At 45.2% G+C, this 70490-nt stretch overlaps 3 protein-coding genes across 11 annotated transcripts in view; 1 reads left to right on the top strand and 2 right to left on the bottom strand.

The window, feature by feature from the left end:
• NME5 (NME/NM23 family member 5) overlaps positions 1-15013 on the bottom strand; it is a 19520-nt gene extending 4507 nt beyond the window's left edge. Inside the window, exons 1-9 of one of the 3 annotated variants that reach the window (XM_065690398.1) lie at positions 13788-15013; positions 12780-13346; positions 10178-10344; positions 8223-8428; positions 7791-7891; positions 4939-5057; positions 2810-2892; positions 894-1034; positions 663-783 (exon numbers count right to left, since the gene is read on the bottom strand). In XM_065690398.1, coding sequence (XP_065546470.1) covers positions 1025-1034; positions 2810-2892; positions 4939-5057; positions 7791-7891; positions 8223-8428; positions 10178-10306 — 648 coding nt within the window. In that variant the 5' untranslated portion in view covers positions 10307-10344; positions 12780-13346; positions 13788-15013 and the 3' untranslated portion in view covers positions 663-783; positions 894-1024. Of the gene's footprint in view, positions 1-662; positions 784-893; positions 1035-2809; positions 2893-4938; positions 5058-7790; positions 7892-8222; positions 8429-10177; positions 10373-11323; positions 11398-12779; positions 13347-13787 lie in introns of those variants that run through there. The other 2 variants (XM_065690400.1, XM_065690399.1) reach the window with 2 other exon arrangements.
• A 4506-nt stretch (positions 15014-19519) lies between these two features.
• On the top strand, positions 19520-49623 carry HNRNPAB (heterogeneous nuclear ribonucleoprotein A/B). Of its 4 annotated transcripts, none has more exons than XM_065690577.1 (9): positions 19520-19710; positions 19824-20112; positions 23115-23283; positions 23368-23526; positions 23923-24054; positions 25952-26060; positions 26154-26306; positions 26385-26469; positions 45057-49623. In XM_065690577.1, exons 2-8 carry the CDS (start codon positions 19862-19864, stop codon positions 26453-26455), a joined length of 1044 nt encoding a protein of 347 aa, XP_065546649.1. In that variant the 5' UTR covers positions 19520-19710; positions 19824-19861; the 3' UTR covers positions 26456-26469; positions 45057-49623. The 4 variants fall into 4 exon arrangements, with proteins under 4 accessions (XP_065546649.1, XP_065546647.1, XP_065546648.1 ...); XM_065690575.1 differs by having other exon boundaries at positions 44791-49623; XM_065690576.1 differs by lacking the exon at positions 45057-49623 and adding an exon at positions 26725-27050.
• PHYKPL (5-phosphohydroxy-L-lysine phospho-lyase) lies at positions 29091-38098 on the bottom strand. 4 transcript variants are annotated; one of them, XM_065690573.1, is made up of 13 exons: positions 37976-38098; positions 35997-36115; positions 35032-35191; positions 34310-34384; positions 33389-33497; positions 33178-33294; positions 32884-32966; positions 32365-32590; positions 31967-32121; positions 31390-31479; positions 31050-31180; positions 30675-30728; positions 29091-29277 (listed from the first exon to the last, which is right to left on the bottom strand). In XM_065690573.1, the coding sequence occupies exons 2-12, from the start codon at positions 36049-36051 to the stop codon at positions 30679-30681; spliced, it is 1251 nt and encodes a 416-aa protein (XP_065546645.1). In that variant the 5' UTR covers positions 36052-36115; positions 37976-38098; the 3' UTR covers positions 29091-29277; positions 30675-30678. The 4 variants fall into 4 exon arrangements, with proteins under 4 accessions (XP_065546645.1, XP_065546642.1, XP_065546643.1 ...); XM_065690570.1 differs by lacking the exon at positions 37976-38098 and adding an exon at positions 37669-37789; XM_065690571.1 differs by lacking the exon at positions 37976-38098 and adding an exon at positions 37669-37789 and having other exon boundaries at positions 33389-33476.
• Positions 49624-70490: the final 20867 nt, after the last annotated feature.

The following is a 70490-nucleotide window of genomic DNA, read 5'->3' as shown; positions in this document are numbered from 1 at the left end:
GAGTTTGAGTCACTCCTTCCCCTCATGTAGTGCCATGAGACAAATATCCATCAGTTTATCACCAATGGACCAATTTGGTTAGGTAACTGTTGTTTAAAGGATGCTCAAGATTAATAACTTGAAGGAAGTCAGACAAATCCTCTTTTCTTACACAAGAATCTTCATGGAACACTTTTTCTACTTAAAATTGCCGAATGAAAGTCCTAAGCTCTGAACAGCAATTCATTCCTGAAGCTTGGCATGCTTGAATGCTCTGACTTACGTTTGCAAGGAGGAACTGGCTTTGATTGAGCTTTCTGCCACCTTCATGTTCAAAGTTCCTGTCGGTTTAACCTCTCTTAAAGAAAATAAATCCTTTATGAAACCAAAGGCTGGATAATCATACTTAAGACTAGCTCCATCTGTGTAGCTCCAAGAGTTAACTCCCAGTGCAGGTGATAGCAAGCATACAACAAGCAAGGTTCCAGGAGAAAAACAGTATTATGGGAAACAGACTGAGCCGCTGGTTTTATGGACATAGCTCTATCCCAGCACTCAGGCAGTAAAACCAAAATGAACTGCCTCCAAGTTAAAAATACCCTATAAAACTCAACAGCAAGGGAATTATTTTGACTCAACAGAGGGAGAAGACAGGTCATTCGTTCCCACGGGGAGCGGCTTACCTTGCTGATACACCAAATAGTAAGACAGCTCTGGAAAAACAGATGAACTGAAAGCTGTGTCTTCTGTGATATGGACTTATAACACCAGCCAAGTTCATACCACTCTGGGCCAAATAAAAACCTAAAGACCAAAAGGAGCGTAAGCAGCACAACCTCCACCAGCCTCTCCAGTGGTGCCACAGCTCCCCCAGGGGACCAGGCTGGTGTCCACTCTACATTCCCAGCACTGACCTGCCACATCCTACTTATTAATGCAGGTTCTTCAGATCTCAGTTGTGAGATTTGCTGGATCAATACTTGTCCAGTGTACAGAGACAGGGAGTCTGGATGGCACCCGAGGGATGAAGGGATCATCTCTCTTTCTACCTTTCCCTTGGAAAAATGGAAGTGAACACCAGTCAGCAACTGAAGGTGTCACCTCTAATATTGATCAAATCGATGACAGACATACACTTGAATGACTGAAACTTTAGATTGTGAGGGTTACAAAGCTGCAACATCAGCTGCTTTTCCCTTTCTCCTACCCCTCCTGGTAAGGGCACATACTCTCTGTGGAAGTTATGATCTTTTACCAATACAATACACCACAGGACTGTCACAAAAGCAAAACTGAAAGCTCCAGCAGTAGCATAAAGGAGGTATTTATTAAGCATTTATTGTTATTTATTGTTATCAGAATAAGAAAGCAAGTGCCACAGTAACTAACAAAGTACAGGAGAGTGTCTTGTGAATTCAACAGATTTTAGTTTCTGGCATCTTCAAAAAAGAAATAAATGTCTTAGTTTGGCTGAAGGAAACCACAAAGTGCAACTGCCTTGGAACTGGGGCAATCCAATACGTATAGGGGCAATAGTTATAGGCAAATTACTTCTAAACACACCTATTCACTGTATTTCTAACCACCTCACGTTTTTCTTTGTATCTGAGGGCTTGGGCTGGCTTTCTCCTTGTTAGGGCTCAGTACTGTAGGGACCAGTTTTCTGAGGTTTATTCTCTGGGCTGGCAATAGTGGTTTATTCCACTGAGAAGATAAGCAACTAAACACAGTTTAATGTTAGAAATGACTCATGTTTCTAGTAATTCCTTAAGCTGAGGGAAAAAGTTTTTTGATGAAACAAACGATGAAAGTGCTTGTTTGTTTGGTATTAACCAAGCACACTGATGTTTCATGTTTCAGAGCTGTGAAAATGACATTCTCTCCCAGCCAATCCATAATATACAAAGCTTGAAGTTAACAGTGAAAATTAAAGCCCCACAAACCTTCCCCCAAAACCCATTGCTGTTCAACAGCATGGCCCCTAACCCATTCCCTTGAAATTCTTAGAACACATTAAAGTTCAAGCGTGTGAACAACATAAGGAACACAACAGGAATCAGCATACCTTTAAAGAGCAAAAAGCACCCTTCAGGTGAGATGTTCCAATTAAGCACCTTTCTTTCAAACAAATATTGGAAGACAGCATTAGTCCTTGACTAAAATACACCTTCTTGTGGCTTCAAATGGAAATCAAAGACTGATTTATAATCACTGTGCCTTTTGCCACCAAGATGGGAAAGGTACATTCAGTGGACCTTCAAATTACATTCTGACAAAATATATGAGGCTCAAGTGAATCCCCTTGAAGAGTGACCTTAGCTCAGTGATGCAATCAGCAATTAAGATACTAAAGCTGCAAATACACCTCCAGTAATTGTTTTCCAGGTCACATCCAAGCACCTCCCTTCATCATGGAATTGCTGTCTGCTAAAACAATGCCCAAACACAACTCCCAGTTTCTCAAAGCATGGGCCAGCTCTATGTAATTTGTGAATCTACAGTGGTGCAAGTGATTTTGTTCTCCCCAAACAGCCGAACCAAGATAAATGGGGAGAACAGCAGCTAAGTCACACTTACTGAGATACTCATTCTAATCACCTCACACCATAAATTTATCCTGTGATTCTACATTCGCTTTATCAATAGAAAAGAAACTACAACTGTTACACCCTTGTTAAGTGTAAGGTTATTTATTCCATGAAGACATGAGTAGTTATGATGGTAACATTAACTTCAGATAATATCGATCCCATAGCCAAGGGATACACTGAAAATTATAATATAGATCTGGAACTTGGAATGCTTAAGGTGGTTTCGTCTGAGCTCTCACCCCTGATGCTTCTTCTCGGTGCCATGATGCTGTAGCCTGGGTTTGTTAGGATTGTGTTCAATCAGCCAGTCAGCAAGCCAGATCTGTGGAACAAAACCCCAAACACTTTCAGTGTTCTGTTGTTTTCTGTTAAGTGTATGGGAGAATATTAAAGGCATTATTTGAAACCTGATCCAGAAACTCTCCTGCCATGCTGTGAAACTGAGATTTTTCAGGAAAAATGGATGCACAAAATAACCTGTTTTTCAAAGTGTTCTTTTAAACCCTCACAGCTTATATTGCTTTTGAACTATTCACACTGACCTTCAGAAAACTTCTCCTGGCAATGTCTATCTTTGTGTATGTATAAGAACATGCGATCCATACTTCAAATAACCTGGTCAACTCTATTTTGGACTGAGGCTGTACAATAGGCATGAAACTGCTTAATGAAATACTACTCCTGATAACACTTAGAGATAGTTTAGCTAAGAATTAATTAATTAAAAGTGACAGTCTTTTGCACTGAAATCACCTTATAGTACCTAAAACATTAACCCCAAACATGGTTACTTCTTGAAATTAATCTTTTAAGTTTTCCGGCACATTGTACTTACGTAACAATGTGCAAGGGAGGAATGGCCTAATTTCATCTGCCACTCCCGGCCTGGCCTTAGGCAAAATAACCCTTTACCTCCATTTCTCCACTTGTAAAGAGACATTTTTAACACGTCCTTATTTACTTCACAAGGCTGTTGATGATTAGTTTCTGGAATGCTACTTCGTAGTTTACTGTGAAGTGGAAGAACTGATAGGATAGTAGACCAATAAGGTAAGCAATGCTCTCTTTTATTACCAGGTACAAACACAGAAGCCCAAAAGCCCTTAGAAAGACTATTTGGTGGTAAAAAAAAAATCACCCCAAATTCAGCTACAATTGGTGTGGCCTCTGGGCAAAGGGATGGATAAAAAGACTTCTTCATCTCTGCTTTCTAGATTTCTATGGTAATAGTGCCAGACATCCAGATCAAGTGCACAGGTTATAAAGCTGGAACAATCAAAGTACATTTAATCTGACCTCGTGTATATCACATAGAAACACCCCTGAATTATTTTTCAGGCTTTTCTTCTGAAATGTATCTTGTAAAAAATGCAATGTTGATTAAAAACCTGATAATGAACTAGAATCCACCACAGCTGCCAGTAAGTTGTCACACTGATGAGTTATCTACATTCTTAAAGAAGCACGAGTGTGAACGACTTGAACTTTGAGAACACAAAAGCACATTTACCATATTTTTCAGATGAAAGAAAGCTAATTCTGTTTAGGGACTGATAAAAACACCAAACAGCATCAAAACAACAGGAAATTAACTCTAGGCTTGACACTAAGAACTGTAACTTGAATGACATCCATGGTTAAAAGGAATAATACGTGAGAGAAGGGCAAGATGCATCAGCTTGACAACTGGAAAGGGGTCACAAGAAAACTGAAGAGTTTTCTGCACATCAGGTTGACTACATGAGATGGGTTTCACTTCAAAAAACCATAACTCATTTTCATGTAGAACTGTGGAGCAACTCAAGTGAATCCTAATCAATGCTGCATATAATATATGTTATATATAAATAGTCAAAATAATAGGTTATTCAAATGAAGGATTAATATTAAATAAGCACAATGACACAATACAGACAGCCTTGCTAAGAACTCTATAGATTTTTACTCAACTATGTAACTACTACCAGTGCAACTAGCATCTAATCTCACTTAGTATCTACTGTATGAGAGTTATTTCATCTCAAACTCACCTCAGAAACAGTAAATTAAGTAAAAACTTCTACATGACATCATATACATTCTTACCTTTCCAGCCATCTGTAACAACTGCATGTTAGAAACACTTTTGCAGAAACCACCCAAACCCACTCTCCCAATCACTTCTAAGGCTGATTTCTTTTAATGCTGGCCCTCACTTCATCTGTTAAAAAACCAATCAGTGTCTTGAAAGGCAAATGTTATTTGATTAGCTCATTAGCAGGTAGCTAAAACAGCACAGAAGAGTAGCTTTCCTATATACAGGGATTTCCCTAACACAAAGCAGGTGTATCAAAAAGCATACAGCACAACACTGATTTACTGTACATACCATTGGGTCTGCTGGCTTCTCTTTACACAGTGCAGTGAGCCCAGCTAGTAATATGGGCTTTACATAGAAGTTCAAGTAATCCCTGGCTCTCTGTCCAGTTGGAACTGGCTCCACAATCACTGTAAGGAGCAACCACAGGTGTTGAGAAGCAGCTTGTAGAGTGATTAAAAAAGGCATTATTTCAAAGGTTGTTTATATGCATGCTTCTGTTTTCCTTAATAAGTTAATAATACATAATGGTTTTTATAGCTTCTCCCACAACAGACTGCAAAGAAACTACCTAAACCCCTTTACAATGTCCCTGAGGTAATCTTACTAATTATAGCCAATTATGAAAGAGAAGGAAATCAGATCATCTGGGGAAAACCTATATCCTTGAAGATGCACTGGGGGCACGAGTTTAGTACTTCCTTCTTGCAGCATAAAGCTGGTTTCTGAAGACTCCTAAAAATCTCACCTGAAGTCCTGCTTTGTTGTTAGGGTGAGGAGAAGAGACATGGTTTATAATGGGTAAGGTTTGTAGGGAAGTCCAACATCTTTTATTATCATAGAATAGAATCATAGAATAGTTAGGGTTGGAAAGGACCTCAAGATCATCTAGTTCCAACCCCCCTGCCATGGACAGGGACACCTCACACTAGACCATCCAACACAAGGCTTCATCCAGCCTGGCCTTGAACACTGCCAGGGATGGAGCACTCACAACCTCCCTGGGCAACCCATTCCAGTGCCTCACCACCCTAACAGGAAAGAATTTCCTCCTTAGATCCAATCTAAACTTCTCCTGTTTAAGTTTTAACCCATTACTCCTTGTCCTGTCACTACAGTCCCTGACGAAGAGTCCCTCCCCAGCATCCCTATAGGCCCCCTTCAGATACTGGAAGGTTGCTATTAGGTCCCCACGCAGCCTTCTCTTCTCCAGGCTGAAAAGCCCCAACTTCCTCAGCCTGTCTTCATACAGGAGGTGCTCCAGTCCCCTGATCATCCTCATGGCCCTCCTCTGGACTTGTTCCAGCAGTTCTATGTCCTTTTTATGTTGAGGACACCAGAACTGCACACAATGCTCCAGGTGAGGTCTCACAAGAGCAGAGTAGAGGGGCAGGATCACCTCCTTCGCCCTGCTGGTCACGCTCCTTTTGATGCAGCCCAGGATACGGTTGGTTTCTGGGCTGTGAGCGCACACTGAAGCCGGCCCATGTTCATTTTCTCATCGACCAGCACCCCCAAGTCCTTCTCTGCAGGGCCGCTCTGAATCTCTTCTTTGCCCAGTCTGTAGCTGTGCCTGGGGTTGCTCCGACCCAGGTGTAGGACCTTGCACTTGTCGTGGTTGAACTTCATAAGGTTGGCATCAGCCCACCTCACAAGCGTGTCAAGGTCCCTCTGGATGGCATCCCTTCCTTCCAGCGTATCAACCGGACCACACAGCTTGGTGTCATCGGCAAACTTGCTGAGGGCGCACTCAATCCCACTGTCCATGTCAGCGACGAAGATGCTAAACAAGACCGGTCCCAACACCGATCCCTGAGGGACACCACTCGTTACCGGTCTCCAGCCGGACATCGAGCCATTGACCACAACTCTTTGTGTGCGGCCATCCAGCCAGCTCTTTATCCACCGAGTGGTCCATCCATCAAATTGATATCTCTCCAATTTAGAGAGAAGGATGTCGTGTGGGACAGTGTCAAATGCTTTGCACAAGTCCCGGTAGATGACATCAACTGCTTTACCCTTATCCATCAATTCTGTAGCTCCATCATAGAAGGCCACCAAATTGGTCAGGCAGGATTTCCCCCTTGTGAAGCCATGCTGGCTGTCACCAAGCACCTTGTTGTTTTTCATGTGCCTTAGCATGCCTTCCAGGAGAATGTGCTCCAAGATTTTGCCAGGCACAGAGGTGAGACTGACTGGTCTGTAATTCCCCGGGTCTTCCATTTTCCCCTTCTTGAAAATGGGTGTTGTATTTCCCTTTTTCCAGTCGTCGGGAACTTCACCTGACTGCCATGATTTTTCAAATACGATGGCCAGTGGCTTAGCAACTTCATTCGCCAGCTCCTTCAGGACCTGCAGATGGATTCCATCAGGTCCCACAGACTTGTGCGCGTTCAGATTTTTAAGATGGTCTTGAACCAGATCCTCTCCTACAGTGGGCCCAAGGTCTTCATTCTCACAGTCCCTGCACCTACCTTCTAAGAACTGGGTGGTGCAGTTAAACTGATTATTAATTAAACTGATTATTAAACTGATATTATTAAACTGATTATTATTAAACTGTATTATTAAACTGATACACTTGACAAAACCCCAAGTTTTTTCTAGCAGTTTCCCTTGTATGTTTCTGCCAAAGAGAAAAGGCATCATTCAACTCCTACATTACAAACAAGAGATCCTCTCCCAGCCCTTTAAAGTTTTATGACACATTTCTCTGGCAATTCCATATTAACTTTGGAATTGCACTATGAGGGCATCCAGCTGCTGTTGAACAGGAATTACTCAGCCTGAGCCCAAGAAGAGTCCGTCTTCTCAAGCCAACAGACATCCCTGGGGGGATGCCACAAGCATGTGCTGGAGTGTAAGAGCTTCCCCTTTCCTCTCATTTACCAGCTTTGCTCCACTTCCCAGACCACAGTTTGAAAAGCAGAAGCAATTCCTGTAACTAAAATGGCTCTTCAGATATGTTTTGGTATGCCTTTCCTTAGCAGAAAAGCTTGTGCATAAAGACTCACACATTCTCATAAAGCAAACAAGCCCGACCTCTAAATCCTATTGTATCTAGAGTCTGGGCAGAGACAAGTTGTAACAGGGAAGGACACTATCCTCCAAAGACTGGCAGTGTATTATTTGTACCATTTTACCTTCTGGAAACATGAATCTGATTTCTCTTTCTGCTGTGGAAATGCTGCGACTGCCATGAAGCCCATTCCTCAGGTCATCGGTCCCATAGATTGCTCTTAAGCTAAGAACAAGAAAAGTAACTGCTTGGTAGGCAACCGCAAATCCCTGCCAGGAGCATATAAAATCAATGTATATGGACTAATTAACAAGGCAAAGGCTTGATCTTGGCTTTCAACAAAATAAGTAGCTATCTAAAATATATGTTTATGCACTCAACATTCCCCTTTAAATGGGTGAACTTTGCATACTAAAGAACAAAGGTGAAAAGCTTTGAGTTTGAAGTCACTCCAAATCTGTATCTCTAACATAAAAACAAAAAGGAGAGGAATTCTAGCCTCAACTGAGAGAATTACAAGATCCTGCTGGCTTCCCAAGACCAATCCATGAGTTACCTGTGAGGGTGCGTTATCTTAGCTCTTATGCTGTTTGATGGTCCAAGCAGTTCTTTCCAGTACGAGACTGCACAATATCTGGCAAGAACCATAGCAACTACTGGTCCAGAACTCATATAGGCTGTTAAATTAGGAAAAAACATTTTTCCATATTGGTCTGCGTAAAAGTTGCTACATTGCTCTGGGCTTAACTGCAGCTTCCGTTTCTAGAAAGTGGAAAAGAGAAACAAAGAATTAACAAAGGCTTGCTAAATGAAGAGAGCTTGATACGTCAGATACAGTCCTGTACTGTGTCACATCTTCAAATGCAGGAAAACAGAGACATTTCCCAGCCTAATTTGATTCTTCAAGATCTGATCCTCTTCAAGACATAAGAGTAACAAACAGCAAGAGTTTTCCAAGTTAATTAAGCAGACAAACAGGCTGTTTGAATAAGGTGTGTTTTTAGCCTATGCGAACTACAGCATTTTGTAACTGTTGTGTGACTTAAAGCACAGTCAGGGCACCGCACAGAGAAAGTGAAGAGCATTACAAGGGCAGGATTTAATTGTTCGCCTGCTCCAGCGTAATGTTCTACTTTTAAACCATTTTCTCTTCTGCCCACACTGGTACTTACGCAATTGTTCTATTTTTCAGGATTTCTGAGTCTCACAATAGCTACCTACCCACATGTGGCCAGGATTAGGACCAGGACTAGGTTTGGGAGGTTATCAGAAGGCACAGGGCAGTCAAGAAGAAAGAATTAACAGAATTATTGTGAAATTCATTCTTTGAGCCTGAACTTGCGCAGCACAAGAGCACCACAAATTCTGATTCCTAATGGCTTTGGTGCCAAAAGTCACTGCAGACGTCAGAAGATGCTATAAACACCCTGTCATTAAAAAGAAAAAAAAATAAAAAAAATTCTCTTTTTTCATATGTTTTGTATAAATAAGAAAGGGAAGAAATTAAAAAAGAGCAAATATGGAAAAGGGGAATTTGCAAGAATAAGAAAAAACACTGCATTTCCAGGGAAAAGAAAGGAAGGTGGAAAAGGAGTAGGAAAAAGGAAAGGGGGGGGGGGAAAGAGGGAAGGGAAAGGAGGGGGAGAGGGAAGGAAGGAAAGGGAGGGAGGAAAAAAGGAGAAAAATGGGAAAAAGGAAAGAAAATAAAGTGATAAGAAAAAATGGGGAAAAAGGGGTGCAAGAAAAAGGAAAAAGAAGGGAAAAAGGAAGAGAAAGGATGGGGAAAAAGAAGGGGATAAAGAAGGGAAAAAGGAAGGGAAAGGATGGAAAAAAGAAGGGAAAAGGGGAAAAAGAAGGGAAAAAAGAGAGAAAAAAGGAGGGGAAAAAAAGGAGGGAAAAAGAAGGGGGAAAGAAGGGGAAAAGAAGAGGGAAATAAGGGGGAAAAGAAGGGGGAAGAAGAGGGAAATAAGGGGGAAAAGAAGGGGGAAAGAAGGGGAAAAGAAGGGGAACAGACGGCGCTGCTGTGGGCAGTCACGGGCGAGGTCGGCGGCAGGCGCGGGGGCACAGCGCCCTCCAGCGGCCCGCCCGGGCGGGCATCGCCCGAGCTCGGCACTCCGGAGCCCCTCCGAGCCCCGGGCAGCGCAGACGGGGCTCGGCCGTACGGGACGGGTACATCGGGGCAGTGACACAGAGTGGTCACACCGCACCTGGCCGGCGGCTACATCCATCAGGGCTCCAAGTGCCCGCTTGCAAACCCACCACACGCTCTACTTCGGAGTGCCCACATCTCCGCTGCGTGTTTGCTAACGCCGAGTTTGTTGACTAAGTCCGTGGTTTGTGTGTCAGCAAAACCATCGGTGTGGTCTGTCCCGTTCCATGCGCCAGGAACATGGAATCTGGCAGCAGCGGTTGATGATGTGAAAAATGTAAGCTCATTTTTAATCACTTGCTTAACTGCTAAAGTCTTGTTCTGACTTACAGAGTGCGGTTATTTTCTCTAGAGCCCGTTACCTGAAGGATCATGAATCCCGACCTGAGAATGAGATCCTCTATTTCTTCTTCTTTATGAACAACATCTGGTTTGATGACAGCCAGAGTTCTTTCCACAAAAATCTGAGGTTCGGGCATTAACATCTGCATCTCGGCTTCTAAATTGGACTTCGTATGCCCCTTTCACACTGCAACGACACCAGGTTTGGAGTTCCACTGTGTAAGAGCAGAGAGGGTCACCCCCATGCCACAAAAGCCATGGGAGGTTTACTCTGTGTTAGTTAGCTCTGTAATTCCCACTCCCATTTCTCAGTGCAGTAGCAGTTTGTGGAAAAGACGGAAAATTCAGTGTTATTATAGTTATAATAGTTATAATATATATATTCAGTGTCAATTATAAGATGTAAACTGCTCTACCATTTCACTAGGACAATACATGAGATAGAGAAGTGTTATCGCACACCTTGCTGTGCACATCCCCATCCACCGTGTGTGCCACCCCCAAATCTGGGTTCTCTTGCCTGCAGGTTGCGCTGTGGGATGTACTGCCCAGAGTCCACCTGTAAGCCCCACGGGACTTCTTAATTGTTATGTAATTCCTGTATTTATGGACTCAAATTCCAGTTTTCTGAGGACATTAGGAAGCTCTTAGAACACAGAACTGCTCTGTGATCAGCAGAACTAGTGCAGATGGGCTGCCTACGGACCTGTGAGCACTTGTGACCGCCTCCTCTCCCTCATCCCTTCGCCTCCATGCTCCCGGCCCCACCTCTCTCCCCACCTCTCTCCCCACCTGCACCCCACAGGACACGGTACCCAGCCATCCGCTGGCTCCCTGCTGCAGAAACCGATGCAATTCCTCAGTTAACGCTCTCTTTTAGACCTTTTAGAAAGATCTAAAGCGATCTTTCCTGTACCTGCAATTTTGAGACTCCCCGTTCTCTTTCAAATCTGGTTGAACAGACGGCAGCCTCCACCAGGGAGGAAGGATGCAGAGAGGAGCACAGGACCGCGGGGCTGCCTTTACCTGCGAACCGGGCTGAAGGCACCCACGCCCGGCGGCACCGACTGCAGCCGAGACCCGCAGGAGCAGCTCCCCCTTCCCCGCAGACCCCGCTCCGCCTGCCCGGTCCCCCCGCCCGGCCTAACCCGGGCCATGCCACGCACCTTCTCGCTCCGCCGCCGTTGCTAGGCGACGGCGGGGCCGGCGCCGGAGCGGCCACAAGATGGCCTCCGCGCCCCTCGGCTGTGCGCTGGGCAGGGGGAGGACCCAAGATGGCGGCTGGGGAGTTGACAGCAGGAGGCTGCCGCCCTAGGGCAGATAACCGAGGGTCACATCTGTGTGTTCATGGGCACCTTGTGGGACACGGGAACGAGGAGGGGAGCAGCGGGAGCGCTATGAAAGCCGTATTTCTCTATTTTGACAAAGCTGTATGTTGGTTTTACCTCACACTCGAGGCTGCTGAGGGAGTCGCACAGCAAACGTTCAGAAACTGAGGTTGATACGTGGACTGACTCCACAACTCGCATTGGTCGACCCTGTGCATGAAGGTAGTGCCTTGTGTTGAAGAATATGCACGCAAGGCCTTCTTCGGGGTATTTAAATATTAATATTTATTGCAGGAGCGTGCCTGCGGTTTCCTGTTTCCATGCCTTCCTGACACCAGCGGGATCAGCGTACAGCACGCTGCCTTCTGGCACAGCAGACACGCTAACCTGAATCTAGAGCTCTCCAATGTTGTTTTTCAGTGTTTTTCATCGATTTCTCTATGTGTGTGCCTACCCAGAGCTACTTACCACAAAACCAAACACATAACAAGTAAGAAACAGTCGCTGTTTTCCAGGTTAAACCGTAACGAGGTGAACCACGGAGCTGGGGAAGCTCGGTTCCTGTGGATTTTTACCAGCCTCCACCGCCACTGTGCCAATGTTTGCTCCCACAACACTCCCTGTTTCCCCAGCTCTCCAGGGCTGCTCCTACTTGGAGCAATTACAGTGCCGTCACCGCACACCCGATGTGCTCATCCGTGCCATAGCCGAGCCCGTGGCCTGGAGTCCCAAGTGCTGGGGGCTCAGGTATTCCCAGCCCCGCTGCTGCCCGCTCTGTTTGCCGGGGCTGAACACGGGCCAGCTGGCCCCGCGCTATCGGGTGTGCAGCGGCACCGATAACCGCACCACGCTCCTCCTCATCCCCTTTTAGTGCCCATTTATCACAAGTCGAGGGATCCAAGGGGCTCCCGACACCTCTGGCCTGCTGCTGAACTCAAGTTCACCAATAAAACACAAGTTCACCAACAAACACAAGTCTATCGGCTTCAATTTTTACTGAACTCGGACTGAAAGGAGAAAAACCCAAACCCCCCTCACTTTAAGAGCCACAGATGCTGACACTGTACCCTGGTTAGCAGAGGAAACAGCAAATGCTGTTTATAGTGTAAGAAGAATCCGCTTTGCCTTCATCTTCTTCATGAGTAATGTAAATAATGTGACAATAGAAACGAGTAACAAAACTATTTCCTTGCAGCCAGTTTGGAAAAAAATGGAAAAAAAAACCCGTATTTCCTTGCGTATTCCAGTTTGGAATATGTTTGAAATGCAAAGGCTGAAGTCTTTATTCACATACCTTAAAAACCAAAATAAAGGTCCTGAGTGCACAAGATGGAGTAATTCAGATGCAGACTTTGTTCACTGATACAGGCACCTGGGGGTTCTTCCACAGGGATACCTTGTACAGTATGGAATCTGAAGACATTATAAACACTGCAAGGACACAGAGGTAACGGATAGTATTTAAAAGTATTAAACAGAAAGGCTGATGGAAAGAGTTCACCATTTTGTTTTAGTTCAGAGTTCATTTAGGAAGATGGTTTCATTTCAAAGTCAATGAGCACCAGTCTGACAGCTTGGATTTCAATTCAAAGGCTTCCTCAGCCTGGATGAACGCTTCAGAATTGTGATTACATAAGAAGTGCTGAATTTAATATCCGTGTAAAACACTGCTAACGTTCATCTCCTGCAGTGTCTTTATTGTGGGCATGCTTTATTCAGCTAACCAAGCTAAGACATCAATCTCTGTGTGCCCTTGGATGCTGCAGCTTGGCCGGGAGCAGGGTTCTGTGCGCTCTGGCCCCCACCACAGGCCCTCGCTCTGTGTCGGGGTTTCTGCTCCTCGCTGTTTCCAGCAGCATTTCTGGAAGGTGGAGATTGTCTAATTTTAGTACCTCGGAGAATCCTCCGCTCTCCAATGAGCGGGCGGCTGCATCTGGAGCTGCAGCCAATTACACCGGCTTTCCTCCTGCTTCGCTTCCCACCATGGTTTAATAATGCAGCCTTGCAAATTTAAAGTGGCCCCACATGTTAAGAGAAAATACCCTCCTGTGTTCCCTAACAACGACACGTCTTTTTACAGTAGTAGGATCTCAAGAGGGTTCTTCTAAAGCCTCGGATTCCACAAACCTGACTTTGCAACCCTGCGTTAGCATCATTATCTTGTTTTTATTATCTTTATAGTGCTTAAAAAACTGTCCGTGTAACTAAAATGCTGGCCTGAGGCATCTTCCCTAACATCTGTAGGCCAGGGGTGTGCTTTTCAGAAAAGAAACAATAAAAAAAAGGATAAAATTACACTGACAATGAAACTAATCACTGCGGTTCTGAATACCTCTTAGGGCATAGCTTTGCTGCTGTATCTTATCTGTTAAGCTGTTTAACCAGCCTTGGTTCTCTTGCTTATTTTTAGCTGGTGTGGAATATAACAACACTGAAAGACCGTGGCTGCAGGTGCATTTGCAGTCAAGTAACAACAGATAAGTAACTTCTGAAGGAGAAATATTACTTCAGAGCTTTGTACTCCAACACTGCAACAAGGAGGATAAACTGATGTCTGGTAGACTGGTGAAAAAAGGACAGAAAAACAGAATGATGAAAATAACAGAATGAAGAAAAGCTAAAGAAGCAATACGAACTAGTTGCATTGATTAAAAATGCAGCTTGCACATGTATGTGCTTTAGCAGCAATTTATTAGCTATACATTTACCACACACAACTTTAATCCGCCACTGACTTGTTTGCTTCTGTCTCTCATGATAAACTGTCACACCCACAGCACCAGCTTACCTTCAGCTTGCTTCATTCATCCTTGCTTTTGCAGTGCGAAGTGTCTCTGGCGGAAACCCTGTCATCAAGCAAACTTCCTCTCCTGCAAGCCAGCTCACTCTTCCATTTCTGCCTTCTTACAGCTAAGCAATTCTACTGCAGCTTATCTGCCCTCCTGTATTCCTAGCTAGCTTTGCATTGCTGCTGACTAACCCTTGGCAAGCCTCTCTTTCTGCTCCCCTCTGCTTGCTACTGCACCATTTTCTTTAAACTACTCTCTTGATGCTTCTCCTTTCTACAAATCTCTAAGTGGCAATAACGATAATATTATCTACACATCTTCTGTAACTCCGCTTGCCTTATTAACCTCACTCTGTTTCATTTCCTGATTTTCCTCACACCCACTCTTCCATTTGTTCACAGCTTTAGTCATTGGGCTTGCTCTGACCCCCCAGCACCCACACAGATATGCTGGTCTCTTTTACATACTAAGAAGAAAAGGCCAACAGAAACCAAACGCAAGCCTTTGGTAGAAGTGCCTCCTGTCAGCTTACTTTTACAAGTCTTCCAATGGCATCTCTTATCTTGTTCTACCCTAAATCCCCTTAAACTTGGTGTTCCTTCCTCCTGTCATCGGAAGCTTCTCAACCCATCTTAAACCAATCTCTTCTTTGGCCTTCAGTCACATGTAGCATAGCCAGCTCATGTCTGATCTTCGCTTGTACAGTTACTCTCACCTATTGCTTCTCCAGTGACAGTTTCAGCTTACCTTTCCCCATGTTTTCTCCCGTTTTCTGCAAGAGCAGTGGTGAGCGCTGATCCTGACTCTCCTCCCTTCCCTTCTAGCTCACCATCCTGATGCAGAAATACAGGTGTTACTGCCTCCATTTAAACTTCAGGTGTCTCCATCGTAATTTAAAGTTCTGTCAGTGAGCATGTGTGAAACAAACCCTCTGTCTGTAAACCAACCACTATTCTATTGAGCTATTTTACAGCCCACTGTGCAAAGGAGCAGGTATAAACTGACAGTCAGGAACTTGTTGTTTGAGCTCAGATTGCTCTGAACTGCTGTGGGAATCTCAGCCAGGGCACAATCTTTGTTATTTATTCACGTGACTGGGAATCTCACTCAAACTCTCCTCATCTCAGTTATTGTTGACATCTTTTTCTCTGGCCTCAACAGATAAAGCATTTGGCTCTGCTCAGAAAGCTCCGCAACACTATTTTCTTATTTTTCCAGTGTCAGTTCTCCACACCTTTCCAGAGCCAGTCTTCTCTATCACACACAAAACTGTTGCTCTTCAATTGCAAGTCCATTCACACGCTCTTCTGTCCCAGGTACCTTTTGTTTCACACTGAAAGGCTATTTCCTGCCAGCCTGTACAACTGAATCCCACTACTGCACTTTCAAATAGAGTCTCCTGCTTTATCCCACCACTTTGCACAGGCTCAGGTCTTGCTGAACATCTATAGAGGTTAGCATTTCCAACTGATTTTCTATAAAGCTCCTCCTCATCTGTATATAGGCATTTTGTATAGATACTGCATGTAGATATTAGGGGTTTACCTAACCTTTTGGAACAGCAACGATTGCACACATTGGCTCTTTCATTGTTCCACATAATGTTTAACATAATACTAGCTTGGATTATCCCTGAGGCCACTAAGCTCAGAGATAAGTATTCAGTGTGATACTATCCACAATGAATAAATGAATGTGTGAATAAACCAATAACACCCTTTTATTTGGCAAATTGCAAGAGGCAATCAGTTAAATAAGGTTATTTGTTTTGTAAGTTATATTGCCAATGCTTCCTTAAATGCATCTTCTCATCATCTTAATTCCATGTAGGAAAAAGCATCCTTTTTGCCATCCTTATTTTATTAGTTTCAGCTGTACCATTAAAATCAATGAGCTTACTTGCATAGTTATTAATAACATTTATTTATACTGTGCTTAAAGACTATCTCAGGCAGAAGCTTCCTATAGCATGGCATTTTGTATATGGTCAGCAGCCTGTGACCTGACCATACACAAGTAAAATTCAATTGAACTTCAGTCAACAACATGAATAATCATAGTAATTACAGGATTAAAAAAATGGCAGACAGAATGATAGCTTTTTTCTCAGCAGTAAATGTGTCATGTAAGGAGAATTACCACCCAAGCAGGTATGTGTGTATTTTGCTTTGATTAACCACAGGCTTTGAGTGGGGAGTGAAATGCAAGCCCAGAACCCAAGTCACAATCCAGAGGAATTCTTTCAAGTTACCAGTGGCATGATGGGGCCTGGAGAGACAAATACTAATCCTAACAGCGCATGTTCTCGAGTTTCTCAGTCTTCCATGTCTACCTCGTCACTCACACCACTCAGTTTTCGAACCAGGGTGTTTAGCCAGTCTACAACTACTCTAATATACTGCTGTTGGCTATGGGACATAGAAGGCATCAAACAGCTATCGTAATGGGGCTGCTGGGAATCACAGAGAGCCCTAGGAACTGCTGTCTGGAACTGCCAAGATGAGAGATTGAGATGGACCTGACCAGGAGAAATGGGCAGTTGGAAAGGAGTACATCGTTAAAGAAAGCAGGAAAAGGGTAAGATGTGCTGAAGTACCAGTGCAAGAGCTCTGAAAGGGGAGACAGGTTGAGGAAATACAAAGGAGCTGTTTGGGGCTGTGAATCTTGCAGGGGAATTAAGTAATAAAGAGATCATCAAAAGAACTCAGGTTACACCCATCAGCAGAGCCTAGTCTTACATGACAGACTCATACCAACTACTGCCAAGTTTACTCCCAGGTGCTGGTCTATAAGCTTGTAACTTCATTACAGATGTGTTTTGCAGCCAGCTGACTCTTCTGCATACATAAAAACCTGCAGAAAGAGGGTGGACAGAGCACAAGAGCAGTAGCATTTACTGCTTCAGCCAGTCAGAGCAACCTGCAAATATCAGTTTGACCTTAGGTTCCCTGTAGTGACTTAACCAAAAGCGTGGCATTTTCCAACTGAAGCAGCTAACAGCACTGTGTAAATGAATACAGCCAGCTGACAGTAGCTTAGTTGTTTTTCATCGCAAACTTTACCTTTTGGGTACAGACCTGATAGGTTTACAGTTTCAGCCAAAGCTTCCTAAAATATCACAAGTTCTCTCACTGGATGTCAGGTAAGTTCCTCTGAGATGGTATAAATTAGGCTAAAGACTACCTTAGAAAAATTTCTTTGCCTTTTAACATTTTATTTAAAGTTCAATGCAAGAAAAACAATTTAAAATACATCCTCATAAAGATGAGTATCTTTATCAGTAACGTATACACCTCATCCTGCAGACATTATAATTATCAGGTGTACTGGTTAGGTATTGTTTGTACTGTCTTTACTAGACCTGACCTTATACATTAGCCTGAAGAGCTGGTTGTAGAGCTTGTCCGTAGCATACCCTATCCCTGTCAGCCAATCTGGCTGAGATTAGCATCTCTGAAGATAAAATTCTGCACTATTGTAGCTTGGGCTGAAAGTGTGCAGGATTATTTTCAAATGAATATCCATTATGGATAGAGCATCTGGTTGATACATCACATATGTCACACCAGGCTCATGTATTGTTGCGCACTTAAATTGCTATAATAGTTTTTCACTTGTGAGCAGTAAAAAGGCGGTGTGGGGGGAAGATTTACAGAAGCAAATAGCCCTTATGGATGAGGATTTAAAAATCCAGGTATTGTAAGAGAATCAGTTGTAATCTCAGTAACAAATACAGTGCAAGTCTTGGTGCTCATGTGCATGGGTATCAAAGCAGAAAGCTCAGCTTGGACCAGACAGTGATGCTTGTGGCAAGAACTAAGTGAGAGTGGTTTGACATTAGCTATTGTATTGAGGGGCTATTTTTTATACCACCTCCCAATACAAAGCACAATTTCTGTTTTTCTCCTCACTTCCCCTTCACAGCTCTGGCTTAGGGTCTGAAGCAACGGAATGTTTTATTAAAGAAAGAAGGGAGATTCAGACCCCCATCCTATTGCTTTTAATGCTCATCTTTAATGCTTATTGTAGTGCTACAAAGCTTACAAAACCAAACCTCATGTCCCCTGTTTGACCAAGTTCCTACTTCAGCAGATGAATCCTGGAGAGGATAGAGCGCTCTAAAGGTGGTTCAGTGAAGGACAGCCTGGATCCTAGGCCTAGACTTAACAATAAAATGTATTGCCACTTTATTTTTATTCACAAGTAGGTATGTGCACCCTTTCTAACTTGTACCAGCAGATGAAATACGGAAGTTGAGCCAGAGATATCTGACAGAGGGTGGAGCAAGAAAGTAATGATGCATATATTCATATGCATATTCATATGCATCATTACCACATATATTCATTACCAAAGTCAGGTAAGAATGGTTACTTTCTGCCCACAAGCAAAGGGCTTAACTTTTTTTAAGGATGTGTCAGTGAGCTTGGCTGTCTGTCCAAAAGCCAAACTCTGCGCCTTTGACAGGGACAAACAGGGTATTAGGAACACATCTTGTGTGAGAATTCAAAGTATGACTGCAAGCAGTTGCTTTCTGCCCTCTGCACGCACAACTCTGCCTACAAAGCTGATGTATCTGTGGGCAAAAGGAATTTAAGGCCTCGGCACGCTCAGGGCACCAGCTCCGGAGTTATGTAATATCCAAACCTAAGTTTCCATTAAAAACCGACAAAGTTCTGGCCCTCTCGGTTGCAAAACCAGCAGAGCTGGAAACATTAAGTAAACCTCTCACGCTGGAGTAACTGACTCAGGGTACGTACCACACCTTGGGCTGAACCACGGTAAGTAAACACCGCGCTCAGCTCACAGCCGGCTTTCCACAACTTCCCCACGCGGGGCCCGGCGGGACCGACCCGCGGGTAGCGCGGCCGGCTCCGGCTATGGCCCAGGCGCTGCCCCTCGCCGCTTGTGCTTCCCCCCCGCCACTGGCGTGGAAGCGCCTCATGGGGACGGTAACGTTCGGCAGGGAGACGCGACGCCCGCCACACGGGGACAAGGCCCGGCGGCTGCCGGGGCGGGGCTGCCCGGCGGTAAGGGCCCGAGGGCCGAGCTGCCGCTCCCCACCACGGCCGGTAGTGCCGGTGAACGGCCTCCGCGCACCTCGCCTTCCCTCAGCCCAGTCCCGCGGGCCGCCATTCGTCTCACCCCGCCCGCCTGCCCGCGGCAGAGCCAGTAGGAAGCGCCGAACGACGTGACAGATAGGAGGCGGTCACCAACGAGGAAGCAGCTTATTGCTGTGTGGCTGAGGCTCCGGCGGTATAAAGGCGGCCACGCGTTAAGGCTCCGGGCTGGAGAGTACGTGTCTGAGGGGAGGAGGCGGCGGGGCGGCCGGTGCGGAGCAGCCGAGCGCCGCGGGGACGGGTGTCAGCCCCAGTGCGAGAGGGGATTTTAAACCGATCCCGGCCGGACCGGATTTTACTGCGAGCGGGTTTTAAAGTGAGTACGGACGGGATGGCGGCGGAAAGGGGAGGGGCGGGACCGGACCGGATCAGACCGGCGCGGTGGGGGGAGCTCTTGGCTGACCCGCGGGCCGCGCTCCTCTCTTGCAGGCGCCTGTCGTCCCTCTCGCCTCTGCGGACGGGGCAGCATGTCCGAAGCGGAGCAGCAGTTAGCGGCCGGTGCCACCCAGAACGGGCACGAAGCAGCCGAGAACGCCGGAGAGCAGCAGGCCGAAACCGGCGGGGCTCCGGCGGCGGCGGGCGCGGCGGTGGCGGCAGCGACAGCAGGAACGGCGGCAGCGGGAGCCGGACCGGCAGCGGGGACAGCGGGGACGGCCGCCAGCCAGAATGGAGCGGAAGGCGACCAGATCAACGCCAGCAAGAACGAGGAGGATGCGGGGTAAGCGCCGCGCCGCCCTCGGCGCGCTGAGGCGGGAGCAGGCCGCGCCTCCCCGCTTCCCCCCCGGGCGCCATGTGTGGCTGCGGAGCGCGGCCGCTAGGCCCCGGCGGGGCCCTTGGTTGGGAGCGGAAGCGAAGCGGGCGGCTGGCGCGGCCCCGCAGCCTTGGGCCCCGCTCCGCCCGGCGGGGGAGGGCGGCGGGCGGCCCCGCTGCGGAGGGATCGGCGGGCGGTGAGCCGGCGGCCCTGCAGCACCAGCGCTTCCTTTGTTCTGGAGCTGCCTTTTGTTGGCGCCATGTGGTGGCTGGGGGAGGGGCAGGGAGCGGGTTTGTTGCCGTCTCACGCTGTAAAATGGAAGGGGATTTGCCTCCGCTCGCGTCGCCTCCCGCGTTTTTCTCCGCCTTTCCCTTTTTAACTAAAGGAGCGGATGGAAGGAGTTGCTTTCTGTCGTGGGGGGGGGGCTGGTTCAAACTTTATGGAGATTGCATGGCCGATCGCTACCGGCGTCGGTGTGAATGCTGTGTGTAATACATATAAAAACCCCACTCCTGGCTTTGGAAGCAGGTCGGGATAAGCTGAGTATTTCTGGAGGGAGTAAAGCGAGAAATTACATGATTGAGACGTCGTGCAGTGTATTTAAACCAGCAAGAGCTATTTTGGTGTACTTCTTTGCAGCGTTGTCAGAAAACGGCTTATCTCTTGCAAGCAATTCTTGGAGGAGTCAGTGTAGCTTTACTGTGTTTTGGTAGAGGCATCCTTGTGTATTCTTTCCTGCTCTAGTTGGTCTGTTTGTGAGCTTGGCTTGGATATCACCTGCCTGTTTGTCAAGGGGGTCTTTGTTATTCAAGCTACCACACGTATTTAGTTGGAACTGCCTTTGTTATCCCAGGGCTATGAACCAGCGGGTCAGATCCCTCAGGTTCAGCAGAGAGCTGAAGCCACAGTAGTGTAATAGATTTTGGCTGTAGGGAAGAAATAAAACTTGCACAAGTTTCCTATAAGCTAGGGCCGGATGTACCTTTTGCAGACACTAGGATTGAGAAACAAATCTTTAAGCTCTGTGCCACTTTTGTTTACTTTTTTGTGTTCTGCCCTGAAAAGTGGGCAGTACCGTTTCTTGCATAGGAGGCGACCATTTCAACCGCAGGTCCATGTGCTGAAACAAGAGCTGTCCAAGGCTAATGTCAGCACGCTGGACTCTTAGTATTTTGTTAAGAGCTGAAACGTGCGCTGATTTAGCTGCACTAATATGCTCTGGAAAAAAAGAGAAACTACACATTAAGAGTGCAAATGCGCAGTCTGTGTGGCCCCTGAAGGCCAAACCAAATGCTAGGAATTTGGCCATAATTTCCAAAGGTCTGTGTCCTGTTATTTTAAATATATGTAGGTGTCAGTCATTCCAATTACAAAATAAAGGACTGTAAATTATGAAGTGTAATATTTATCGCTGTGGTAAGAGGTGAATTTTCCATGTGGCAGTATCTGTGTGTGTACCACAAACCCAACCTGATGGAGTAAAGCTGCTAAAGCTGCTTCCAAACAAATACCTGTCACCCCACAACCATTGTAGCTCTGTTGATCATTCTGTAAGTGTAGTCAATAATGACAGGGGATAGAAAACCACTGTTGGGCTGTACAGATTATAGCAGCAGTGCTTGGTCAGAAAGCAAGCTGGTGTGATGAGGCAGAATCTGTCAAGTTACCTTTCTTTCACCTGTTATGGAAAGGCTTAGTACACTTTGTATGGCCTTTCTCTGTTGTAACAGCTCAAGAAGCACACAGAATTAACTTGCACCTTGTGTTTCATGCCGCACTTGACAGTTAAGCGTGCACAGTTTTATTAGCTTACAAAGTGTGTAGTTATATGGTTTCATTCAGTTTGAGGGGGGAAAAAAGGCAAAGAAACCCCAAGCAACCACGCAGACATTTTTCTGATATTGCATTTTGAACATAAGCGGATACTGGTTCTAGGAAATCAGTTACACATAAACACCAACCTCCCCCCCCCCCCTTTTTTTTTTAAACATAGACTAGTTGCTAAAATGCTGGCTTCTAATGCCAAATCTAGGTTGCTTCTAAGCAGAGTAACAACAAACTGCTTTAATCTGTAAGTCTGTAGTTAGGTAAAAAGGCTGGGATGCTTTTAAAAGCTTGGTTTGTTACCCTGGAAACTCTGAAAATAGAAAATACAGCTATGATATTAATGTTTTAATTTGAAGTGAAGTGCCTTGCTAAGTTTTGTTAACTTCACTTCTGTATTGCAATTCACTAGTGTTTAGTTGTTTGAGCTGCTTTAGAAGGTATTTTTGGGGGGGGAGAAGTGGGCAGGGAAGTACTGTATTGGCCCCTCATGAGAGTAAAGACTAGTAATTGAGATACTTCTGTAGTACTGATGATGATAGAACTAGATTCATAACTAAGCAGGAAGAAGTGCACAGCATAGTAGTTCAGGCAGGTCCAAAGTCCCATCTGTTGTATGTGACTGATCTTGGAGGCCATAGATACCTGGTTTAAATCTTGCAGATGGTTGTTAGGACTAAAACCTTTACCACCATTTGTCCAAATCCTAGAAGAGTGCAAGTGTTTTGATGCCTTACTCTATCGTGAATGCTTTCAAAATAGTAGGAATGTTCCTAGGTCCTTTCAAAAACTGAGTTGGCAGTACTTGATAATCAATACTGCTTTGATGCAAGTAACAGAATACTGGTGAAAGAATGTAAGCTACTAGCAAGGAATATTTTGAGCAATTTTTACTGTTCCTTGTAGCCTGCAACAAACCTCAGGGTGATTGTGTCTTTTTCTTGTAAAGGAGGACACCCACTCACCTTTGTGCACTCTCATAGTATCACTAGTTTTTGGCAAGATGCAGAAGTGTTTAACTTTCAACAGTTGGTCCTGTTTCTGACAAGGCTGCTGAGGTGTGTACCACTGTGAGTGTCTTGCTGCATGTGCTTTTTTGTAGTACTTCCTGGATCTAAACAGCTGTTCTCTCTTTAAAATTTCAGGAAGATGTTTGTTGGTGGCCTCAGCTGGGATACAAGCAAAAAAGACTTGAAAGATTACTTCACCAAATTTGGTGAGGTGACTGACTGTACAATAAAGATGGACCCTAACACAGGAAGATCCAGAGGCTTTGGATTTATTCTCTTCAAAGAACCTGGGAGTGTCGAAAAGGTGAATTAAAGCTTCATATTTCAGATTCTTACCTTTTAGGGGAAGCTTTCCAACTTGAGTTAATCATACCAAACTATCTTTCAGGTTCTGGAACAGAAAGAACACAGGCTAGATGGAAGACTAATTGACCCCAAGAAGGCCATGGCAATGAAAAAGGATCCAGTGAAGAAAATATTTGTTGGTGGACTGAACCCAGAAGCCACAGAAGAAAAAATCAGGGAATACTTTGGAGAGTTTGGAGAGGTGTGTAAGGTTATCTTACTAAACACTGAAACATCCAGTCTCCAGTTGCTGTCCAGTTTACTAGTAATTTGCAAGTGGCAGATTAACTTCAAATGTATTAAGGGTTCTGTAAGTGATCCAGAAGTTTCTCATCTTGAGAGCAAGGAATCTGGATGCTTTTATTGCTAATTAGACACCCTTGTCTTAAAACATTTTATCAGAAGTTAAAATTGGTTTTAAGAGCTGCAAAATTGAAACCTCTGATCTGAAAATAAATGTTAATATAGACAGAACATTGCAACTTTGGTGTTGCGTAATATGCATAGATATGAAACTTAGAGTTTTACTGTCCCAAATGCCGTGTACTTAACTGTTGTGCTAAAATACAAGTCTGAAAACAGTATTTCATGTCTTCAGATTGAAGCAATTGAACTTCCAATGGATCCAAAGACCAACAAGAGGAGGGGGTTTGTCTTCATCACTTTCAAGGAAGAAGATCCAGTGAAGAAGGTTTTGGAGAAGAAATTCCATAACGTCAGTGGAAGCAAGGTAGAAACCTTGACTTGTAATTTTTTGCCCAAGTTATGTAGTGTAAATACCACTGTATATGTAATCTGAAAAGGATTTTGTAGACCCCTGATCTCAAGGTACCAAAATTACTATAAGGTCCATTTGCCACAAACTGGGGTGTTTTGCCCTAAATTCAGTCACAGAGGCTATCAAGGTTCTTTGCCAATACTTGTGGCTTTAATACTTGCTATGATCTAGGGGCTTTTGTATGTAAAGTATCTAATTGCATTAAGTACATGTAGAAAAAGTGGCTTATTTATATATCAGTCTAGCAGTATAAGCCATTTGAACAGATATATATATGCATAAAACACTTGCTTAATTAAATTCAAGGCTTACAGACACTAACTTTGTAAGCAGCTGGCTGAAACAGGCTCTGTCTGACATGGGGGCATATTCTGGTGTCTTCTCTCAGAAGCCCCCCACTGCAACCAAAACCATGTCATGTAAACCAGATACAAGGATGCAGAGTAAACATGTTTATGGCACTTTGTACCTGGTCAGCTGGTTATGCGAACTACAGTAAATGCGGTGTGAGATGCTCTGAACAGCTGACTTCTGTGGGACTAGCTAATAGAGGCTCACGTGTCAAGCTAATAAGAGGACTAGAGGCAGATGATGCGTGCTGGCTGAAGGTGTCCGTTTTCCTTTGCTCTATAGTCAGTGACCATACACGAACTTGAAAGCCCTACCAGATCTGGTCATACTGAGACAGTGACTTAGACTGCACTTAATGGTCTTCACACAGCACAGAATAAACTTTGGCAAACCTAATGCGCTGGTAGCTGTCAAGACACACAAAAAAGCAGCTTGTTTTCAGGACAGATGAATGCTCATGTGCTAAGAGAGTGGAAAACACATCTATATCTCATAACTGTGGTGTGTTTGTGTTATAGTGATAATAGAAAGAGCAGGTTACCTTAAAGCTGCAGTGAAGAATTCCAAGCCAGGCTTACTAGGGTGCTGCTGTCACAGGGAGTTGTTTGTTTCACAGCGGCAGTAGCTTTCATCTCAGCCTGGGCAGATTAAGGAACTAGGAAGCTGGCTGACAGTTTGAACTGCAGCTAGGGAACCTGTCTTGGAAATGTCATCATAAATGACAGAATGAGTTGGGTTGGAAAGGACCTTAAAGCGCATCCAGTTCCAACCCCCTGCAACAGGCAAGGGACACCTTCCACTAGAGCAGGTTGCTCCAAGCCCTGTCCAACATGGCCTTAAGCGTTGCCAGGAATGGGGCAGCCACAGCTTCTCTGGGCAACCATTCTGTGTAAATTCTGTCCTTAGTATTTGATAAGTAATGACTTCAGGTGTTTGGTAGATGTACTGTAGTCCAGCACAGATGCTCAGTATATACAAAGGCTGCCAGGAAAACTGTTTTTGTGCATTTCTCAGAGCCTGGTTTATTCAGTGCAGCTCGGGTGGAGTGGTCCAACAGCAACAGCCTTGTCTTGGAGGTTGTGCCAGGCTTCTACAGGAGCAGTAGCAATGCTGAGGTGGCCTTAGCACCTCTTCCATGGGGGACTTGATAGAAGAGAATAGGCAGTATTAAAATACTCTGAAAGCAATGACCTGCTTTGTATGGCCAGTAATGACTTACCTTTCTCTTCCATGGAGAAGCTGATGGTAGGAAATAGGTGGTATGAAATACTCTGAAATCAGTGGCCTGCTTTGACTGGCTGACAGTGACTTACCTTTGCCCAGGTGGCACAGTAGATCAGATGCTTCTGAGTTTGTGTTAGTGCTGCTCATGTGATGGGAAGCATAGCAAGCATACCTTCTTTGCCTCCAGGGTAATCTCTGGCTTTCCTAGCTAGTTAGGTTAGATGCTGCTGCTGTAAGGACAGCATACACACTCATCCCTGTTTCTTCTTTTCAGTGCGAGATTAAGGTAGCACAGCCAAAAGAAGTTTATCAGCAGCAACAGTTCAGTAGTGGTGGAGGAAGAGGTAGCTATGGAGGAAGAGGCAGAGGCGGAAGAGGCGGCGGTAAGTACCACACGCACTACTTTAGTATGGACACATTCTAAATAAGTTGTGTGTACTAAAATGGGATTTTGTGGATGGTTTTCCCTTCTATAGCTCAAAGTCAAAATTGGAATCAAGGTTATGGCAATTACTGGAACCAGGGTTATGGGAATCAAGGATACGGCTATCAGCAAGGTTATGGTGGCTATGGAGGCTATGATTATTCAGGATATGGGTATTATGGATATGGACCAGGCTATGATTACAGTAAGTAAAGAGAACTGTATTGGGTATAAGCAAGCATAACTAATTAGCAGTTTAATGCATTTGTTCTCTTGTTCATAGGTCAAGGCAGTGCAAATTATGGGAAGACACCAAGACGTGGTGGTCATCAGAATAACTACAAGCCATATTGATCAAACTTATTCAGGTATGCAGTGGCATGGTCTCTTTTGGAAAATGACTGCATAGGTTTTGTATACAATGCTGTAGATGGATACTTCAGTTCTGTACCAAATTTAACTTTACAATAAATTTCTATGGCCTGTTAAATGTGCATCTTACTTGGAAGAGCTCCCTGGAAATGTTTTACATGTTTAATACTTAAAGATAACTAGTTGTTTAGACAGTGTGGTGTGTAAATTTCAGCATTGCTGAAGATATTAATTAATGATTTTATTAATAGGTTAAACTGAAACTGATTTTGAGGGTCTGCTTAAAGCTGCAGCTCTGCATCTAGGGACTGCCTCTTGGAGTTAACTATGGACTCTGCATTACTCCAGTTGTACAGAATGAGATGCATCTTAGGGAACCAGTGTCACTTTCCACCTTTTTATTTTGTATTGTTTTTTGTGTCATACATTTCCTGTAATGGAAGTGTTAATTTTACTGTACTTTTTGGTACCTTTTTGGAATCTAATGTATTGTAAGGTATTTTACATGTGTTCTGATTCACCATGACATGGATATTGAAGCTATCCTAGCTTTTGAAATAAAAAAGGCGTAATCTAGTGTCTTGTGCCATTCTTCAGCTTATGTATTAGTAAAACGCCAGTATCCTGTTCCCAGAACTTAGTTCATGGCAGTACCTTGGTAGATGAAGAGTTGTGCTTAAATGTTTTTAATCTTAAAACTAGAAGGCTGTATTGGTAGTTGTGCTCACTTGCAGTTAAGTGGCAGCTAAAAACTGCAGCTACTTCTGCCTGGAGGTTATAGAAGAGAGCTGAGGTAGAAAGCCCCAGCTGTTGTGGAGGCTGTGCTGGCAGCTCATGCTCTAGACAAGCACAGAGGCTCAGTATAACTGTGTTAAATGTCTGCATTGTAGGCCTCTAGTAGGAGGAGCCAGAGGTGTAGGTTTCAGGTAGGGCTAGAGAGTCCAGACAGCACTGCAGGAGGAAGTTGAACTGTGTGAGTAGCTGGCTGCACTTCCTTCATGTTCACTGCCTTTAGTCTGAGACTTCTACAAGTTCTTAATTGTATGTTATACAATAACCTGCCTTGAAAGACAGGTTAGACATTAAATTACCAATGCAAAGTCTGAGTATCTGCAGCCTTTTTCTGTATCATAAAATGTTAAAGAACTTCCACTGAAGTCGTCGGTAGAAAAGCAACAAAACATCTCTTTCAGAAAGTGATGAGTGACCAGCTCTAAATACACTCTCCTTTTTTGACTAGTTTGCTACTATTTTAAGGCAATAACTATGACATGATTTGCCTCTCTGGCTGCAGAGTGCTTCTAATCTCAGATTTATAAGTAAGTAGCAAGTGCTGCTGGACAAAGTAAACTGTTAATCTTTAAGTAATCGATTTGATCTTTCTTTTTAAAGCTAAAACTGACAACTTTTTTTGCCATATATTCTATTTGAATAAATGGGAACTGGAAGTGGAATCAAACCAAGACACTAAGACAAGGCACAGACAGATGTTACTAGTGACCTTTCCAGAGTGGTTTTTTTTTTTTTTTTAAACAGGGATGCAGCTATTCCTGCAGGGACCATAATATGCTGCTCCCTGCTGGCTGTCCTTAGAAAGAAAAACTTGCTGTATAGTTAAAAGGTCCTTAGACTCTTACAAGTATATAAGACTTTCCTGGTGTTAAGTGGAAGTCTGGAATATAAAACAGATGAATCAGATGTTAAATCTGACAGTTGGTATGACACCTTTACAGCTGGAGTATGCAACCTAATGCCCAACTAGCAAATAAAATTGCATACAACTGAAAGAAATGAGTACACTATTTAAAAGTATTACTGTCTTAGGATGTAAAATTGAAATGCTTTACTCTATTAAATACTTTAACTTGTTTTCTTATGAAATAAGGGGTAGCAGAGTATTTTTCTAGCAAACAGTTTGCCCTCCAATGGGGAATGTGCGTATTATCAGGCCCATACTGCTGCAGTGTGTTAGCAATATCCTGTCAGCTGACTGTTACTCTGATGTTGGAAGGAAGTAAGTTCTTAGGTGATGCTTCCTTGGCAGGTGATGTGGCCTTAAGCAGAAATTGAGGATACTGGTACTTAAATGCAGAGCTGGCTTTCCTTATATCCTTTGCCTGAAAAGTCTGTGACACAACATGTAATTGCCTGGTGAAAGCAAGGGCTTGTACACAAGGTTGTTGCTTATGGCTGTAATGAACTCTTAATTTACTAATCTTGGAGATTTCTGAGGACAGAGTATTTTGTAAGAACTGGTTTGGGAGCCATGGCCCTCACAGTCTGTTCCTCGTGCATTTGATGTTGTGGATTTGAGTCTGAAGTTTGTGACTTCATCTGGTCACTGAGACTGTTGAATACAGTGTTGTTAGGGACCTTGTTCTGAAACTGGTTAGAGGAGCCTGAGCAGGACTGGGTGTACTGGCAGCTAGAATGGTGTTTGCATAGGTAGCAGCAGATTTAAAGGGAGAACCCATTGGCTCATCTTCATTTGCAAAAGTCATAACCTGAAAGAGCATGAATTTAGAATATATAGTTTATAGCAGCTACTAGAAATACATTCCTTTATAATCACTCTTAGATATGCTGTTTTAAATACAAGCCAATTCCACACTTCTGCCAGAGTTGAAACAAGCTCTTGCAAAATTTATTTCTCCTAAAGCTTTTACTAATAACAAGATAACTGAAAATAACAAAGTTAAAGGTAACTTATCTGGTTTAAGACATGGTAGGATGAAGGTTAAATGTGCATATAATTACAGTAGAATAGTGTTTCTTAGTAGATGGTCTTGAACATTGTTTGAAACCTATGGAAAGAAAATAAAGCTATGGGGTTTTGGTTTGGTAAAAGCATCATTAAATAACTTGGTCATTGCCTCATCTTGCTTACATTATATGTAAGTGTCCTACTAGTACTGTACTTAAGAGGCTTTTTGTTTTCTTGGTTTCCTGTAGAAAATAAAGGCATTTTTTTTGTGCTTAGTTTAGATTGCAGACAAGTGCATAAAGTCATAGGTTTCTTAAGTTAAACTGGCACTGTTAAGTAATCTTTCTGTTCTCAAGAGTAAGTAGTGCCATCAGCTGTATGTCTTTCCATTAACTTGCTAAATAAAATATTAACACATTTTTCTTGTGCCTGCTATACTAATATTATAATGAACTAAAACCATGTTTCTCCATAGCTCAGGGTCATGGCACTGTGACTCTAGTGTGGTGGTTGAGGCCACCAATGATAACATTGATTACAGTCATTACATGAGGAGGGCACATTCTCATCTAGGTACTTGGTGGGCACTTGGTTTAAACACTGTTGGTTGCCTTTTAGTCAGAGTAGGTTGAAGTACTTCTACTACAGTGTGTTGTTATTGAGGTGTTAACTGTGCAAATGTGTACGCTGTGCTCATGAGTGCGTGGCAGAATGAACTGCAGGTAGATGTTCTCTAAGCAAGCTATAGAGGGATCTCAACACATACTAAGACCTATGGGGCTTGGAAGATTTAACAAGACTCATGTCTTACTAATACCCACAGACTTCTGAGTATAGGGATAAATTGATGCTTAAGCATGGGGTGACAGCCATGTATGTGAAATGATCCTATGAAGTAGTCAGAAATGCTCAAGAGAACAGAAGGCAATACTATTTCAAATCACATGTTATGTAAAACAGGAGATGTAGTATTAAAAGTACTGTTTATATTGCTCTTCGTAAAGCTGTTAACATAAGTGGAGGTTCCCCAATTGTGGCACGCAGAATGTACAGTGCTCCTGATGTCAAGGGCAGTTAAGGGGAGACTTGCTAAGAAGTAATTATGCAGCTGGAACAGCTTCTGTCTAGAGACCTGAGGCACTGAGCAGCATAAAAGCTGTTTTTCATCTTGATTTGCATGTCATTTGCATGCCAGGGGTTAATTCCAGTCACTCTTAAAGCTCCCCAGAGGAGCGCAGCATGCTCTAGTTACAGGCTTTTCTGGGACATGGTGGACCTAGCTTACAAACAAGTTAGTATGAACTAGGTGTGTAAAAGTGTCAGACTGAGTTCCAGATATACACAAGTCTGCTCTGTGCTTCTGGATTGCCACAAATTCTTGCAAACTAACTTCAAGTAAAAGCATGTGCTTGTTCTTGCTCTACTGACAGTGACAATGCTTGTGAATATCTAGGAACCTTGGCTTTTAAATAGTGAAAGATAGATATAGGTAAATACCTGCTCAGGTAGCACCAGTGGATGTTTTCTCTTGGTTCTGATCTTTTTCCATAGCTGGAGAGAGAAGCAGCAACAATTCAGCAAACTCATGATAGCGCAAAAACTTGTTTCTAACTTAGTTAATACTGAGTGTGCAGAAGTTGCAAAGCTATTTTAAAAGGCATGTGCATCTGTAGAGTGAATAGTTTTGACAGAGAACTTTAAACCAGAATAATTCAGAAGTGAAGGCTACACTTGCCTTGACCAAGATTAATTTTCCTGTGTGCTCAGTATCTACCATCTTGGCTATTTTAGCACCTCTGAAAAGCAGGCTCAGCATTGCCTTCAAGGCAGTCCAACAGCAACCCTCTGTAAGACAGTTTTGATCTGTACTACCTGTTAGTAGCTTGTCAATTGTGTCAACAACAAATCTTGCATCCTCCTTATTGAAGCACATTGGGGGCTTGAATTTAAGCACGTTTCTTCCAGGTCCATCTGTACTCAGTAGAATATATTCTTCCTTAAGTCTGGAAGGAAAAGAGCAAGGAATTATGTTTGCCTTTGCATGTAGTTCAGAAAAACTCAGCATCAGCATGTGGCTGTCCAGACAATGCCCTTCTGCACTGACTGGTTTCTTTCTTCAGCCAGTTGGCTATATTTTAGCTGAGTGGCAAGATTACTTTGTTACTGTGTGCTTGCCCTGCGCACGGCAGAACTACACCATTGTCCTTTGTACCTTGCTATTAGATACTCTGCTTCGGCTGTGGCTGGGGTCCTTTCTGCTTGATCCTTGATTAAGTCCACTCCAATGAATAAACCAGAACCCCTTTAAAGGAAATAAAAATAGTCAATTCTGTGCCAAAGGAAGGGAAGTATATATGAACTAAAAGAGGTTCTTGTGAAACCAGACCTTTACTGCATGAGAATTACCTGATGTTTGGCTAGTGATAGAAAGGATATTGCTGTTTTGAAGAAATGCAGTGATACAGCACAGACTTTTATCTGCTCAGAATGGCAGTGCAGGACTTGAGCGTATTTTCTATCCAGCTCATTAATTCTGTTCTTGGTGCTCTTGGAGTTCAAACAGGAAACTGAGTTCCTTTAGCAACTAATACATCAATAAAGCAGTACTGGCCTGGAGTGGCAAAGTAGACCAGGCTTTTGATAAGCTTCAAGTTGGTTTTAATCTGATGTACAGCAGGCTGTTGGATTTTTTCTGAAAGCACTGATTTAATGAATATCTGAAAACCACATCAGTTTGAGTGTGAACCAAAGAAAAAAGCAGCTAAAAACTGTAAATAAGGTGCTGATACCTGACATCACCAATGATGGGATGCTTCATTTTCTGCTCCTTGAGTAGCTCCGTCAGGAAGTTGCCTACTTCTGTGGCATGAGCCTGAAGGTGTTCCTTCTCAATCACATCTAACACAGCTAACCCAATCGCACATGAAACAGGGTTTCCTCCAAACTGAGCTCAGGAAAAGAATGCACATAGCATGGAAAGGGAAAAAAGATGCAAGTGTCACTGAGAGTGTGGCCTCAGTGATGTATGAGCATACTGCCATTTTTAGCAGATGGAGGCAGTAAATAGAAGGCTATGGACTAGAAAGATACAAACAGAAACTGAGTGATAAAGATTAATAAAACCTGCATGATTATACCATTTTAGTACTTAAGACTGCCGTAGCGAAGGAGAGGTTGAGCAACTTACTGTATTAAAATACTCAACTCCTGTGGCTGCAAATGCTTCTGCAATTTCTGTTGTTGTTGCTACGCAGGCAATAGGGTGCCCATTTCCTATTGGTTTCCCCATAGTGACAATATCAGGTACAAAGTCTTCTCCCTGCAGCTGGAATGCCCAAAAGTGCTTGCCAACCCTGCCAAAGCCAACTTGAATTTCATCAGCAATAAATATACCTCCTGCCTTGCGCACATGCCTGTAACATAAGAGATCTTATTGTCTCTTCCAGCAAACAGAACATAGTATTTGCTGTTTAAAAACATGCAGACAGCATTATGTTGCAAACTTATAAGGAAACAAACTTGTACAGGCCTATATTCTATATTATGTATTTAAAAGCAGATCGTTGCCATACAAAGTTTACCTTCTAACATGAAGGCACAGGCCATTTCCTGCCTATCAAGCTGTATGCTACAGCAGGCAGAGAAATTCTCTTATCTATAGTTCACAAGTACGTTAAATTTCAAAAGATAATGAATGACCACTTACTCTGCAGCCTTCTGAAAATACCCTGCTGGTGGAATGATTTGACCACCCACACTTGGCAGAGACTCAGCAAAAAATGCAGCAATCTGAAATGAGAAGTAGCATGGCTGCAATACAGAAAGTTGTGGAAACTGCGTTAACAGCAAGCTCTTTGGCATTCGATGGTTCTTGCATTGCTACGTGATCTTTCCTCTTTGAAAAGTCTGTGCCACTTGGCTCAATAATCCTGAATGGCATTGGCAGGCAGCTGCGCTCAGTTCTAAGGCAAGACAGATGGTTAAGGAAATCACTTTTTACCTTTCTGCCTCTCTTCTGTGCTTGCTCAATAATATTTTTCACTTCATTAGCATAGGCTGTTACTGAATCTTCATGGTCTTCTCTGTAAAGTCCTCTGTATGTGTCTGGAACAGGAGCCTGTACAAAGGAACAGTATCCTATACTCAATATATCGTAAATGGGACTTCATTAAATTGACAAGTAGTTGGTAATTATAGTGTGAAGTACATACCACGTGGACCCATTCCTTCTGTCCTTCTAGATTTCTGAATTTATATGGGCTTATGTCAATCAGGGATGTCAGATGTCCATGGTAAGCACTTAAAAAACAATTAGCAGAACTAAAGAGTAATTTCCTTAGTATCAAAATGTTCTTTAGAATTAGCATTCCTGATAGCTCAAGAGTAGCTAAGCTCTCAGCTGGTGGGAGTACAATCACTTAAGATAAGAACAGCTCTGCAGTTTTCTATCAGTAAGCTTTAGTACTAGTTGGATTTCTTTGTGTATTGAATACAAGGGATGCAGAGGCACAGTACCCCTCAGCAGTGGTTTGCCTGGACCGGTGACTAGAATCACAGCAGTGTTAGGTCATAAGCACTATTACAGGATTGCAGGACTGGAAGGGACATAATCTGTCCTACTTATGAGTATCCTCCAAGGATGGAGTTTCCAGTGTCCCTTTGCATGCTGTTCTCATGTTTGACTACCTTCATGGTAAAGGATTTTATTCTACTGTCTCATCAGAGTGCCTTCAGATAACAACTTGTTTTTTTTTTTTCTCTTGTCACCATGTGTCTTCAGGTCTGGCTCCATTTTTCTGCTCCTTCCCACTAGGGAGTTATAGCAGCAGTAAGATCTCTCTTTAAACATCTCTTGCAGCTACACAAACCCTATTTTCTTAACCTCTCAAGCCTACGGCTCCCTACCCATTGTGGTAGGCCACTGCTGGCCACCTTCCAGTATGTCAGTGTCTGTCATGGACTACAGAACCCAACCTCAGGGCTCATCTTGCAAATACTGAACAGAGAGGAAAATTACATCCCTTAACTTCCTGGTGACAGTCTTCCTACTACAGCAGGTTTCAGAAATGCTGTGACCACAGACCAAAACTGAGCCTTGTACCCACAGTAGATAAAACTGTCAATATACTTACTCGTCTAAAACTATAACATCCTCGTGTTTTGTGTACTGTCGTGCCAGTCTTAGGGCAAGATCATTGGCTTCAGATCTACAATTGAAAAAGTCAGTAAGCATCTTATTGTGGATGTCTGAGTTTGGAAATTCCCCCCCCCCCCCCCCCCCCTTTGCAGTGCTGTTTGTGTCTGCAGAGAACAGAACTCTGTGCATGTTGCTCACAGATCCCGTGGTAGTCAGCACTAATTAGATAAGACTATTCACCAGAACAGAATCCATCTTAAAAAGCTGGAGTACAGAAACTATGGAAAAAGAGTTGTTTTAGCTGTAGGTTGCTTGGGAATATCTGCTCCCCCCCCCCCCCCCAGCAGAAATATGCATTGCTACTAGAAGTAATTTCCAGTTCAGAAGACAAGTCAGACCAGAAGGTAACACAGTAAACATTTACATTATAAGGCATTGGATTATAAAACACTAAATAGAATAAAACCCTTCCTAAACGAAGCACTAGTTTAGTTTCTTGATTGATAGAGGGCTTACTAAATGTAAACTTTAGAGTCACTGATGTTCTAAAAAGGACCAACCACAGTTTCTGCAAACACAAAACCCCCAGACCATGGCTTTTGTCAGCATCTGGTCATCCGTACCAGATAGTGCAATTGGCTGTTGATAAGTGAGTGTTGTACTTGTCTATATACACCTGGGGAGAACAAGGGACTAATTCTAACATAGCCAACTTACCCAGAATTCAGAAAATAGAAGGTGCATAACTTCGCAGGCAGTGTTTTTGAAAGCCTCTCTGCATAATTGACCAAGTTGTCGTGAAGATAACGGGAATTGGTATTTAACAGTTGATTTTGTTCATGGGCTGCTTTCACTATAGCAGGGTGACAATGTCCAACTGCAAGAGAGTGTGTTAGAATGGTTTGAGACTTATTCCGTGTCACCCATCATGTTCATTCCCATATTAATGCTTATATTCCTCTAATAGTACAGAGGTATCAGTGAGGCATTAGTAATGCTGTCAGCAGAAGCAAGTGTTAGCACACCTTGTAAGCTTCCTCTAAAAGTCCTTTTCCTCCCCTCCAAACGTTTGAAGTTACCGGATACTGTACTTTAAGGGCTGTAGTTGATACTGGAAATAGATACACTAGAACAAATAGTGTCTAATTTTGATATTTGGATCTCGGCATTTACACAATGTAGGGGGTTTGGGTATGTGTAGGTGAGGTTTACCATCAAAGGATTATTAGCCCTGCTGTGGTGTTAGTGACAACACTGACCCATTAGCTGTTTCAAATACAGTAATGAAGTAGCAGCTACTTCCTAATGCATGGTTAAGGTACCACACTGAGCAGTGGTCCTGTGACTGTTTGCTTAGCAGTAACTTAACAGAATGTCAAGGTGTTTGTTAGCTTTACAGTTGCGTGCTTTGCTTTAGCTTTCATGGAAAAACACTGTAACTTTTGGCCAAGCATGTCTCTAGGAAGACAGAACAGGAAGTGAGTCTGGAAAGCACATTCACACACTCAGAAAGTCGAATGTGAGCTGTGGTTTCCCAGACTATAGGCTCTGGAAAGGTTTCTCCCACTTTTCCTATTTAAACAAACCTTCCCCCAGCACAATGCAGTATTGGTAAAAAGTACTGATTGTTCCTTGTTATGCTTAGAAAAACATGGTATTAAATAACATGACTTTGAACTTACCATGAGCAACATTGTTGATGCAGTCAAGGTATTGTCTTCCATTCTCATCATACATATACTGGCCTTTTGCCTTGACGATCTTCACAGGATCATTAGAGAAGAACAGCTTGCAGGAAGAGCTGTGACATCAGAAAGAAAAATAAATCTCAGTGAAGTCCAGAAGTTGCATAGTTTATTCCATGGGTAATATGTACAGTTCAGTCAGTTACTGAAGGGAGAGATGTTGCCCCAGTTTGCCATCCTGATTCTGGCTCCTAAAGTTATATTATGTTAGACTCGCAGGGAAAAACATGCTCCAGAACTGAAAAACCTTCACTAGGAATTTAGCCACAGCACTTGGTACCTACCTCTGTAGTTTTATACAGTCTTAACTGTGGTTCCTTATGGTCTATGCTGTTTGCCCTTCATATCTTGAAACCCTCGTTGGTGTCTCTTACCTTGTGATTGTTTTTATTATGTACTTGCCCAGGTCCTGATTTCCTGGGTAGTGTGTTGCTGAGATGGTTGCATCTGTATAAAGCTTCACTAACCTTAGCTGAAACCTTTATAAGGTTGTGTCTATTCAGTGTGTGTTTGGTTTGTTTCACTTCTTAAATAAGTCTCCAACCGAAATTGAACCAGGTGTCTGCCCGAGTTGCAGAGATTTGACTCTTAAGGAGCAATGTCAAATGTTTGTGCTTTGTTTAGTAAAAGATTGCTTATACAAAAATACAATAATTTGACCATAAATACAAAATCATGTTCAAATGAACACCAAAAGACAAGGATAAAATGAGAAACTGCTTCCCTGTCCCTCCTGTACAGGAATTACTCTGCTTTCTGTGTGAGCTGGCAGTGGAATGGTGAAACAGTTGGGGTTTTGTGAGCTTGTCCTGACTGTTGAGCAGATGCTAAGGAAGCACGTAGAGAGGCTGGGGTTTTGTTCGTGGTGCCAGGGCAAATCGGTGAGAAGATGATGAAATACAGAGTGGTGTTCTTCAGGTTTGTGCAATTGGCACAATTCTAATTCCAGCATTTACTTGCAGCCCAACTCTTGGATTCATAAAATACATAGAGATTAAAATAGCCTTGGTTTGGAATGCGTAAGGCGCAATGTGAATGCATTCCCAGTTACATACAACAGTTCTGCTGCCGCTCCTAGTAGCAGTTCACACAACTAAATTCTTGAGGTCAGCTGAAGCAATATAAGCAATTAGAAGCTTGGAATAGAGTCTCAGTGCTTCATTCCATCACACTGGGCAGACACGTTGGTAATGTGTCAAGGTTCTGGTGTAACAAAGTTTTCTGGAGTCCAGGGTGTAGCGCTGGGTAGGTTCGGCCCCATGTCTGCTCCCAGGAGCTGCTTTCTCAGCAGGTTAACGTTTAACCGGGCACGTTAGATACCACACCAGTGTTCTCCTGCAGTTCTTAACCCCTCCCTCGCTAAGAAGCGCTAATCGCTGTTAATCACACCAGAACCATCAGCCTTTGCACGCTAACAGCGCCGGCTGCCCCCGCCATGCTGCTCACTTAACCTTACCCGGAGCTCGGTCGCTTCACCCAGGGCGCAGCCTCGGTGGGCTCGGAGCAGCCGGGCTCGCCGCCGCCGTGTGGGGGACCGGGAGCAGCGGACCGGGCCGGGCCTCGCAGCCCCGTCAGGCGGCGGAGCCGCGCTGCCCCCGGCAGCACTTACCCGATGAGCCGCCGCCGCAGGGCCAGGGTCTCGTCCCGGGAGCGCGGCTCCGGCCTCATGACCGCCATCGGGGCCCGGCCCGGAGCGGAGCCGCCTCCCCCGGCGGGGCCCGGGCTGGGGCGGAGCTCGGCCCGCCCCGCGGCGCCCCCTGCGGGCCGCGCCGAGCGCTGCCGTGGCAGGGCGGCAGTGCCGAGACCGTGCGCTCCCTTATCGCAGCGGCCAGCCCCGCCGCGCCCCGCTGGCATCCCAGCCGCAGCTTGGGGCAGGCCGATTGCACAGGGAGGAGAGCAGGGGCTCGGGGACTCACCAGGTGTTGAGGCTCCGCCGGCTGCGAGGCTGTAACTCTTATAGCATCGGGAGTGGCGACTTCGCCTCCACGGTCCCATAGCACAAACAGGGGAGAAGCTGCAACCACTGCGGTCCTGCAAGGCGGCTTGTGTAGAAAGTGGACCGCAGGGTGTTGCACCACTGGGTGGTGATTGTGCAACCCCAGCTCCCAGGCACCTCAGAGGAAGTAACATTTCTCTGGGCTCTTAAGGATCATTATTACAGCTATATCATAGTATTCTCTCCCTAGAAATACAGAATGAGAACATTTCTTTTACAGTTGAAGATAATTTGAGGCGGTAGCTGAGGTGTTACAACTGTAGTAATTTTTCAACACCTACTCGTGTTGAAGTAAACTAAGTAAAAGTGAAACCAAATCATTGGCAGTGTTGTAGAATCATAGAACAGTTTGGGTTGGAGAGGACCTTAAGATCATCAAGTTCCAACCCCTCTGCCCTGGGCAGGGACACCTCACACTAAACCATTCCACCCATGTACTCTGTGACATACAGGTAAGACTTGACTAACTCCTGTAGAGCCAGTCCTAGGACAGGCAATAGTGAGGATTAAAAGAGGAAATGCTATCATATAATTAGAATAATCATTTCCCTGTTCCTGTTTGTTTGGGAAACAGGAATAAAGATAACCAGAAATGACATTCTGGGATGGGTTGAGTCCTCTGCCACTGACGGTCTTGTGTCCTGTAACTGAGTTTATAAACTTAACAAGCTCCATTTTAAAAGATGCTGGATTTCTTTTTTCCTGCCAAGTACATGTTCACATTCTTTTGTTTTAAACTGACAACATCTGTTAACAAGAGTCCAGAAAATGGAGCAAACCCTTTAAAACTACACACTTGGCAAGACTCTGTTGCTAAGTATAGCCACCAATAATTATCTCTAGTAGCCGTTACTTGATAAACACAGGAGCAATTTAAACTTAGTGTAATATGGAGAACCCAGACCCAAATCGCTGGGCATTTAAAGTTAGATTGAACTTAGGAAGTCAAACAGTCTGTGCTTAAAAGTCAGGTTTTAAATCACAAAAGACAGTGGAGCAAGAGTTAAGAATGACTGTTAATCTTTATTTGAACTCTTGTCTGGTTAAGATATTTAGTAGCTATTTATAATAACAACCTGAACATTTACAGTTTGGGAAGTGTACTCTTGGTTACAAATGCAGAGTTCATTATACATATTCACACAACTGGAAAAGCAATCTGTACAAGAGAGACCATTCTTTAAAACCTAGTCTTTGCTTTTATTACAGAAAGCACAAGAGAAAACATTTTTTGAGGTCTCAAGCTATTTCATGTACTGTCCATTACAGCTTTAAACTAGAAATACACAATGCAGTACTAATTAATACCATTTTAACATGTTAAAACAATGGCTAAGAAATACCGTTACTAATGCCTTCATTTTTAAAGTAGTTGTTCCCCAAAGAAATGAGTAAATAGAATACTTCTCATGGCACATAACATGATTAAAAAAATCACAGGAGAGTTTGCAAATAGAGATGTTAAGTACATTTTCTGTATTCTTAATATCTATATATATTTCTTCTTTTAAAGGTGATACATTTTATGGAGATTTAGTCGGCCTTGTATAAAATACCATGTAAATAACATTCAAAACAAATCCAGTTTTCACAAGGTGTCTGAACTGCACACACACAAATAGCCCTTTCTCATCTGAACAGCCTTACTGGAGTGATGCAACCACTCCCATAAATAAGGGACACTTGCATAACATGGTAGAGGATTAAGCCCTATCAGCATCATTTCAAAACAAATATAGATAAAAGCACACATTGCATGTATTTCTCTAAGCTGTATACAAACAAGTGAGATTTTCATTTAGATTTCAGATACCAGCAGGTACAGTTTCATCATGTTACAGAAATGGTAGTTTTAAAACATCCAAAGGAATTTAATGCAGCAGAACAAATGGTTGTCAGCTTTGACTGCAGTGATCTGTGCTGAACATTCATCATATTGGGTGTTTGTTTTTTAAGTTGCAAGAAAAGAACCCCAAACAGTAACACAAAAAGTTGCTAGGTTATGAAATGGTTCATAAAGCTGCACTCTCTCTATAGAGCTAACCAGCGAACACAAGAGAACTACAACCCTCATTCTAGCTGATGGCAGCTTACTACTGCTCCTGCTTAATTTGGCAATTCAGTGGGTAATGTAGGTGCTTTGCAAAAGCAGGTCCTAGTTCTTTAATGCAGATGCAGAAATGCAAGTTTGATGTGCCCTCCCCACCTATACTTAATGAATTCATGTAAAATGCACTTTTTAAAGTGAAGTCTACAACACAGTGCTTAACAGCATATAAAAATCCAGCAAGTGGTATTAGTGTCATTTACAGATACTTGGGACATCTCCATTGTAACTGTTCATTACTATCTACATTCCATAAGAAATCCCACACGGACACACAAGTGAACTGCCCATTCCACAAAACCACACAACTATAAAGCAATTTCTACAGAATTCAGTGAACAGGGACAGATTGTCCCGAGATGTAGGAAAACCACAAATGTTCATAATGCATTTCTTACTCCACTCTGTTGTCAGTAACGCCACTTCTTATGCATTGAAAACTCATGTTTCCCAGCTTTCCTGTGGTTTTCCCCCAGGCTCTCTACAGCACTATAGAGTCACACAATCTATTAAGTCCTTCTTCCATTCTTTTCTAAGTGACAGGTTTTCAGCACTTACTTTAGTTGCAAATTACACAACAGACTTGTCTTTTTGTTGTGCCTTCTAATGATACCGCAACCCTATGGAAAAGTTGCAGCAGTTCACCTGGGGACGTGACAATACTAGGAAGTAATTTTAAGCTTAAAATATGAGTATTAATAAAGGAAAATGAAGTTTAGGAAATGGATTTTTTGCTCACTGGTTTGCTTCAGCCTGCAATAGGTTCCTCAGAGTGGAGCTGTGAAGTATTTCAAACTGTGTTAATTATGGAATTACAGTGAGGGACACAGTTAAAGGGCAGGTAAATGACAGGGAGACTGGACTGCCCTTTAAGGTTGCCAGGGTCAGTCAGTATAGAGATTGCCTGGCAGGTTAAAGTGTCTCAGGCCTCTTGACATATATCCGGATACTTCACCCCTCACTTGAAAAGCTTCCTGGTTAAGCAGCTGGAAGGTTGGCTGTGCTACTGAGTATGCCAGCAGAGACTTAACAGGTGAAACTTTGGAGCTTCAAATGAACGGAAGCAGTACTGAGGTTTTAATTCCACCCTTGGACACCTATTGAGGATGCTCCTTGCTGTGTTAGTGCGAGTTGGAACCAAATTCACTGATGTGAATTCAGCCAGATGCCTACAGTGTTTGTTCAGGATAAGTGGTTTGGGGACATGTCAATGTTTATATTTTTATCATTTGTTATTATATTTTTGCATATCTTAAATATAAATCTGTTGTCTTTAAAGAACATAATTCAAAGCTTCCATACTCTGAAATGTAAAAGTGGAAACTTGACAGGTAACCTACTACAGATAGATTTTATTTGTATAACGCTTGTTATTGCAACAGTGGGACTAAGAAAACCCCAAAGACATGAGGACATGATGGTATTTCCCAAGAAAGAAACACCCGATTTAGAAAAATAGATTAAAGTTTCTATCTATGCACTCCTGTTTTACAGATACCTTTTCAAACCGCGTAGTTATGCAAAAGGTGTGCCCACCCCTGTGTGTGCTGTCCATTAAGGGGCAGTGTCACAACATTGTTTGTCCTGTAGTGTAAAATGTGTTTGTCTCTTAAAAGAAGGTCTCCTGCAGAGGGCAGCATTAAATCAGTATTCAGTGGCCCGGAAACCCAAGCTCTAACACTCCTTTATAACATGTATTAAACGTACAGGCTAATACGGCACAGTTACATTGGCCAAGGATGGTTATTTACCCTTATGATAAAGCTGGAAATTTCTGGCATCTTACTATTTTAATTAAGCTATGCATTACGGATGGGTGAGTTCTCTACTGTGGCCCAAGTCTGCTCTGTTTTGCTGACTGCAGAACTGTATGCTACATATAAAAATTCATGGGTTCACTCTGAGCTGTGGGCTTTTGCGATAGTAAGCACTGCAGACTGAAATCTCTGCTGGTGTAAATCTGGTTCACTGCTGCAGCCAACACATTTGTGCTTGGTTACAGCAGCTGAAACAGGACACTGAGCTTTGCACATGGGGGGAGAGAAGAAAGGAGGCAAACTAGAACACAGGCTTTCTGGTGTGAAAGCCTTGGTCATCACAAACAGGCTTCCTGGGTTGTGGGTTGCTCTGACAACCTCCAAACCACAATGACCTGTGTCATTCTCCATGGATTGCTTTTTGTCACTGATTGATAGCATGTCTTCAGCTGATGAAACCTCAAATGTGTTTTCACTGCTTTGCTCAAGGATTTTATATACTGACTTACATGAAAGTTGAAACAGAATAATTATAAAATTACAGAAGACAAAAGCTCCCCTAACTATTTCACCTGGTGGTTTCCTAAAAAGAAAACACATCAGGAAGCCTCTTATCATTAGAAGAAACAGTCTTATTTTTAAATACAGAGGAGAAAAATCCATTTGGAAATAAATTCATCACCATCATATATACAGCAGGTGTAGAAGCAGTGTGTGCAAAACAGGCAGCACCCCCGGAGAATGAAACAAAGCATCAATATCTTGATTTGTTTTGTAACTAAAATCCCAGTACATTAAGGCTTGGAAACAGTTTCAGCTTGGAGTCAGACTGTGTTTTCTCTAGCACCTGTTTCATGGCCCAGAGAAATATTCCTGAACTCCCTGGCCAAGCCCACCATTCTGCTGCAGATCTCCCCTGCCCCATCAGCCCAGGCCAGATCAAGCTGCCAGCACATTTTTAGCACTGGAGTTACAGACATGGGAGTTATTTTCCCATGTTCCCTTTCCCACAAAAGCTTTAGGGTGCATTCCCAAAGCTGACACTTGGGAGCGGCATCACCTCTCCCGCAGCACTGGGACCAGCCAGCAGCAGCTCTGGTGTTAGTCACATAATGCATTTGCCATGTGCACAGAGCTTTGTAGATCAGAACCTTTTTGGAGGTTCAAGCAAGTTCCTGTGCCCTCAGGATTCAGTTTGGGAGCTCTGCTTCCAAAACTCATCAGGCTACAGGATGTTAGCGAGAGGATGTTGGTAGTAACTGGAAAGATGGTTGTTAGCTACAGTTTTAAATAGAACAAGCCTTAGAGAAAGCTGCTTGTCCTCTGTCACTGGGCACAGGCAGATGTGGTTATACTTAACATAATGGCAACCCCCGTGCTTTCATGGTCAGTTAAATTAGACTGAGGAATTTGGGTTTGTAAACTAGAAAACAAAGATAAAACACCAATTTGGCTTGGCTTCAGATCCCCCCAAGATCATTAACTTAAAGTGTGTTACCCAAAATGTCTATTGTTATGAAGCTAACATATACTTTAGTGACAAAGATAAATCAATTGCTCAGACTGACCTGTATTTCACAAGCCTTACTAGCAGCCTCCCTGTCTATCATCTTTACTGCTGCTGACATCTAGTGGCAACACTCAGCTGTATTTCTGAATTCCTGTAAAACAAGCTTACATTCTTTCAAACCAGAGCAGGGGCAATAAAGGTTTCCTGGGGGGAAAAAACGCTTTTAAGAGGCTGAGATAATCCCCGAGTGTGACTCAGCCTGCCAGTACTACCTACGAGTAAAATTTATCTTCGTGAGCTGTTTGCAGACTCAAAAGTATTCAGAAAGACCCACATAAACATTTTCATATGGAAGGAAAAAAAGCAATCAACTGATCTGGCGTGGATTTGCTGAGCAAAGCACATCTTTTTTTAACTCTTCCCAATAAGATCATGACTGAACAAACTGCTCTTCTAAATACGCGTGTGTGGAAGGCACATTAAGTCTAAACAGATTCCCTCTTAGACTGCGCAGTCGGTACAGAAGTCAGCCCTGCCTCTAATGCAGTCTGTTGATGTGCACGGTACAATTAGTAAGGAACACTCAGAAAAGTCAGAATATAAAGGCCAAATGCACCAATCTCAGCTGAGAGATGGGAAGGACTTTGGGTGCAGATCACAGCAAAACCCCTTGTACCTTGTTCTGTTCCCAGGAGCTCTGCTTTCCACAGGTCTCAGCTGCACTGGAAATGGAAGGGGTTGCTAGAGTAGAAATATCATCAGCAGATCCTCAGAGATCTTCTGGTTAGTCCCTCATAGCTGGAGTGGCAATGGGTGCTGTGTACAGCAGGATCCATACCTGCCAGCATTTATGATGGAAATGACAGTGGCAGAAGTCCCAGAAGTCCCGAGAAGCTATTTCACACAGGCTGCAATGTGTATGTGTGCAGTGAGACATGTTGAACACCAGAGTTGCTGCAGGTATAAAGATGTGCTGGATTCACCACGTTTAGGATGCAGAACAAACCAATGCAGAGAGGGCATTTTCCTGGGAATTTTCTAGGATGATCACTAACAGGTTTGGCAGCTGAGGTGTGATAGCACTGATGGGTATGGGCACCAGAAGCAGTCCTGTACTAGGAAGAGAATTCTAGCCTTCCTCCTTGACTAGCATGCAAATGCTGTGAGTGGTCAGGCTGCAACCCCTTAACCCCCCAGTTAGGTTCAGTTGATGCAAAATGGGTTCTCTTCCTCCATCACAAAGGTCTTGGGTTCTGTGTCCGCAGAGGAGGCTCTGTGCTGGGAGGGGGACGGCTGCCATGCAGAGCGGTGACAGCAATAGGTAAAGCACTATTCTGGTATTCTGTATCAATGTTTTGCAGGCCTGGCAGTGGTCACAGTTGATGCCTACAAGCACTGGATATTCCACAAGTTGAAGACGGAATACTGACTTGTTTACCTGAAGATAATAGGACTTCGGGGTATTTCCTCAGAGAAAATATAAATTTTAATATAATTTCATAAGCTTTGGAGGTTAGCTTGTCTTGTAGCTTCAGTGATATCAAACTTCTTCAAGTAGGAGCTAGATAGAAAGCTGTTTAGTTTTTGCCAGCGTATGTAAAACAAGACTTTTCTATCTGCATTGTAGATTGTTTGTGGACACTTCCAGATTCTTGTGCTTTCTGCAGTCATTCTGGGGACTGAACTCTCATTGATACCCATAGAGGTTCCATCAACAGGACACGTGCAGGAATTTGAGTGTAGAAGCCCACAGCGTGGTTTGGAATAGTGAATTGCTTTTAGTTTGGAGATGACTGGGGGAAGATGGCAAGAGCAACTGTACATTAAGGGAACAATTACAGATCTTCTTCCCCAGGACATCAATGAGAGATTTGCCTTCAACCTTCCACAGAAGAAGATTTTTAGCTTTAATTTGGGACAGTAAAGGGGTTTTTCAAAAGCACTAAAAGACAGTGGGAGCTCGTTCAACTGCTCCTGATGCCTTTAAAAACCCCACCACCAAAAGTGATAGCTGACAACATGAAATGGAAGTAAATAAAATGCATTTTCATTGCTGTTTTGAGTTACATAATTCTTGTTTCTTGATTTGTTAGTTGATCTGAATTTACATGGATTTCATCTATATGATGGCCAAGAAAACGGTCAGTAACTGGTAAATACGCAGAGTACAGCCACAAAGCAAGCAATGTGTAGGTGTAGACCCTAAGAGGGTAACAAAAACAGTAACAGAAGTTCACTGCCTACAGCCATAAGTCTTTTGTGTCCACATCTACCAACCTAGATGGCCTTTTCAGCATTTACCAGCAGATAACAGGTGTTCCCCAATGACTTAAAGGCATTGAAGGACACATAGGACCCAGGCACTGATAAGAACTCACAGACATCAGTCAAAGGTCACTGCATGGAGCACTGAGCATGTTCCTGCTGCTCTTCAGAACACAGAGCAAGAATTCCCTTAGCGCTAGGTCAGCTTGTGCAGACAGATTGCCCCTGGATGGGTGCATCCTTCAGGTCCTCTCTGGCAGCCCATAAGAGATGCAGCAGAACAAGGATCTAACAGAGGGTTCGGCTCTACTCAATGCACCAGAAATTACTCCCTTCTGTATTCTCTAAAACCCAGGCCACAGAGAGCCCTGATATCATGATCGGGCCCTTAATTTCACCCCAACACTCCCACACAGAGCCTAGCAACTTGTATTCGGCTAAAGTATTTCCTCCAGAAATAAGCTATTAAATCAAAAAGGCATTAAAGTGATGGGGATTACATCACTGGTCTGGTGAGGATTAACCAGTCTCACCATTAAAAAGCCATGTCTATCTGTATTTGGTTTTTGTGTAGCTTTAGCTTCTATCCATTGCATGGATATTTGTACATCTTTCCCTATTAAGTTTAAAACCTCATTAATAGAAAGTGTCTCCTCCCTATAAAGGAATCTGATTGCTTCTTGATCTTCATTGTAAGCTGGACAGACTCTGCTGTAAGCTATTTTCCTCCCTGAAATAACTTTTTATGGCTCTTCACTGCACAATCTCTTATTTTTTACAACATCGTTAAAAATGGAACAGTGGAATAGTTGGCACATTTTTAATTGGATCTCATTTATGCCATATGCAGATACCAAAATCATAATCCTCTTTTTGTTCATTACCCTGCTCTGCATGGGATGTGCCTGAGACAACGTAACCTAAAGAAAGAGACTGAAAAAGGGGAGAAGAAAGAGGACAAGGGGGATGTGCGGAGTTACTGAGTTTACAATTAAAACCATGTGAACCAAGAAAAATCCAATGCAAATGAACCCTACAAACCAAACCAGTTAAATACTCCAAACTCCCGTGTTCTGGGAGCCCCAAAAGCAACATTATGTGCTCTGTTGTATAAGAACAGAATAAAACGGAGCCCACTCTGTCCTGCAGCTCCCTACACTGAAAGCACCACTGGGTTTTTGTAGTTTGGAATCCTGCAGTGAAGGGTTCTTGAGGAATTCGGGTTCTGCAGTAACCAAGTGCTGGCACGTCTTCAGCCACAGACCCAGGACAGGACCCGGAGGTGCTTCCTCTTAATGAAAGCAAGCTTTTCTTGACAGTAGTGGACATAGCCACAGGTAGTTGAGGTGGTTCCATTTAGCCAAAGAATTGGTATTTCCATCCCACCAACAGCAGGCGGCAATGACTGGAGCTTGGCTTTGTTTCCTCTGCAAGTTGCAAGTCCTTTTGGTTGACCAGATGATACACAGCAGCTTCTCTTGCATTTTTAGGGCTGCAGCCTTTTTTTCTTCTTTGTTTTCAGCCAGGTTTTTTCACCCTTTTAATGTGCAATGCAAGTACAGAGTTGAGAGGCAAAAGAGGACAGGGATCTCTCCCCTCTTTCCATGTGATAAGGCACACGAGGCAACACACAGTCCAGTAGTATTAGTTCACACAGCAACACAGCAGTGAACACTGTTCATTCCCAGCTACTGTCAGTGGTACCTGTTTCAAATCCTGATGTTATCATGTGTTATCTTACGGGTTTGGGAACTTTACAATATTTTCAGAGTCCAGCAATGACAGAATCCAGTATAAAAAAAGGTCAATATATTACTGTTGAAAGTTCTTTTTTTTTTTCCTTTTTTTATACAAAAATTAAAAAGATCCAAATATATCACATTATTTACATACTGTGCTTCATGCTTAGAGATCACTGGAAAAGAACACACGGACAAACATTCTAATCAGAGAAACACTCCATTCATTACACCTAGGGATCTCATCGTTAGTATTATGAGGATTGGCATTCAGATTTCTTTTAATATTAACTTCACATTCACATGGTTTACCACAGAATTAAAAACTTTTACATGCTAAGGGTGTGCTCAGTTCCAACCAAGGGTTTGCATCCAGTTAGTAACATGCTTGTTAACGCGAACTGTGTCTATATACCGCATGTTTGAAACTGGGTTAGTGATTCCACTCAGCTTCACTGCCCTGCCTTTGCTGGAGAATGGGGTTACAGCCTCCTGCAAGTCAGGATCAAGCCCTCATCTTACAGGAGGAAATGTCTCCTCATTCTGCCTTTATACTTGCAACCTCTGGCTGTTGTGGCTGTGTTAAATGGTAGGAACTCCCTTACCGCCTGCACCCAGATTCACAGCATTGAGTACTGAAGCCATGTAGTGATGGTGGATTATAATTACTATGGCAGAAAAGTCTTTGCTTGGAAATAAATGGTTTGTAACTCTGCAACAAAGAGTGAATCCAGTGTAAAAGCCTCAGCTAAAGGGTATGGGCTAAGTCACACCAGCACATTTTGGAGAGTGCTGCAGTCTTTGTATAAGTGGTTCCTAAGCTGCCTGGCCCATAAGAAAAGCCTAGCCCGAGCAAGCCTGAAAAAAGGCATTGCTACCCACAGTATTGACAAGAATGAAACGTCATTTTTGGTTCCTAACACCAGCTTAGAGCTGTGGGGAACAAGACATGAAGCTAGATGGAACCTTGCCTCTTCCAAGGCACGACATATGTCTGCCAAGCATGCAACATGGTGCTTAAAGGATGTGCAGCAGTGCAAACAATCGCCATGCAGCAAACAAATTACTCAGGACCTGCTCAAGGCTTTACAATTATTAGTACTGTACCTTATGCCAACATCCTGCTACTGGCAGTCCATCTGGTCCCTGCAAAATTGAGAGTACAGATTGAGTTTCCATTGACAGTGACTCAGGTGTCAGGACCCCAAAACCTGAAGCTCAGTCTTCACCATGAGAGGTTTAGCAACACCATTAATTACCATGCAAAACCCCATTTACTTATGCACAGAAATAACTATGCAGGCAATGTAACCCATGTGTCACCACACAAAACTGAATACACCCCAGGGTAAGAAAAAAAAACAACCTACACTTTTTCCTTCAGACAGAAAGGAATATGTGAACAAATACTTCGGAAGCACAGTAAATTACCTTCATAATCTGCTTTATAAAACAATGGGTTTTGCAATCAGACATATATGGAAAGCATGATGTGGAAATGTGGTTTTTTTTTTTGTTAATATGAGCTTTTTAGTTTGGGGCAGTGATGTAATTTCTGGATGATAGCCTTATTGTGTTAAATTTGATCCTGCAGTACTTAGTTCCTTTAAGAAATCTTGCTGAACTGATGGAAATGCCTATGGAAATGGTCATGACTATGACCATTGACTATGGAAACTATTGAAATAAGCGGACTATGCAAAAGCAGTGAAACTATTTGTCTTGTTCTGATGGAGATACAAGAAACACACAGAAATCAAAGCCAGAAGAGCTTACTTACCAGGAGGGAAACACTGAAAAGGAAGGAGCCCCTTAGAAGAGGAACGGACTATGTGTGACCAACTCTTTCAAGATACTTTAGCTGACTTGAGCTGCCTTTTCTGATGCTGGATTTGTTTTAAGGCTCTTGGATCTCTGGTTGCATGAATTTCTGCATGTAGAGCTACAGAGAGCACACATGCACTGACCCTGCCCTCAGAGCCACCTCCAAGTTACCCTGGGGGTGGAAGCCACGAGGATGCGTGCGCACCGGAGAGAACTGCCAGTGCAAACACAGGTCAAAACTGCATTTTTACATTTTTTACTGTAAATGTCAGTCATCACATTTTTTTGTATTCTGTATTGATTTTATATGTAAAATAGCCTATGCCCAATAAAACAGATGCAGTGAGTAAGGTTACCCTCTCGATACTTGGAGTGTAACAGGTCGAGTTATTTGCACATGCTTTCCTATAACATTAGTTAGAGCACACACACACATTTTTCTGCTGATACCAGTCATATTTTGGGTCATAAGTAATGCAACTCGTACATTTGTCAGAGGTGTCTGGGGTGAAGGGGACAAGGTACAGAGCAGTAATTTGACCTAGAAAGGTCCTGACCTGTTAAAGCGCATCCTGATGCCAATGGGCACAGGGTTGATTTCTGCCCTGGGCTTTTTCTCCCTCCCTTGCATTCAAAATACTTGTGGCCATCACAGAAGTCCACACGTTTCGACCATGCTGCACTTGAGTGATTCCAGAATGACTTGTCAGCTTCAAAAGAGCTTTGCAACCTGTCTGTGAGGCTCATGCTCATGCTCCCGGACTGAAAGCCATCACTGAGAACCCAGCAAGCCTCCACCCTACAGTGGGGTGGAGAATGAGGATGACACTCCCAGTGCCAACATGCAACTAACCCTCATGTACATAAGCAGGAAGACATGCAAGTGCTTTACAGTAGGTTACATACTGGAGAAATACCGACTGCAGTTTACAATGCCTTCAGTACAGATAGTTTTCTATATAGTGGTTTCTATATAGTTAAGATGGGAGATACTTGGTAAATAGAACATCTCTGGAGAGTAAATCCAAAGAGTTGAGGCGGGCCTGCTGCTAGTAATTGGTTTCTTTGACACATATGAAAGTAATTTAACTTCTTGAAAGAGAGACAGCTTACTGCCCTTTTGTTTCTCTGAAGACAACTGCAAATCATCGAACATGCAGCATTTTCCGTGGTCAATAAAATGAAACTAAAACAATGACCTCTTCTAACTCGTTGTGCAGAGCTCTCTTGGGGAGCAGCGCACGAGCTTCACTGCGTAACCACTGCCCTTCAACCTGAGGTGCATGCTGACACCACAAGTGCCCTTTAATGCTGGAGCAGTGACCCGTTCTCTGCAGAATTAGCCATTCATTTCAGGAAAGCTTTCCAAAACCTAGCTGGGAATCAGACTCCCAGCAGCACAGGCACGAGGCAACCAAACTGGGCCATAGGTGCTGAGGGAAAGCAGAACTAACTTGTCATAAAGGGCAAACATCCCCTAACGTGATCTCCCATTGCTTATATTCCTTATCTAAAGCAATTTTAACTAGGAGGAAGAAGGCACAACACATCGGCATCCTTCCCTGAATGCCCAAGTGAAACATCTTGTTCCAGCCCTGCTGCCTTATGTCCTTCCTCTCCCTGGAGGCATTCACTGGAACAGGGCTTGGCCCCAGCAGAAACACACACAAGCCATGCAAGAAGAGGAAAGAGAGCAGATACTGTACCAAAGGGCAGGGCACGCTCACCCCGTCCAGGCCTGGTAAACCTGGGTCCCTTGTGCAGCCTGCAATGCTGCGATCTGCCTGTTTGAAAACATAACTGCTTGTTGAGAGGGAGAAGGGACACGGGAGTTACTCAGACTCCAGGACTTTACACCTCGATTTCTGATGACACAGCAAGTCAGCGGAGGGGTTTATTCCAGGGAATTCACAGACACATAGAGCCTGTCATCTGGGAAAGATCTTCGATACACAAACCAGAGATTCACATTTGTAACAGCGCAGTGGAAAGGATGAGGGTTGAGTCATCCAACATGTTGGGGGAGGAAGGCTGATCCATCAGGAGCAATCAGATTAATTGTAGTTCACATTCAATCTCAGAGCAAAATAAAGCGCAGTGACCGGAGGAGCTTTTTGCTGGGATAGTGGAGCTGTACAACAGCTTTGGTGGACAAAACTGTGCTGACAGGGTGAGAAAAAGTCACTTTTAGACAAGAAATGGGGTTTTGGAGCCTGTTGGAGCAGGTACCTGGCATTACCAACTGCATGCCTCTGAACTAAGGTCCAACAGCCACATTTAAGGCCAGGTTGGATGAGGCTTGGAGCAAGCTGCTCTAGTGGAAGGTGTCCCTGCCCGTGGTAGGGGGTTGGAACTGGATGAGCTTTAAGGTGCCTTCCAACCCAAACCGTATGATTCTGTGATTTAAGTAGTTTCCAATTGATAAAAATCACTCTTTTCATCCTGCAGCCTCAAAGCATTTTAGGGAAAGGATCTCTGGTTTTAGTCATCATATGAGCAGCAGTGACGGAGGAGGTAGATTTTACCAGGCCAAGCAACTTGTTACAAACCAGTACAGGTTTTTTTCCGGGCCCTGTCAAAGGAATGAGAGGTTCTGGAAGTGGACGTGGGAGATCCACCTTCCTAAGGCTCAAACACACAGGAGTTTCCTGGCAAGCCTCTCTGTGCACACACTGCTCGGTGGTGGAGCGGGACACGTTCAGGAAGGCACAGGTCTGAGCCACTCTCTTCTCCCAGATGTGCTTTCTGGCATCCTGGCGAGCTCCAGCTCATCCATCACTTACCTTTGGCAGCACCAAGATGCCACCAGCTCTGAACCACATCCCCACCCAGAGCAGCGAGAGCCAGGCTCACCCCTCGCTTGGTTTGAAGGGATGGAGCTGACCTTGCTTCCAAACTCCATGCACTGCGCTGGGTTATTCCCTGATCTCCAACGTACCCAAAAGCCAGGCCAGCAGCTCCACCAGGGCACACTATCTCCCGAAGAACATTACTGAAGCCCATTGTTCCCGACTACAATAAGAAGGTCTTTATACAAAGATTCTTTCTTTTTACTGCTGTGGCTTGCTCCCATCTGGCCAGTGAGGAGCCCTTAGAGCGAGCAGGGAGCTTCCAGCAGTGCAGATAAACCATTAGGAAAAGTGAGAAAACAATAACCATCTGCTCTGATTTACTGCAGAATAAAGAACGAACCGAGCCCTCCCTCCCTTTCCCTGGCTGCAAACCCGCATCTCCTTTCCCATCCCGGCAACGCGTGCTTAGGATGAGTGAAATAAAGGACGTACCACGGGGCAAGGCTGATCCAGTCCGGGGGGGCCTGGTTCCCCCTTCTGCCCTTTGGCTCCTTTTCTGCCCGGTATTCCTCGCTCACCCTGTTGGCACAGCAGGAAGGTATCAGAACAGGAGGGGAAACACCTTGGCTGCAAGTCGCGCAGCATGTGCAGAATCCCACCCCTCACCCAGGGTCGGGATGTTTGTACCAGTGTAACCACACCTGAGCAGTGAAATCGCTGTGAACGCCTGCAGTTAAAGCTGGGTGGAGACATTTTAATAGCTAATTTGGTAGCAGAATGATTAAATGACTGGTTTCTGCTATCTGACAGTGGGAGCATCAGCTTCCAGTGCTGCCCTGTGCTCAGATGAGTTCCTGCCCCTGGCGGGCATCCCTTTATTTGAGGATCCCTGGAACAAAGCCTTTGACTCCGGTCCATTTTCAAGGTCTATAAACCCAAACTAGCAATTTTTTTACTACCTGGAGCTGTCAGGGTGCTCCATTTCCCCACAATGGTTGTGCTGGAGGGGGGCAGGATTGCAGAAAGCATTTCCCAATGGGTGGGAATTAACTGGATGTCCTGCCCTATGCTGGGACCAAGCAAATACTTGTGCACAGAGAAGGCCTTACAGGGATGACCAAACGCAGCCAGGCTGGAGAGGGAACCGTCGCCCTGCCCCATGAGCATCTCTACAGCCAGAGCCCACTCACCTTCTCGCCTCTTTCACTTCGCTCTCCTTTCTCTCCTCTGAGACCTGGGAAACCCTGTGACAACCATTTTTAGGTGGAGAAGGGGAAGAAAAGAGGTGGGTGTGTTTAGTGTGTGAAACTAAACTTCCTCAGTTCAACATAAGCAATCTCCAGCAACCAACCATGGTGAAGAATATGATATTATCTCCTGATGACTTGATATGCCAGCAGTTTCTAACAAAAGCTGGTGCTTCACCATACCCCAGTAACACTGCAGCTATTAGAGTCTCATTTCACTGAATCCAATACAAGTGTTCTCAGTTGGAAAGGGAAACCCCCACAGCATCTTTAGCTGAACAGTTACTGTTGTGCAATGGAATAATCCATCAACTGGCCTCAATTAAGCCCTCTCCTACAGACATCATTCCATGGGCACCATGTTTAAGGGACAGCAGTCTATAAAGGATTAGATACATACTTCTCGATTTGATGGCCTTTACCCATGCGTTAATGTTTCTACGTATCACAATGAATGTTTTCCATACTCACATCCAATCCTGGCTCCCCCGGCTTTCCCTGCAGTGGTAAAAATACAAGTTAAGACATGCTGTATCCAGTTTGGTTTTGCAGCAAGCTTATACCCAGTTAGTGAAATACAGTGTTCCTCAGCAGCCCTTGGGGTTGAAGGGGAGCCCCTCACCACACATCGGGGTAGTGCTGGTAATCCCAGCTCTGGTGGGACCCACTATGGAAGGAATTTACAGCCCCTCTTTTAGGATTCCACCACAGCATCACTATTCCTTTCCCACACTGATAGTTACCTTCTCTCCTTTGGTACCGGGTAAACCGATGAGCCCTGGAGCACCCGGGAGACCCTTGGAGAAAGGAGATAAGACAGCATTGGGATAGCTGCTTTACAGGGTTCTGTTGACGGCCAGAAACGAGACACAGGAAAACAACTCACAGCAGGTCCAGTGTGGCCATGGTCGCCCTTCTCCCCACTGTCACCTTTTTCTCCCTTTGCACCATCCAAGCCCTGCAGAAATGAATTGGCATCAACCAAGATGACCTGGCAGCTCTGCCTCTCCATGCATCCACCACCTCCTGCCACATCTCTGGGGTGCTTATACCCATGCTGCTGTTACTGCCTTCCTCTGGACTGCATCGTATAAGGAAGCAGTTGTAAATACAGGTTTATGCTGTGGGTTTGGAAGCCCTGACTTGCATGTGCCAGTGGCTTCCAGGACTGTGCTGGAAGGAGGTTTAGGATCGTAAATGTGTTTGGAAGGAGAAATGGCCTGTTTGCTGCAATGCCAAACTGCTCAACAGCATCACCAAGGGATGTGTTGTCACAGAAACATCAGTCCCCAGAGCTGACAGCCCTTTGTGAGCCTGTAAATAATGCACTGGCAGCCGGGGAGCAGTGGGTGACATTTCATTTATTGACTTACTTTAGGCCCCTGGATTCCTGGAGGACCCTGCAGGAAAGACAATGGCACATTTGAGCTAACGACAATTTCAGAAGCGAGCCCCAAAGGTTGCTTCCCAAACCATTTCTCGCTCAAATCGTGGGCTGACAATGGCCAAATACTTCTTTTCAAGACAGGTGGCAAAAGACTGACGTCAAATCAGGGGGAAAGGGAACTGGAAAAGAGCACTTTGTGACAATAAAGCTCTGCAACGCGAGCTGTGCTGAATGAAGTGACAGCAAGCTCTGGAGGGTGGCATCCTGCCACTGTGGCCCTCCAAGCCTGGCACATCCTGGCCTTTCCGATGCCCTTGACAGCTCCTCAGCCTTTTGGAGCATCGTAGGTACCAAACACCCTAGATCTCTGCACCAAAACTGCTCATCACCACCCGCGTCCTCACCCACTGCAGTCAATGCCACAGAACTGAATGACTTGGGTAAATTTATGGCAGTACAGACACTGTTGTGGTAGGGAACAGGCAATTCCCATCACAATGTTTTCTCTTTTCCCCATTCCAAGGAACAACTTGGTTATTTGCAAAATGCGCCACAAACACGGATGTACTCTCCTAAATCAGGCGCTTCCAAAGACAGCTCGTAATGCTGCAGCTGATTTTGATCCCAGATCCGCAGCAGCCCACAGTGATTAAACAGAGCAAGACACCCTCCTCCTTAACTAATCACTTGTGATAACACATCTGCAGTGATGCTCAATTGCACAAGGTGCTTCCCAGAGTCCTACCATAGGGCCAGGTAATCCAGGGGGTCCAGGCTCGGGTATGATCTGCAGAGGGGAATTAAACAGCATGTGAATGGGACACAGAGACAAGATAGTTTGGGAATGGAAACCTCAAGTGGCCCAGCATCATGATTTAGTGCCCTCTGATTTAACAGCTTTAATCCAAAATATCTGCTAATCACAGTTGCTTGTAGTATTAATAAATAAAGTAATCTTAATAAGCACATGGATCAAGCTGGCCTCTGGAACGAGAAGTGTGAGCTATGACACTCAGTGTATCTGCCAGCCACAGGATGGATGCAATGGAAAATGATGCCACTTTGTGCACAGACCAGAGGGAACCAGCCTTTATGGTTAACCCCCCCCAACAGCAGAACAAAATTAGAACTCTTATGTCACTAAAAGCTATCAAACTCCACCACTTTGGCTTAAAAGGCATTAATAAGGAAAAAAAGGATGCTGAAATGCTGTCAAACTGCAAGGAGCCCCGTTTGTTTTCAGAACAAAACACAGTTCCAACAGCAGCATCCAATATCTCAACCATTAATTCAAAACCTAAAGCATCTTTGCAGTGCCGAGCGTGCAAAGCGTTCTTCCCACACAGATAAACCCCATTTAGACACATCTGGAAGTTCTTGTAGCAAAGTACAAGTTCTTGCAGTCGGGTTTTGCTCCCCTTCACTATGGGGATGGACGTGGGACTGGCATCTCCAGCCTGCACCCCCCAACCTCCCCTCATCCCACATTGTGGAATAGGCTTTAAGTTGCCTAGATCTTACATGATTGTTCTGCAAACACGGTGACCCGGTGTCCCCTTTGTCTCCTTTTGGTCCTTCTGCTCCCTAAAGGTTAGAAATGGAACACTGATGTGGTGCATCCCCCAGGAGCACAAAACCCAGAGAGAAAAATCACATTTGTCTTGTCTGAACTCGAGCAAAGCTCATGTTCATCCCCAGGGGGCTTTAAGAAAGCATTTTCTTCTTACTAGTGGCTTAGATCTCCTTCTGAATAAGCTGTTATCATCATTAGCAAAGGAAATGCAAAGCTCCCGCATCCTCCAGTGCGGCAGTAACGTATGGACAGGCCACTGCTTAACGCAGCAAACCCTGCCTTACCCTGAGCACTTGCAGGCATCAGTACATAGAAGAACCAAGCAGCAGATGTAGAGGGACAGAGAGGGACGTACCGGTGGACCCGCTAAGCCCATTTCTCCTGTCTCTCCTTTCTGTCCCGTGATGCCCACGCTGCCCTGGTCACCCTTCGCTCCTTTGGGACCCTGGAAGTTTACAGAGAACAACTCACTGAAAGGAAAACCACTTAGAAACCATTCAGAAACGGCCTTTCTGCTGCTTCTCCCCACATTGCAGCACCAGCTCACGAAAACATATTTCAGCATTAAAACTTACATATGCCACTTCTGCAGGCGCAGCAGAATTTGGCTGGGCCATAGCAGGGGCTGCAGTCGCTTAGGGTTGGGAGGGTTTACAACAGAGTTTGATGTATTTGATGAACCACTCATAACAGGAGCCCCTCTAGCTTGGCAGATGTGGTCACGAGCAGCATCTGCACGCTCATAGCTGAGCACGGGGCCATAGGCAAATGGTGGTTAATGTAAGGAGATGCAGCTGAACAGTACGGGGCAGAGCTTGCTCTTGGCAGGCTGAGATCTGCTTTTCACAGCGGCAGCTCTCACAGACACACAATAAACCCCTTTCTAACTCGGTTCCTGCAAGGTCTCACTCGATCCGGCCATGCCCCACGCACCTTCTCACCATCCAGCCCAGGCGGACCCGGCAAGCCCAGCTCTCCCTGCAGAGACACAAAGAAAGGGGAGCCGGTGGTAAATGGAATCAGGGAATCGTCTCAGGGAAGCATTTTGGAAGGAAACGAGCTGTTCACTTGTGTCAGCAGTTGTGGGTTTGCCATTGGCAGGCTGGGGAGCAGAGGTAAGGATGCTTCAAAGACTGGTTTGGCTTGGGAGACACTTGCTACATGGAGAACCACTGATGACCACATCACTCCATGGGAAACACTGTGTGCATGGCAGAGATTGGGCTCACCTTTGGACCTGGAGCGCCTTGGGGGCCCGGTGGCCCTGGGGGACCTGGTGAACCCTGAAACACAGCAAACAAAACGGGGATGAGCATGATGAACATGGCACATGATCCTTGGATGAGCTGGGAGCATAGCTTGGAACTTGTGCATTATCTCAAGCAGCGAAACCTCATGTTGGCGCTCAGCGGAAAACCAGACCAGCATCATCCTTCAAGCACCTTTCCCATGACTGCACACTCAAGGGCTGTGACATTCAATCACAGCGGAAGCCTTTGCAAAGCTCTGCCCATGAGAGAGGTCAGTGCACAAACACTGCAAACAGCAGGAAAACGGGAATGTTAGTGAGGTTCAGGGATGTGCCCTTTGGCGATCTCCACACGCAGAACACGGGAGAGGGGCTGGGCCCAGCGCATGAAGTCTCTCCAGACGTTTGATGGAGCCTCTCCAATCACTGCAATTCACAAACCCCACTCACAAAGCTGCATGCAGGCACCTGGCAAACAGTAGTTACCATCACTTTGTGTATCCCTGCAGCCTGTTGTGGAACAATGAGAATGGGTCTCTAACATATCTGCATTGATTGTATTCAGCTTCTTCCATCATAATGAAAACAGCAGGGTGCTGCTGGGTTGGGCAGGTTAGGGCTCAGGCATCATTTCCCTTCCTCCCGCATCCCAACCACTGCCTGCAAACAAAACCACTCCAGAGGATGCAGAGGGAAAACCACAGCTCCACAAAGTGCCATGGGAATAACGGCCCAGCACCTGCAGCATCTGAGCTGTAATTTGGCTGCTCACACTCGCTGCATCAGCTCTCATATGTCACAGGCTGTGTCAGGGGTTGCTTTTACCTGTAGAATATTAACTCACATCCCACAGCTGGATCCCACTGTCCTGGTACCCAGCCTGAGTTCCCAGCCTGAGTTCCGCTACCGTTTTTCCTGGTACATCCCAAATATCCTCAGCCCTCAGATGAAATAAACTCTTGTCCTTCCCTATTAACCCCACAGGAATCAGCACGGCCTTGGAGCAGGGCTTACCTTAAGAGCATCCAGGATTCGGCCGTCATAGTCGATCACGACGGTGTCACCCTGCTCCCCTTTCAGGCCGGGGGGACCCTGCAACCAGGACAAATCCTATTTAGTTTTGCAGCATCTTAAGAGTGGGTGGAATGAAAGCAGAGAGCTGGCCCCCCAGGGTTTGGGGATCACCTTAAAACACCGTTGATTTAATCCATTCCCAGTCTGACAGCTCTAACTGGCATCCGACCAAACCTCACAAGGGCTTAATTCACTTAATGAAGACTTATGCTGGAGCACTGCCAGGGATGGGGCAGCCGCAGGCTCTCTGGGCACCCTGTGCCAGCGCCTCAGCACCCTCACAAGGCAGAACTACTTCCTAACGTCTCCCATGGCAGTGCTCAGTACCTACATACGGGTTGGTTTAAATAAGCACCATCTCTGTTTTCTAGCACTGAACCGATCCTGAAGCGATTCAGCCACAGACTAAGCAGAAAGAGGTGGTGGGGAACAGCTCACGTCAAGGCAAATACACAATTCCAGACTGAAAAAGCAAAACCCTGAACATCCATACCCGGGGTCCGATGGAGCCAACTCCTCCCTTCTCACCAGGCTCACCCTGAAAGGCAAAATCACATTTTTGGGTCAAAGAGACCTAGGAAAACAGAGGCTATTTAGCTTTAAAACACTGCGGCCACACGAGATGCCAAGGTATGTTTTAGATTAGGAACTAGAATGGCACCAACAGGGAACTGCTTCTAGCAACAAAACCCAGATCTGAATTCAGAGCAATTATATTTTGCATAAAATAACATTGGTTTGAGCTAGTTGACAGCAAGAAAACATCTCATTGCAGATGAGATGGAGAAGAGTGGCCTGCTTGGGGCTGAGCATCCTGTATCCCCATAAGGGTGATGTGCGCTGCTGCTCCACTATTTGATCCGAGCGTGCCAAGCTCCAGCTCTTCGTGCTGAAGCTTCACACGGCTCCACCTTTGCTTTAGGCTGAATTCCGCACGTGTGGAAAGTTTTAGCCAACACATTTAAACCATTTCTGAGGGCGAGTTTAAGGAAAAGGCCGTGCCAAATTCCCTCCCGTCATTTGCTGGTCAAATTAAAGCCCTCTTAAAAGTAGAAAATGGTATAAACAGAAAGATTCTCCATAGGAAAACTCCATTCAGCAAATACCATGGGGAACAAGCACTGCTAATGTGGTTTTAGTGAAAACTCAATGGCTAAGGGTCACCTGAGCCTGTGTTTCCTCCTCATACAGTTTCTTGCCCAACAAGGAGCCATGACTGATATGGAAACACATCCTGCTAAATAAGAAGCAGCTGAGGAGGGAATTAACAGCCCACGAATGCTGTCCCAGGTCTCATCATCCCCACTTAACATGCCAACATCTCCTATTGCATTGCTTGGCAGTAATGAAGGTCAATAGAACAGGATGGCACGTAAGCGCGTTGGGCTTTGAAGTGATGCCGCAGCCGTCAATGCATCGCATCCGCACGCGAGCAGAGATTTAGCTCCTTGGGGAAACCCAGGCAACTCAATGAAAACCAACTTAACCCCCCTGACACTGATCCCTGCTTGAACGCAGCTTTCATTGAGTTACCAGAAAAAGCTAAAATACTTCTTGACATCCCCCCGATTTGCTTCAGTTTGGGCACTTTATGAGCCTTTCAGAGGCAAAGGCCTAAAATACCCCCTCATCTGAAACCCTGGGCCTCATCAGTGCTGTGCCCAGCTTCCCAGCTCATGGGCTTTTACTTACCTTGGGTCCTGGCAAGCCACCTGTGCCATTCTCTCCCTTGGGACCCACGCTTCCTTTTTCTCCCTGAAAACAAGACCGTTTGGACAAATGCTATAATGGGTAGGATGGAGAACAGATTTATTCAGGCTACAATTGTCTTGCTTTACTTTTACATACACGAGTGAGCAAAGCTCTCCTTTTAGCCTGAGATACATCACATTGCCTAAGTGCAAAGGGGAGGTTTTGAGATATAAATGAAGTTTCAGGCTTAATGGCTACAGGTGGGATGTTCAGCCGTAAAGTCAGCCCCAAACCCACACCCCGCTGCACACACATCCCAAACCCCAGCTGCAGGTCAGCCCCAGCAACACTCCCCCATTTAGAGGCAAGAGGAGCCTCTAAATGGCAATTCTCTGCCGTAGCCAACAACTTGCGTTAACAAACTCCTGCGGTGGCAGAGGGTGCGTTGTGCTTCTCTTTCTCACTTTCTTTCGTTCTTTCTTCGTGTTACAGAATGGGTGGGGTTGGGAGAAATGTGCTCCTCCACCTGCCCCGGCTGTGATACTGTGCCAGGAAAACACATAGCAAAAGATGCTGCTGCGCACATACATTAGATGGGCACAGCACAGAGCATACCTTAGGGCCCGTAAGTCCTGGTTCCCCAGGGATCCCATCATCACCCTGATGAAACAAAAAGTGAAACACAAAGAGCTTGCACACACTCATCATAGGATCCAGCATCATTTGACCCCTCTCAGTGTTGCACGGACCTGAGACCCACTCAGGTTTGCAGGAGAAAGCTACAGGAAGGAGCCCAGGAAGTTCCAAGTGTGGTCCCCTGCTCCCACCCATCTCTGTCTCCCCTGCTTCCATGGAGATGGATGGGATCTCTCAGAATTTCCTTACAGCAGGCCCTGGGGAAGGTGCAATCCCATTTTTAATAGAAACTGGATATTTAATCCATTTAGGGTTTTTTTTTTTTGTCTCAAACACCTCCTGCAAGCTGCCACCCATCCTCATGGCCTTCATAAGCAAGCCCATCTGCAGGTTTCCTTGTTCCACTCATCAATGCTTCATTGTTCTCTTGGAGTAAAACCACTCCATAGGTGCTGAAGAGGTTAATTTTACTGGCCAGTTATGAACTTTTTAGGCCAAAATCTAGCCTGGAAATCACCCATGGCCATGTCTGTTTTGGGGCAAAGCAGTAAGAGGGAAAGGCTGGGGCCCTGTCAGTGCTTTGCTTCAGTTAAAGGCAGTGATTTATCCACTGCTTGATGGCACCACCGGAAGAAAACATGGAGAACTGGGCATGCAAACCTCCTGCAGTCTTCAACACCCGCCCCAAGCAGTGTGCCTGTCCTTAAGGGAGTGGCAATCCTCATAAGACTGAGGTGCTGTGTGATGATGTCTGCCCCAGGAACCTCAAACCCATCCAGGGAGCCCTGGGTAGAAAACAGTCCCCAGGCGCTTCTTGGTTCAGCTTGAGTTATTGGAGAGAAAGGGCTCAAGACCTACTGCTTTGTTTGGCATTTGTTGCTTCATTCTTTGTCTATTGAGCAGATGTGATTGCAGCTTCTGGCAGGCTTGGGGTAATGAAAACCAGGCTGCAGGCACAGCCCTGCCCATGCTTTGGGGTTGCCTGGGAGAGAAACCCTAGGGAACACAGGGAAAGGTTTGGTATGGACAGCCACCAACACGGATCCATTGGTCTCTGGCAGTGGTTTCCTTAGTTGAGCACAGAGCAGAGCAAAAGGAAATAACAGTTATATGTATATATGTATAAATAAGTCACCAATTTACCTTTTTCCCTTGGACACCAGGCTCACCCTTCAACAGCAACACGCACAGGGGAGACAAGTTTAGGGACATAACACAAAATAAGCCAGATTGCATGGACAATGAAAATCGATTGTAACATTAAAACACTTGGCTTGTGTCGACCATCCTGATCCCCCCCAAAATGCATTTCCCGGATTCCCACAGCACACCAGGTTCCAGCCCCCCCGCCTCCCTCCACTCAAGGTTTTAGCACAGGCAATGGTTGTGACGCTGAGTAGGTGGCACATTAAGGCACTGGCAGCTCAAAGACAATGGCTGATGCAATACCTTAGGAGCTTTCGTATCTGATACGTACTGATGAGGATGCTCAATATTTCAAGAATCCCTGTTAAAATCAGGCAGATGAGAAAGTACTCATTACCCACCTTTGGTCCTGGAGGTCCCCTGGCACCCTGTTGAAAAGCAGAGCAGCTGTTTGACAACACAGTACACAGGATAAAAACATTCCCGACAGATGCCAACTTCTCATCTTCCCTTACAAATCCAGCCGTAAGTTCTCTGTCCCCCCAATAAATAATCCCCCCATTTATTCTTTGTGTCTTATGTATTTTATGTATAATGAGCACCTCTTTATCCAACCTAGACTGTAGTGAAGTGGAGTTACAATGGCAAGATGCTTCAGAGGGGCAGGAATGGGGATACAGGAGCAGCACATCCCTCCAGAGGAACCAAGGGGACAAAGACTGGTCTCTCTTCTTCCCAGGGCACAGGTACCCCTGGGCAAGCACCCATTTTAGTGCACCTATAATTCCCCGTGGGGTTTCTTTGCCCTCCATAAGCAATGACACAAACCCAGCAGTGAGCTGAAGAGGGATGTAAAGTGAAGGGGACAAGGGACATGCACACATGGATGCTCCTGGGCAATACTAACCGCAAGGCCTTCCTCTCCTGGCTCGCCTTTGAGACCCTACAAAACAGAAAGGCCGACATTGAAGCTATTGCCCCAGTTCTCCAGAATGCTCAGCCACAATCTGAATGTTCAGCAACCTTATGTGTCAGCCTATTCTCTTTTATTAAATTGGCTGCCAGTGATCTGGAGACTTGCAACAGGTCATTCAATGGCTATGGATTGGGGAAAAAGATCTCTGGGCTCTCCCAGTTACAACCAGCACCCGCAAATACGTGCTCCAGGTCCAGCTCTTTGCTCCAAAACCAAAGATGGAATGATGGAATGCCACCTCCTGCTCCCTTGGCCCCATGCCCCAAGGCTTTGCTGTATGAGCAGCATCAGCATGGCTCAGACTGGGGACCCAGTGGTTGGGGGGCATCACTGGGATAGGGGACACCCTTCACCCTCCTCTTCCTCACTGGGGCGGGCACTGCCCAGTGTGTGTTCACTGCGCATCTCCCATCCTTACAGGGAGGCCTGGAGGTCCTCTTGGGCCATCTTTTCCTGTGTCACCAGGAGGCCCCCGGGCCCCTGGGGGTCCTGGCGGACCAGGGGGACCAGTGGTTCCATCTCGACCTTGATCACCCTGGAAGAAGTTGACACAGACACGGTGAGGTGAAGCAGCGCTGGGAAGCGATGGTGGCAACACATGCACTGCATCCCTGGGCCATCAGCACCCTGACCAGAGGAATGGAGTTACAGCTTCCAATGGGGAAGGCTGGAAGTGAGCTCACGGCCAATTCGCACCCTTTGGGTCTGGCTTCTTAACCAGGATTTTGCTCAATGCCTTCCAATGAGGTTTTAGCTCATTAAGTGCTTGCCCAGTGACTGTCTGCATGGAAACTACTAGAAAGAACGAGACTCAACAACATGCTGGCATGGGGCATGCACACACTCCCATGGCTCAGTGCACCACACCACAACACCCACAAAAATAAGCAGCACTTCAGTTGCATCCTTTAAATACAGCCAAGGTCACTTATGAACACCCAGGGCAGGTCACACTCCCCATTGCCTGGATGCAAAGGAAACAGCAGCACATGTATCTGCGTGTGATTGTGAAGGTTTAGTGGGTCTGCAGGGGTGCTCCCCATGGGGCTCCGCCACCCAGTTATCAGTTCCCAACCCACCCAGAGCTCTGGCTGGTCACATCCATGCGGATGCACAATGGAAAGCCTCATGGAAAGGCCACCTCATAAATCTTCTAGCAACATCTGGAAGAGTCACTGCTGAGGCAGTGAGAGGACTGGGTTTAATATGTGGTCTGCCCTCAAACCGGGGACAAGTGTGGGACTTTTCACAAGTCCTTAAGTGACTTAGCAGCACAGATCCCACGGCCTTTCAACAGGATCCATGCTCCTAAATCACTTCCATAGTGGGGAAGAAAAAAAGCCCATTGCAAATGCTGAACACTGCATCCAATTATGTCAAGAGTCACTGAATTTTGCCTACTTACAACGTCACATTTAGAGTATGGAGATTCAGAGATCTCTGGTTTTAAGGCATTTTGTTTTACCAGCACTGTTCATATCAACACCTCTACAGAACATCGCTGCTTGATTCCCAGTTCTCAAAGGACCGATACATCACTTTCATGTCTCTCTGCTTGACAAAACTCCCCTTAAATTCCAATGGGGTTTCACTCGGGCACACTCCCAACAAGCGCTTCTGAACATCATCGGAACAATAGTGCATTATCAGCCAGAAAGAAGCGACAAAAGCAACTCGAAGAATCACAGCAAACCAGCAGAGCACATTTGATAGGTCTACCTTGAGCACTCGCCGGCTAAAGACGAGCTGATCATTAGCCAGAAATCCATGATTGAGGTGAGGAAACACCATCTAACCCGGTAAAGTGGGAGGCAGAGGAGGAAAGAGCAAGAATTTAAGATGAAAGCACAGCAGAAGAGTGAGTTTTAAAGGCCGGAACAATAATATCGCATCTTTCCTCTGATAATCAATTGCTGCATGAGGAAAAATAATGTAGGTAGCCAACAGTGGCTGGTTTAATGTTCTGGATACGCTGAAGCTTAGTAGTGAGTAAACAGAGAGAAACAAGTATCTTTTCATTAGTTTACTGCACAATAGGACATTCAAAGCAGCTCGGGTACAGAGGATTCCCCTACTGCAGGGCTTTCTGCAGAATAAAGAGCATTATTCCAGTAGACCCCATAGGGATATATCCCAGCATTTCTCCCGAGACCAAATACTATCTCTTTTCAGAGGCTAAAATGAATACTAATGTATTCCCCAGCCTGTAAAACGCGGATAAATCTCTCAGACTCATATGATGCAAAAAACAATGTATTCAGACCATGTCAGTAGTCACTGCTATTGTCTTTTAGCTTTTCCACTTATCTGTCTAGGGAGGAGAGACATTTCCTTTCTCAGGACACTGCTTGCATCTCCCTTTCCCCCCCATCCATCCCTGCACACGTCCACAGGAGGGCCAAAGGGATGGTGCAAAGCCACAGGCAGCTCTGTCCCCCATGAAGGTTTTGGAAGGTTTCTAAGGAACAAACCTCTTATCCATTCATCCAGGGACCTTTTAAACCTCTCCAACAGATAGCCCTAAACATGAGTTTTGGGTCAATATCGCACAGGCAAACCCACCTCCTGCCCATCTCCCAGGACAAGCTCAGCAGCAGGCGTGCATAGGTGCATGGAGCATGGATGTTCTGACACAGTCATCTCAGAAAGGGAGGGGAAAGGCAGTTGCATGTTAAAAACCGATGAGCCCTGGCAAATAAACCCCTCCCAGTGATTTCTTTCAAGCCATTCTGGGGAGGAACAATGCTGAAACGCTCAGAGTTAAAACCCCAAGTTGATGGCACGCTGAAATGAATGGGGACACAGAGCCCTGGTGCTCGGCCAGATCTGCCAGATACTATAGAAACCAAAAAGGCTCTACTGGGAGCAAAGGGTTTTGTGGTAGACTCAAAGGACCGAGTTTTATGGCTTCTTATGTGCACAAAGATACACAAGAGCATTAAGTGGGATTTGCAGAAAAGACCAAGAAGTAAGACGTGAGCCGAAGCCTTTTTCTTACCCCTCAGATTGCTGAACACCATCCAAGTAAACACTTTCCAAGCTCAGGGAGCGAGTCTGCTTTATAAACCAGTCCTTTTCATTAGCATAGCAACGCATTTGATTTCAAGAGAGGAGTACAAGCACAAGTGTCAGGGTACAGCCCCAGCCTTGGCCGCATCCTGCTTCAACTCCCTCTTTCCAACCTAGGGCAGAGGGAATCTGTTCTCGGTGCCTCCTTTTAAATACCCTCATGCACTCTGTCAGTGTCTGGTTGTGTTTATTCCCCATCCTGCTGAGGTGAGGCTGCCCAACAGCCCTGCTGATGCCATTTGCAAGAACCCGCGCTCAGTGCCTAAGACAACCCAATGTGAACTCTTCATTCGGCTCTCCAAAATCACCCTCCAACAAGTGCCATCAGGCCCATTCAGCACGTGCAATGACCCCTTTTTTGTCCACGCTGGTCGCAGGTCTTTATTAGAGACAGAAAGAGCGGCAGCGCAGACATGAGCACGTTCAGTAGCTAGTCCCCGATTGCCTTCATCTTACTTCCACCATGAGAAATCTGCCTCGGGCATCGTTCTCTTTTAATCAGTCCTAATGATAATATTTTTGTGCTTACTGACACACATTATCCCCACTCCACTGCCCATAGATACACATTTACGAGGGAGAGGGCGCTGGATGTATCCCTTGTTATTTATCCTCCCATTGATGCGATGACTTGCTGCAACACATCTTTCAAAATCAGCTGAACAAAGCCAGCACTGAAACTTGAGGAAGAAGACAGATTACATTAAGAAATAACCCCCAATCTGTGCCAGATGGTATTAAGAAGTTTTGTGTCCAATCCACAACCCTGTCTGCAGACATAAAGGGTGCTATTTTCAAAGCCAGGCAGCAGTTTTCACACCTACTCGTGCATGGCCCTGCCAGGCTTGTGTCTTTCCTCCCAGACTGTGAGCTTTTGTACTGCTCTTGTGCAAAATGACAGAAAGCTAAAAGTAATAAAGATCAGGAGGAAAAAAACCACCCATATATTCTTACTGGTAGGTTAACACATAGGACAAGTGTTACCTTGGGAGCTGGCACTTGCCCCTGCGTGTCCAGACGGAACGTGTCCCCTGAGCATCTCCTCCATCAGGAGGTGGGTTCCCACAGCATCCAGCAGCTCAGAGCGCAGCAGCCTTGAGCAGCATCTCCTTTGGCATGACCCCAGTCACCAGCCCCAAAGTCACCCACAGCCCCAGCCAGGGAGTGAAAGCTCCAACTCCTGTGCTGCTGAATCACCTCTTAAAGCCTTTTCTGAGTGTGGGGTGGGCACTTGGGCAAGGTGGGGACCTTACAGCAAGCCCCTCCTTAGCCACGCAGGGAATAAATCTATCGAGTTCTAGGGGCTCTCAGAGCCCAAGGGTGATGTTTCCAATTGTACCCAAGGCGGTTGGGAGCTGCTTCAGAACTGACACTGACTTCAGACACTGACTTAGGAGCCCCTAGGGGAGAAAAGGAAAAGGACTCCAAGGCATCTCTGCCCACATTAACCCCTGAGGTCCTGGCTGTGCTTCCAGCAAATGTATCCAAACCTTCCAACCGACCCTTGGGTGCCAGCTCCAAATCTGGGCTCTCCATGGGGACCACAGACCAGAATCTCAGCACACCCCCAGCAGGAGCCCATAACTCACCTCCGTTACCGTGACAGAGCCCACCTTGGAAATACCCTGTACCTCATAGTGAGCCTTCTGTTTCATCCCCAGCACGGGAGACTTTGTGCTACTGCTGGCATCAGCAGCACCACAGTGGGCCCATGGGATGGCCCCGTTTCTGCTGCGCCCCATGGGGACCTATCCTGATACACTGCAGTAAATCTCAACTTCATGTAGCCCCAGGAGAGCCATTTCCACAAAACTCCATTAATTTCTATATGTTACAGCCAAAACAGTTTACCCTCATCTTACAGTTACTTTAAACCCTTTCTTTTCCAAGGCAGCCTCTGGGGTGCCACCACACTTCCAGGTGGGTAACTCAGCAAGAGAGAAGGAGCTTTCCCTCCTACACAACACCATGCCAGGCCTTTCCTTGGGACACCGGGTCTTACCACCACGTACTGGTGCTCTAACACCAACAAATGAGGAGCACAGATTCAAGAGAAACACGGAGCTCGTCTCTGACACTGGAAGGGGTAACTGGGGATACAGGGAAGTCCAGTGAAAGCAAAAAACTTCATGAAGCACCCAAAGGTCTTCAACTCTCGTTTCCCCCATGGTCAAAGATGGGAAAACCACCAGAAAGAGCTCCAATGGCAAAATTAAACGTTTCCAGAACTCTCACCCTACCTCATTTTGCAGCGACAAAGCTGCACAAAGCCGTGTCTTGTGCAGTGGCCAAACCCAACCAGATCTTGGTACAAATCAATGCGCTGTGTCACTACTTACCCTCGGGCCGACGTCCCCTGCTTCACCCTGTGCATCAGGCAAAATAGCAAGGGTCAGCTATTAGAGTTCAGATTGCAACCACAAAGGACCAAGCACAGGGTCAGCTGGATGCGGGAACAGCACAGAAAGGAAGTGGCAAGAGCCCTATTGCTTAATGCATTCAAAACCAGGGAGGAGAAGGGCTTGAGACAACACAATAGGAACGATTCTGCCCTGGCAGGCGATGAAACAGATAATAAATCAGAAATAGCAGATTGCTTCCAACTCTAAGGCTCCCCTAGCAACTGCTTATGTCCTACACATGCGAGGATTAACTTCACTTTCAGTACAGAAACGACCTTCTTCGGCTGGTCTAATTTCATGGGAGGATGGCATGCAAACACAGAGCGATGGAGCCCGCAGCCTTGCTCCTGGAGGAAGGCAAGAAGAGAGCTGTTTGCCACCCTCCTAACCCTTAAGGGGTTACCAGGAGCCCTACAGCATGGATGAGCTTTAGGGATATATTTATTCCTCCTACATTTTTGCAGTTCTTTCTGCCTTCCCTTTCCTGGGGTTTTCCAAGAGCAACCTGAGAACCCACTGCTGTGGCTCCACATCCCAACAAAACCCAGTGGTCATGCCATGCTGGTTTATTCGGGTAACCTGAACTGAAGGGATTAGAGCAGGAGGAGGATATAGAGCTGCCTCCCCAAAAGCCACACGTTAATGCACTCTTTACCTTTTCCCCTTTTGGTCCTGGAGGTCCCTGGAAATACATGAGAAGGATCCCAGTTAAGCAATGGCAGAATAATCAATGCACATAGCATCGCTGCACTTATCAATTCACAAACCTGAGCCATGTTCACTATCATTAGGTTATACACGCTATGATTTTAAGCCACACAATGCTTCACATGTGTACCACACCACCAATGTGGTCCTGCCTGCTCTTGCCAGCAGCAGGGGACCAGAGAAGGACCGGGGCAGGGCAGGCAGCGTGACAGCCGCTCACAAACACATGACCCTAAATAGATGCAAGAGGTTTCTTGAAGTATTAAATCACTTCTAGAAAAACACATGCTCAGCATATCATTACAACGATTATACATCTGTTTGAAATAAACAAGGAGGATGGGCTGCTTTCTTTGGCCTGTTTGTTGAAGACATAAGTCATCTTCCCCCTAAGCAGCTTTCTGTAAGGCAGGCAGGCAGAGACATGCTGCAGCCCCAAAGAGAAGCCGCAGAGCAACGCTTTGATGTGCCTGCTCTGCATCCTCCTTCCAGCACAAAAAAACACTGACTCTTGGGGGTCAGCCTGATTCATGGCGTTTGCTGAAGCTGGACCTGGTGGGATGCAGTGGGGGAAAGTCAGCAGAGAGGCCGGCAGTGGCAGCATCCACAACCCTGCGCAGCATCCGCAACCCTGCGCAGCATCCCTCCCGCTGTGCGTTTGGCTCAGAGGCAAGGCTGCTGGCCCCTTACTGTCATGGAAGAGATCACAAACAGTCCCGTTTGAGTTTGCTTTCTCGAGGAGATGTTCCCTGCCTCTCACTCAGAGTCCCAGTGCATGCACACAACTCGCAGCAGTCCACATCTACGTGCCTGCCAAGGGCAGTGGGCGCAGGAGCCCGCTGCTGCTGTTGGGGTTTGCGCTGCTCTCCCATCATGGGGCTTTGCTAATTCAAAGCCAAACCCTGAGCACAGCAGTCTGAGCTGGCCTTTTTGCTTTCCAAGTGCTTTATTTCCAGGGTTCTTATTCACATTTGTCACCTTCAGAGACAGGATATAAAACCCCCGCAGCAACGCGCAGCTCTAGCAAAACACTCTGGAACTGGCTAGAAATAAGCATCTGCAGTAACGTTTTGATGGCAAAGTCTGAATGACTCCTGCCCCTTTGAAAATCACGGCTGGTTTAGGACCAGAGCTTGAAAAGATTTCACATGGTGCCCTCTAGTGAACGTGGTGGCACAGAGTGGGATTTTGGCACAGAACAAAGATGTGACCTCCTGGAGCAGCCATCCAGCTGAAAAATCGGAGATGACAGGGGTAAAGCAGGCCTAAAACCAAAAAAGTC

This window comes from Lathamus discolor, chromosome 10 (genome assembly GCF_037157495.1).
Source record: "Lathamus discolor isolate bLatDis1 chromosome 10, bLatDis1.hap1, whole genome shotgun sequence".
NCBI classification, from domain to species: domain Eukaryota; kingdom Metazoa; phylum Chordata; class Aves; order Psittaciformes; family Psittacidae; genus Lathamus; species Lathamus discolor.
This window is presented reverse-complemented; position numbering and strand designations above follow the sequence as displayed.

Coding starts and splice junctions, on each gene's coding strand:
- HNRNPAB (XM_065690577.1), top strand. CDS start 19,862: ATGTCCGAAGCGGAGCAGCAGTTAGCGGCCGGTGCCACCCAGAACGGG. Junction 23,284..23,367: donor AACCTGGGAGTGTCGAAAAG/GTGAATTAAAGC, acceptor ACTATCTTTCAG/GTTCTGGAACAGAAAGAACA. Junction 24,055..25,951: donor ATAACGTCAGTGGAAGCAAG/GTAGAAACCTTG, acceptor TCTTCTTTTCAG/TGCGAGATTAAGGTAGCACA.
- PHYKPL (XM_065690570.1), bottom strand. CDS start 37,736: ATGGCGGTCATGAGGCCGGAGCCGCGCTCCCGGGACGAGACCCTGGCC. Junction 33,295..33,388: donor AGAAGGAATGGGTCCACGTG/GTATGTACTTCA, acceptor TCCTTTGTACAG/GCTCCTGTTCCAGACACATA. Junction 31,181..31,389: donor GCAGAGTATCTAATAGCAAG/GTACAAAGGACA, acceptor TTTTCCTTCCAG/ACTTAAGGAAGAATATATTC.